Here is a 69,364-nt window from a genome sequence, read left to right as displayed (position 1 = left end):
GATCTACTTCCAGGGCTTCAACTACCACTTACTTGTTCCCAAAATCTTACCTCCATCCCCAATCTCCCAAATTCCAGGCACTTAAGGCCATCTATGTGCAGTTACTAGCCCCCTCGGTGTCCTGTAGGCATCTTAAGAAAAACACTCAGAACTGAGCTCACGATCTGCCTGGCTTCCAAACTTGCCCCTCCTCCTGCAATCTCTCAGTCTTGGGTAGGAAAATCATACTCAGTCATTTAAGGTCCTCAACTAAGAGACACCTGTATCAACTCATTCTTGTTTGTTTCCTTCTCTGGTAATTCACCACTTATCCCAGGTACTGCCTTAAGAGGGCACAAAAGCTCTTGTTTTGTTTTTTTTCCTCCAAATATCCTGGGTTCCTAACATGTGTTCAACACATAGGATGGTTTTGAAGGGGGCTGTAATTTGGAGTTAGACAAACACACATAAATTGTTGCAATCATGGATTCATTATCTAGCTTTGGAGGCGAATAAAAACACTACCTTTGAAACATCATCAAACAATAACAGAAAGTACAATGACTCAAATAGATTCTATAACATTTTCCTCCCACTTCCCTCATTCATCCCAACTAAGCAAACCCATTTCTATTAGATACAAATCCTCCTGTTACATGTTTCTGGCATACCACTGAGGCTATAACCAGAGTCCGGCAACACTAGGAGAAATTTGACTATTCAGTATCTTTAAGAGTGGAGGCCCCTGAAGCTGGAAAGAGTGTGGAAAGAATTCAGAATAGAATAAATCCTTCAGTAGCTTCATTATATCCAAACAAGTTATACAGCAACCTGGGTGGGAGTTTCTGACTTCCGTGTGTAGGCTGAAGAGTTAGATAAAGTGTAACTTGAACCTTGGGGGCCTTTGACTGTGAAACTAGCCCATGCAGAGAGTAATGACACAGCATCCATGAAGCAGGGCTCAGAGCAGCACTTTGGGGCCTGAGAAGAGCTGCCCAAAAGTCTTGGGACAAAAATCTCTCCTGGGCCACTGAGAACATGTTTCCAAAAAGTCACTTGGTAAGGAGTTCCCCAGCCATCTGGGACGACACAGTTACTTCTTAGTGGGTAAGTTTGTTTTAACATCCAGAACTTTTTAAATTAAGGATAAAAATATTTAAAAGAATCAAACACATAGCATTAATATGTTTGTATGAAGTATTTGTGCATATTTGGTATTTTAGGTATTTGCAGTATTTAAGAAAATTTAGTCTGTTACAATAATAAATTGGCCTTACAATTCTAACTTAAAATATGTCATTGGTTTAGATGGGTGACTTGAAGTAGAACTTTCCTTTAAAATTAGTTTTGGAGGGGTGCCTTGGTCGCTCAGTCAGGTAAGGGTCCGACTTCAGCTCAGGTCATGATCTTGTGGTTTGTGAATTCAAGGCTGTGCTGTGCTGACCACTTAGAGCCTGGAGCCTGCTTTGGATTCTGTGTCTCCCTCTTTGTCTGCCCCTCCACTGCTCATGCTCATGCTCATGCTCATGCTCATGCTCACGCTCTGTCTCTCTCTCTCTCTCTCTCAAATAAATAAACATTAAAAATGTTTTTAAATAATAAATAAAATTAGTTTTGGAAAAACGTAAAAATAAAAATAATAAAATAAAATTAGTTTTGGAACATTGAAGGAAACAAAATTGAATCAACATATTTATAAGTTGTTTAGATTTTAGTGTTTTAGGTATGCAGGAATGCCTTGTTGGTTTGCCAGACGACTGAATTACTTTATAAGGATATGGAACATGTTGAATGTATAAAATATATTTTTTAATGTTTAAAGTAGTCTTATTAATTAAAAGTATAAATCGTACCAAATAGTCATCAAATACAATCTTATAAAGTGATTACTAAAATGTATGTTTGTGGGGCACCTGGGTGGCTCAGTTGGTTAAGCATCCAACTCTTGATTTTAGCTCAGGTCATGATTTCATGGTTCGTGAGATTGAGCCTGGCTCCACACTGTCAGCACAGAGCCTGTATGGGACTCTCTCCACCCCCACCTCTCTGCCCCTTGTGGGGTTCTCTCTCTCTCCCCCTCACTCACTCCTGCCCTCTATCTCTCATAAATAAATAAATAAATAAAATTGAAGAACCTTTTAAAAATTATATTTGTTTATAAGTTAAACAGAAAAGCTTAAGGAAGAACTGGGCTTCTAATTTGCACCTTTAATATAAGGAACACAAATTTTATTTTATTATTATTTTTTAATGTGTATTTATTTAGAGAGAGAGAGAGAAAGAGACAGCTCGCTCACACAGGACAGGAGAGAGAGAGAAAATCTCAAGCAGGCTCTGCAGTGTCAGCAGAGAGCCCCATACAGACAGGGCTCAAACTCACAAACTATGAGATATAACCTGAGCCAAAACTGAGTCGGATGCTCAACCAACTGAACCATCCAGGCGCCTCCTTTTATTGTTTTTTTAAATGTTTACTTATTTTGAGAGAGAGAGAGAACATGAGCATGAGAGGGGCAGAGGAAGAGGGGAGACAGAGAACCCCAAGCAGGCCCCTCTCTGTCGGCACAGAGCCCACCGTGGGGCTTAATCTCACAAAACATGAGATAGTGACCTGACCCGAAATCAAGAGTCAGATACTTAAACACTGAGCCACCCAGACGTCTGGGAACATTTTAAAAAGCCCTAGTGGCCCTCTGATTTTTTTTTCTGGAAACCCAAAGGACATTTTAAAAATTCACATTGACATTACAGGACCGTCCATTTTCTGCAGTTTTCATCTACACAGTGAACCGCTAGCTTTGGTAATTGTGTTTCCTGGTGTTCCCATGTTTGTTGGGTTTACTGAGCCTTTCAAAGGGAGGGTGGACAGCGACGATGCAGTGGCCGAGGCTCAGGCCCAAGGCCTACAGCTGGTGGTGTCGGCACCAGAACAAAATTTGGAAATGTATCTCTCCTCAGTGCCCTCCTCCTCTGCCCGGCGCTGCCTCCCTGTGGCTCACTCTGCAGACTTGCATTCTGGAGAAACTGAGAAAGGGGAGCAGGACTCCCCTGAGGCCAGTGTGACACAGGCAGAGAAATACAGCAACGTATACTCCACAGAAAAGTAAAACCCAAGAGACTATGGTTGAGTCTTCATCCTCAACTAGAGTTTTTCCTTCTTGGCCAAATTTGGAATTTTAAGACTACATTTTACTAGATAGGTGACAAAAAAAAAAAAAACAGATTGTTAAGCTACTGGTTCCTTCAATATATCAGGCTGCTTGCCTGGAAGAGAGAGAGAGAGAGTTTGTATGTGTAAAAAATACCCATTATGTTCATGATGATGAAGTGAAGGTATATGAGTGGACTCAAGAGTGCTATGGTCCACCAATTACAGATACTGTGCGGACAAAAACTCCCCATTCCTTAAAAAAATCCCAATTTAAAATTCAGATATATTTTTGGCAGAAATTAAAAAAAAAAAAACAAGACAATGTAACAATTACTTGGAATCCATCAGTTAGGTAGTGGGTTTGGAGGCATGAAACAGTATAGAGAGAAAGTTTTGTAATAAGGGGTCTTACGAATGGGTGGCATATGGGCAAAGGCCTGGAAGTAGACAATGAGCACAGGAAAGGAGATGTCAAGGAACTGGAGAGAAATCTGCATGCACCTGCTTAGCAGTTCTGACGCTGGGGGTGGGGTGGATGTATGACTTCATGCTGTTGTAATTCCCAGATTGCGGGCGCCTGGAGGACTCTGCTGGGAGTTGCTCGGAAGGGTTCGGGCTGCCCCTGGATCTACCTGGCACATATTCGGTCTTAATAAGTGCTTGTTTAACAAAACTTGTTTTCAGAGCAAAGGAATGGGGCTAAGAAAATATACAGATTGCAAATCTGGAAAGCTTATAAAACAAATTTTTTTTAAAGTCTCTCATTATGCCTAACATTTTCCAAGGGGAGGAATCTACTACCTGTGGAAACTGCCTGTGCCATTTTTTCTGGCAGCTCTAAATATTTTAAATTGTCCTATATAGAAACTAATCTGTATCTCTGTTGCTGCAGCAGTTTGCCGATGCCCAGTCACTATGAGCCATACAGAATGAATCCAATTGTTCTTCATGCTCAACCTCTTAAATATTTTAAGGGAGTTTCATGACCCTTGCCCTCCAAATATTGGCTCACCAGACAATAACAAGAGCTATAAAATGGCTCCCACTCTTTGATCCAATAATTCCACTTAGTAAGATATGCTCAATGGAAATAACTTGAAGTGGGGAGGAGGAGATTGGTGCATATCTGTTTATACTTTTTGTAACAGAGAAAAGTTAGAAATAATACAAATTCCTAAAATTGAGAGTGACTTAAATAAATGACAGGCAACTACTTAGTGCTTTAACTGAAGCAGCAAGAGTCATCACTCTAAAGACAAACACACAAAAACCGTACTGATGCAGGGAAATGTGTATGCGCAATGCTATTTGAAGAAATCAGAATATACAATTATTTTTTTTTTTTGAGATTTTTAAAGTTTATTTTTATTTATTTTGAGACAGATAGAGAGCAAGCAGGGGAGAGACAAGAGAGATGGAGACAAAATCCCAAGCAGGCTCTGCGCGGTGTCAGCTCAGAGCCTGATGTGAGACTTGAACACATGAGCTGTGAGATCATGACCTGAGCTGAAATCGAAAGTCAGATGCTCAACCGACTGAGCCACCTATGTACCCCTAAAACTGTACTTTCTTTTTTTAACTTTTTTTAATGTTTATTTATTCTTGAGAGAGAGAACACGAGCAGGTGAGGGGCAGAGAAAGAGGGAGACACAGAACCCTAAGTAGGCTCTAGGCTCCAAGCTATCACCACAGAGCCTGATGCAGGGATCAAACTCACAAACCATGAGATCATGACCTGAGCCGAAGTCAGATACTCAACTGACTGAGCCATCCAAGCTCCCTTAAAACTGTACTTTCAAATGAACTACAACTATATAAAAGAGTCTCTGGCTTTGTCCATCAAAAAAAGGCCATAAGTGAATTTGGGGTCCTTCCAGGACATCCTTTCTAAGCCATGTTTCCTCCAGATTCATCTAGCTCAGTGAACCTAAATGTGATCTGGAAGACATTCCACATTTATTTTTTGTTTATTTTATTTTTTTAACATTTATTTATTTTTGAGAGACAGAGATAGAGCATGATTAGAGGTAGGGCAGAGAGAGAAGAAGACACAGAATCCAAAGCAGGCTCCAGGCTCTGAGCTCTCATCACAGAGCCAGAGTCAGGGCTGGAACCCATGAACCCTGAGATCATGACATGAGCTGAAGTTGGATGTTCAACCAACTGAGACACCCAGGCACCCCATTTTTTTAAACCAAAGTATAGTTATATTAGTATTAGTGTCAGGTATACAGTGTAATGATCCCATACTTATATTTATTGCAAAATGATCACCATAAGCCTAGCTAATGAGTCACCACACATAGTTACAAAATTTTTTCTTGTGGTGAGAACTTTTTAAAAAAATTTTAAGTATAATTATTTATTTTCAGTGAGATAGTGGCAGTGCGAGTGGGGGAGGTGGAGAGAGAGAGAGAGAGGTAGAGAGAATCCCAAGCAAGCTCCACACTATCAGCACAGAGCCTGACATGAGGCTTCATCTCTTGAATTGTGAGATCATAACCTGAGCCAAAATGAAGAACTGGGTGCTTAACCGACTGAGCCACACAAGTGCCCCTCTTGTGGTGAGAACTTTTAAGATTTGCTCTTAGCAACTTTCAAATATGCAATACAGTATTATTATTATTTTTTTAATGTTTTATTTATTTCTAGGAGAGAGAGAGAGAGAACGTGAGCAGGGGAGGGTCAGAGAGAGAGGGAGTCACAGACCAAAACAGGCTCCAGGCTCTGAGCTGGCAGTCAGCACAGAGCCCGACGTGGGGCTCGAACCCACGAACCGCGAGATCATGACCTAAGCGAAAGTGGGACGCATAACCGACTAAGCCACCCAGGCGCCCCTGCAATACAGTATTATTAACCATGGTCACCATGCTGTACATTGCAGCCCCACTACTTATTTATTTTATAATTGGAAGTTTGCACTTTTTGACCCCCTTCCTCCATTTTGCCCACCCCCCACCTCTGGTAACCACCAGTGTGTTCTCTTTATCTGTGTGCTTGTGTGCTTGTGTGTGTGTGTGTGGTGTTTTGTTTTGTTTTTTTTAGATTCTGTAAATAAGTGAGATCATATGGTATTTGACCTTCTCAAACTTACTTCACATAGTATAATACCCCTAAGATCAACTCATGTTGTAGCAAATGGCAAGATTTCATTTTTTATGGCTAAATAATATTCACACACACACACACACACACACACACACATTTTCCTTATTCATTCATCCACTGATGAACTCTTAGGTTGTTTCCATACCTTGGCTATTGTAAATAACACTGCAATGAACATAGGGACACAGGTATCTTTTCAAATTCATGGGCTTATTTTCTTCAGATAAATACCCAGAAATGGAATTGCTGGACTCTGTGCTAATTCTATTTTTAATTTTGGGGGGAACCTCCATGATGTTTGCTGCATCCCACATGTGGTTTTAATTCTGTCCTGTGCATCCACTTGCAAATATTTATTTTTTATTTTTTATTTTTTATTTTTTTTTTACAAATAGTTTATTGTCAAATTAGTTTCCACATAACACTCAGTGCTCATCCCCACAAGTGTCCTCCTCCATGCCCATCCCCCCCTCCCCCCCACATCCATCAGTCCTCAGTTTTTGTCAGCATTCAAGAGTCTCTCATGGTTTGCCTCTCTCCCTTTCCCCCACCATTTCCCCCCTTCTTCTCCCCCTTGGTCCTCCGTCAAGTTCCTCCTAATCCTCCTATACGTGCAAACATATGATATTTGTCCTTCTCTGCCTGACTTATTTCGCTCAGCATAACACCCTCAAGTTCCATCCATGCATCCACTTGCAAATATTAACCACAGAACGAAGAACTTGTGAGGGGCAAGTCCAGGGAGAAAGGAAAACTCAGCAGCAGACTCCAGGCCTCAGGCACCACTTGGGTATGCTTTTCACCTTTCACTGGTTCCCACCTCTGTTCCTGTCCTGTGGGTCTTTCTGCTCCTCTTACCATTTTCACCTGGATTCATAATATCTCTTGGGACCTAGTCAGACACTATCTAGTATACGGCAGGGACAAAATAGACAAAGGTCCTTATCTTTGAGGAACTTATTTTCAAATGATATGTGGTGATGCTGATGGACCTATTGTGAGAGACAGGACATAAATAAATACATAACTAAAAAGAGATACATACCACGTGAAGAAAACAAAACAAAATAAAATCATTGGGAGGGAAGATGGGTGAGAGACCACCTTAGGCCAGGTGGTCATGGAGGAGATCTGAAAATGCAACATTTCAGTAAAATCCAGAAGGATGAGAGCCAGCCCCCTAGAACTGTGAAAAGAAGCCTCCAGGTAGAAGGAAAAGAGAATAAGAAGGACCCAAATTAGGAATAAGTAAGGCATGTTTAAAAAACTGGAAGAAGGCCACTATGGCTGGAGGGTCACTTAGTGGGTTCCCACATGAGGGTAGTTCTGAGAGACAGGGCCAGAGACATAGGCAGGAAAGGATCCATATACAAATGGAAAACCATTAGAAGGGGCTAAGGGGATCTGATTGGGGTTTTTAGAAGAGGCCCTGGGGAGAGGGTGTGTGCTGAGAATGGTTCTTAGAAAGTAAGAGTAGAGAATGTCAACCATATGGAAACCAATACACCTGCACAGGCAAGACGGTGGTGTTGTGGACTTTGATGACACCTAGCTCAGAGAAAACAAGTAGTACTTTTTAAAGGCATATTACCAATGAAATAAAGCCAAAACTAAGGGGGAATTCAACAAAAAACAGAATTAACATATGTACTATATACTATACAGATTTCTTATCCTAAAATAACTAAAGCTTGGCCCCAGTTTCCTTGGAAGGCACAGGTAACAAGAACATGTTCTCTCAAGTCTGTCCCTTTCTGTCTCTAAAATTCCCCCTTTGTGGTCCTTCATTAACTCCTCCTTGTCTGGAAGCATGGGACCAAAGCAGAGCCCTGGTCACTGCTACACTCCAAGTGGACAAAGAGTGAGGAGTCTATATCCCCAACCCCACCTAGAATGCCAATTACATCTCTTGATGCACAGAAGGCAGGTATTAAACATTACAGATACAAATGTTTCCTCCATTTTCTCTCATGTTTCTATAACACTACTTCCCTATAAAAACCATATTGGAAATTTCTTGGGGACTATTTTAACTATTATTCTATAACAAATAGGAAAAAAGGATTTTTATTCTCTGACCCACAGAAACGTATCTGTCACTTTTAAACACTCTTACAGCACTGGCTATTACAGAAATCAACACCTTTTATTTATTTTTTATTATTATTATTATTTTTTAAATTTTTTTTTTTTTTTTTTTGAGAGAGAGAGAGAGAGAGAGTGAGCAGGGGAGGGTCAGAGAGAGAGGGAGACACAGACTCTGAAATAGGCTCCAGGCTCTGAGCTGGCAGCCAGCACAAAGCCCGACGCGGGGCTCGAACCCACGAACTGCGAGATCATGACCTAAGCGAAAGTCGGATGCTTAACCGACTAAGCCACCCAGGCGCCCCTATTATTATTATTTTTAATGTCTTATTTATTTCTAGGAGAGAGAGAGAGAGACAGCGTGAGCAGGGGAGGGTCAGAGAGAGAAGGAGTCACAGACTGAAACAGGCTCCAGGCTCCACAGACTGAAACAGGCTCCAGGCTCCGAGCTGGCAGTCAGCACAGAGCCCGACGCGGGGCTCGAACCCACTAACTGCGAGATCATGACCTAAGTGAAAGTTGGATGCTTAACCGACTAAGCCACCCAGGCGCCCCAAAAATCAACACCTTTTAAGCTGATGGTTAGGTGGTAGAAAAAGTGATGTAGTGTTCAACGCGCTTCTTTTATGGACTCTGACAGCATAGATAAAACCCTATAACTTAGTGGTTGAGAGTGAAGACTCTGGAGCCAGACTGCCTGGGCTCAAATCCTGGCTTTTCTACTTACTACTTCCAGCAAGTTATTTAACTTCAATAAGCCAGAAGTTCATCTGTAAAATGGAAGATTGGTAAGCTCCAAAGATTTTGAAATTGGTGAAATATGATGAGAACTGTTTGTGAATGCAAGAGAAGGCTTCGAAGCCTGGGCTTTTCCAAACTCCCCCTCTCCCCCCACCCATCATCTGTCCCCTTCATATCTCCGGAAAACATACACATCAACAATCAATGTACACTCTATTGCACAGACACGCATGCATACCATACACATTCACACACTTAGATGACAGCTTGCATTCGTGGAGAAAGGGTATTTAACCATTATAAGCAAATTCACTTTACTTAATAAAATAAACCTTTCTCATTTAGTACAGATTAAAATGCCTCCTGGGGGTGCCTGGGTGGCTCAGTTAGTTGGGCATCTGACTTCAGCTCAGGTCATGATCTCACAGCTCCTGCGTTCAAGCCCTGCATCAGGCTCTGTGATCACAGCTCAGAGACTGGAGCCTGCTTCGGATTCTGTGTCTCTGTTTCTCTCTCTGTCCCTCCCCCATTTACGATCTCTCTCAAAAATAAACAAACATTAAAAAAAAAAAAAAAACCCTCCTGGAAAGGAGTAACTGGATCTCAGACCTTGCATCCAAACTCCATCATCCCACAGGCTCAAAAAATTTTAATGGCTCCCATTTTTCCATAGAAAAAAAAATGATCCACCTCTGTTTTTTCCAGGAATGCATGGACTTCCAGAGCCAGCTTAATTTATATTCCACTTTGTAATTGTGGGAACCTTGGATTCTACCAAATGTTTCCCAAACAATTGCTTGAGTATAAGGAATGTAAGACCCTGTAAGGGAAAGTTCAGACTCTCCCAACACTGGAAATGGGTCAGTTGGATTTGAAACAAGTGAATAAGGTTCATAATATGTTCTCTATGAAAGTTTCCCAAGTGCTGGCCTCTGTAACTAGCTACTGGGCAGCATTTATAGAGTGGACACCAGGGGGTAGCAAAATCTCACTCAGTTCCCCAGCACTAATTACAAGAAAGCTAGTGTCTCCTTGACTTCAGGGCTGATAACCCATTGATGGAAATGAACTCTAGCTCCCTACCTCTAACTCTACTGGGAAGATGATCACTGAAGTTTGCTGCCCTCAATTTTTTTTCTTTGACACTATGGAGCAGAGGGATCATCTTGTCCCCAAGAAGAATGAACAATTTCTCTCTCTTCTTTTCCAGACCCAGTGGAAAGGAGAGAGGATGGAGTTTAGCTTTCTGAGGAGGTGAAAGAAGAGCTCATCACCTAGGCGACGCCCTCCTCTCCAGCGGTTCCAACCACTGCCCAGAGGCTCCAGCCTCCTGGCCTCACAGGTACTGCATCCACTGGCAGGACGTTTTCCAAACGTCAGACCCCAACCGTAGTGGCACATACCTTCATACCCCTCTCTGGGGATTATTTGGCTTTCCGACCTTCTCTCAAATGTCCACTCCCACCCCCTGTGCCTGCTCACAGGAAGAACAAAGCACCTCCCTTCTATGCCTAAGCCTCCTCAGCTCTCCTGGGAAGCCCTCGCAGGCGCTTCATTTCACACTCAGACACAGTGGAGGATGGATGAGACTAGTACTTTCTTAACTAGCCTACCCCTCTTTGTCTGCTGCGTCAGATAGCCATCCTCACTGTCTTGAGCCCTGGCGACACTGGGAGACTCATATCGCCACCCCATAAGAAGGAAGGGTCTTTTGAATCATGGGATCTGAAAGGGGCGGGGTGTCTGATGACTTCCCTCCGCCAGCCAAAAATGGAGAGACACGATGCGGAGGGGAAGGTGCAGCGAGGAAAGAACTCAGAAAACGTCTTCCAAAGTGCACATCCCTGCAGGAGAATCCTGATCCCAAGACCCTGGGGACCCCCCTTCCGTCACGATGTTCACCCCCCAGCCCCCACCATAAGCCTTCCCAGCTCCCTAATTCCGCCTACCCCCCTCCCCGCCCTCCCCAGGCCGCACAGAGGAGCCCATTGTCGGAGCCAGAAGGCTCGAGGCCGAAGGAGAAGGGAGGGACAGAGGGCGGGCAAGCCCCTGGAGGGTGGAAGGAATCCCCTGATTTCCCTGCCCTCAACTCCACCCGAGTCGGCAGGGGCCTGGGGGTCTTTTCTGAGCGCCAGGTGCTGCCGAAGTCTGGCAACCACGAGAGCAGGTTCCCAGGCGAGTTACAGACGGGAGGCTTCTGCCCGCCAAAGGACCCCAGTCCTAGGCTGGGTACCCCAGAAAATTCGCGCACGCTCCACCCTCTGGAGTGTCCCCTGCGGAAGCTAAACTGATCCCACAGGGAGCAAGGCGCTGGCGGGAAAAGAGGGGCATCCTCGGCACGGCGGGCATCCGAGGGCCAGGGTCCAGGCTACCCACTGGAAGGCGGGGCGGAGGAGGAAGCGGGTTGCGGGAGAGGGAGACAGGTCTGCTGAGGACGTCGGGGAAGCTGCGGAGAGGCTCCACGCGGGAGAGGGAGTCCCGGCAGGGGGTCCGGCGCGCAGGCGGAGGCGGGCACTGAAAGGCGGGGCGGGGAGGGGCGGCCGTCTCGGCCCTCCCTGGCTGGGCCCCGCGGCCTGGGAGCCGAAGCGGGCCGATCCGCCACCGCGGCCGGAGCTGTCCCCCAGCCAGACCCGGCGAGACGCGAGCGGCGGGAGGGAGGCGGCGGCGCGCCCGACCCCGCCCGCCTGAGCGTCGGACGCGGCCCTGCGCGGAGCCATGGTGAGTCCGGCGTCGCAGCCCCGGTGTCCCCCTCGCCTTAACGCAGCCGACTTGGGGCCGCCAGCCCCCAGCCCGGTGCCTCCGGCGCCTGCCTCGGTCTGTCGAGCGCTCCTGGGACTCTCCTCCCTCCCATCCCCCCCCCTTCTTTTCTTTGATCTGTCTGCCCCACTGTCTGGCTCTGTCCTCACCGGGTATTGCTCTTTCTTTCCTTCTTCTCCGCCCCCTCCCCCATCCTCCCTTTGGTCGCTCCCCCAGTCCACACACCTTACCCCCGCCCTCGTCTGTCCCGACCCGTGCCTTCCTTTGCAGGATCTTCCCTCCCCCTCCGGGTCCCAGCTCCTTACCCGCGGGAGACCCCTGCGGGTTGGTGCTGCAGTGGCCCTGGAAGGGGCCCGGCCTCGGGTCATGAGAACTGACCTGCCTGGAACCACCATTTTCCATCCCAGTCCCCAGCCCGGTGAGCTGGGCCCACCCATCCGGCCCTGGGGGACCGGCCACAGCTGTGGCTGGGCTGGGGCCAGGGACGTGGCCAAAGAGGGAAATTCCCGTGGAGAAAGAGGGACTGCTTCAGGATAGTGGACAGAGTGGGGAGGGGGACTCACAGTGCCAGGGGGCGTGACGCTACCAGAGCAGACAAGAGATTGGGGGGGGGTGTCTGGGGAGAGTGCCCCAGAGCTTTCTCTGCCGGGAACAGAAGCACTGTCTCAGAGTCCTCGGCTGCAGAGGGGAGGGAACACTAGCTCCCCGCAGGAGGTAAGGGACTCTGGAAGCAGAAATTTGAGACACAGGAAGCAGGGTGGCACTGTTAAGGGGGAGCCCCTACCAACAGGAGTGGACACTATTCTGGAAACTTTCACTGCAGAAGTTCTCTCTGAAGAATCATCCCAAGGAGTGAGCACTGCCAGAGAGAGCGGCCACTCCACTGCAGGGGGATGGGGGGTACAAGGCTAAAGGGGCGCTCACTGCAGAGTGGAGGAGGGGGGAGGCCCTGCCAGGGGGCGCTCACTGCAAGGAGGAGGGGGAGGAGCACTACCGGGGCTGCTTTCCTACAGGAGGAAGGGCACCCCCTAGCAGGGAAGCTGGAGCAAGAAAAAAGAGGAACTGGGCCAGGGAGAGCTGACTCAGTCTCTCTGGTCTCCTTTTTGGTCCTGGCCGACTGGAGGGCCGGTCTCTATGCTCCTGCCCGCCGCCTCCCACCCCAGACCCCTCCTCCCCTCCTGCCGCTGCAGTTTCCTGTGGCTGAGACTCTCGTTCAGCCATGAGCTCACCGCCCCTAATGGGTTGCAGCTGCCTCGCTGCTCCAGCTCTAGCTACCCCCTCCTGGCCTCCGGACAGCCCGCTTTGCCTCACCCCCTCCCCTCTCCACTCTCCCCCCGCCCCTCTCTGCGCTAGCCGGTCCCCGGAACACTGGGGGGTCTGTCTGCTCGCCCACACACCTTGGGGCTGGGTCTCGGCGCTGACGCACTGAATGTCCTCTCTGGACTGGCTGCCCTAGCTTCTCAGAGGGTCAGTACAAATGGGCAACTGATAAAATATGCAGTTTTGTCTGCAGGGCAAAGCAGGACTGGGGGTGGGGGGTGGACATAGAGAACTAGATGAACACGGCAGTGAGCATCCCCTTGTCCACTTACAGCAAACAAATTTGATAAAAAGAACTTCAAAGCCATCTTGAAAGAGAAGTTAGTCTGCAAAAGAATAGCCTGAGGGGTGGTTGTTTAGGGTAAGCAATGGAGAAAGATACCCGTTGACTCACCTAGGGAGGCAAATCTAGAGGAAGCAGGGCTGAGTCTTTTGAGACAGTGGCTGCAGGTTGAGTTGGCAGAGAGGTCCTGCTGGAATCAGAAAATACATACCATCGAGGCCTCCTCCCTTCCCCACACATCCCTTTTGTGACTTTTTCCTCTTTCAGCTGCTCCCACCCAGTTCTTTGTAACCCAATCCCACATGCTCTGGGAGTGGGTGATTGCTTTAGAGCCACTCTGGGAGGGAGAAGGTTGCTAGAAAGACTCCACATACAGCCAGCCCTTCAGTCCTTCTTTCCACCCAATGACCATTTCCAGGAGATGATTGTTCATGGGTGGTAGCACCTCCACTGGAGATGGAGGTTCCCAGATGGTAGACCCTGTTAGGAGGAGCTTACAGGATGGCTGTGCGAAAGCCCTCCACTCTCCAGCTCTCTTGGCCATCATTGAATCTTCTGTTGGCCCAGAGGCCTGCCTCTCCCTGAGGAGTACCTATGCAATCATTCCAACTCAAGAACCAGGAATGGCCCTGAGATCAGAAACATTTCACCGCAAATTCTCCCTGGCCTTCCAAAGCCAGCGTCTCAGAGCTCCTGCATGGAGCACACTGTTAGCCCCATGCATTCCCAATGATTGTGTCCCACTGGGGCCATCCCAGGCTCATTCAGCCACTATTTCCTGAATGTCCTCTCTAAGCATGCACTGTGTGCATGAGGTGGCCCCTGGGGGACACAGCCAGCCCCATACCAGGAGCCATGCTCTCTAGAGATCTGCAGCTGGTCTTATCTCTCCCAGGAGCCTGAGCCAGTGGAAGACTGTGTGCAGAGCACGCTGGCCGCCCTGTACCCACCCTTCGAGGCAACAGCCCCCACACTGTTGGGCCAGGTGTTCCAGGTGGTGGAGAGGACTTATCGGGAGGATGCGCTGAGGTACACGCTGGACTTCCTGGTGCCCGCCAAGCACCTCCTTGCCAAGGTCCAGCAGGAAGCCTGTGTGAGTGGCCCCTAAGACCCACCGTCTTGCCTCAGAGACGAACCAGACTAATTTCCCTCTACCCAGGGATGCCAGCTCCCAAAACTGATGGCCCCCAGAAGCACAGGGCACTCAGATACTAACGCACACAGCCTCTCGTCTTCCCCAAATATTGACCCCTAAAAAAAAAATTAACTACCAAAGACCCAACAAACTCCCCCAGACGCAGTTGTATAGAGATCCTTCACTTCTGCTGATGTAAAGACTCCTAAGAGTCTCTGACCCCTCCAGACAATGGCATCTGCTGACCATGTCTATGTAATGACTCAGTTGTTACCCTCCCACGCATGGAACTCGTTTCCTAGAGAAGCTTCCTACTACCAGACAACTGACCAGTCCCAGTCCCTTCCTCTGCTACATGAACACCCCATGCCCCCCCTCCAGCTCCCCTGGGATCATGACCCACCAGGCCAAAGGCCAGCCCTGCCTAGGGTGGTCCCATTCTAACTGCCTTCTCCTGCTGGCTTCATCAGCAGGGGCCTGAGCGCAGTCCCACCTCTCTCCCCAGGCCCAGTACAGCGGTTTCCTCTTCTTCCATGAGGGCTGGCCCCTCTGCCTGCACGAGCAGGTGGTGGTGCAGCTCGCAGCCCTGCCCTGGCAGCTGCTGCGCCCAGGAGACTTCTACCTGCAAGTGGTGCCCTCAGCAGCCCAAGCACCCCGCCTGGCACTCAAGTGCCTGGCCCCAGGGGGCGGGAGGGTGCAGGAGTTGCCTGTGCCCAATGAGGCCTGTGCCTACCTATTCACACCTGAGTGGCTGCAAGGCATCAATAAGGACCGGCCAACAGGTCGCCTCAGTACTTGCCTACTGTCTGCACCCTCTGGCATTCAGCGGCTGCCCTGGGCAGAGCTCATCTGCCCACGATTTGTGCACAAAGGGGGCCTCATGGTTGGACATCGGCCAAGCACACTGCCCCCTGAACTGCCCTCTGGACCCCCAGGGCTCCCCAGCCCTCCACTCCCTGAGGAGGCCCTGGGCACCCGGAGTCCTGGGGATGGGCACAATGCCCCTGCTGAAGGACCTGAGGGCGAGTACGTGGAGCTGCTGGAAGTGACGCTGCCTGCGAGGGGGAGCCCCATCGATACTGAGGGCTCCTCAGCCCTCTCCAGGACCCGGACGGTACCCACCCGAAAGGGTGCTGGAGGAAAGGGCCGGCACAGGAGACACCGGGGCTGGATGCACCAGAAGGGTCTGGGGGCCCGGGACCAGGATGGGGCACGCCCACCTGGTGAGGGAAGCAGCACTGGAGCCTCTCCTCCTGGAGCTGAGGCTCTCCCAGAAGCAACAGCCCTAGAGGTACCTGAGTCTCCAGCAGAGACATTGGGGGAAGCCTCTGAATCTTGCCCCCTGAGGCCAGGGGAGGTTGGGGGAGGGGCAGGCCAAGGGGCTGAAGGACCACCGGGCACCCCTCGGAGAACAGGCAAAGGAAACAGGAGAAAGAAACGTGCTGCAGGCAGAGGGGCTCTTAGCCGAGGAGGGGACAGTGCTCCACTGAGCCCTGGGGACAAGGAAGAGGCCGGCCACCAGGAAGTCCACGTCAGTCTGCCCCCGCCAAATGAGCAGGAGCTTTCAGGATGCAGCCCGGTTGAGGAGGAGCATAAAGGCTCAGAGAAGCCAGAATCTGAGCTGAAAGAGGAGCCCAGACCAGCAGACAGTAAAGAGCCTCAGCCCCTAGAAGCCTGTGGACCTATAGAAGAGACAGCCAGAGAGAAAGAGCAGGAGGGGCCCACCCTGGCATGCGTGGCAGGTGAGATGGCACAGGAGCCCACAGGGCAAGGGCCAGCATAGGCTGGGCCAAGGGAGAGCGCTGGAGGAGCTGGGAGCCTAACAGCCAGAACCCTCCCCACCTCAGGCCCACAGATCTGCTTGTGTCTGTGCAGGACCCACAGGTCCAGAAGGGCTCCAAGGTCCCTCCAACCCACCAACACCACCCCTGGAGGCTGTGCAGAAAGTAGAAGGGGACAGTGTCCCAGAAGAGGCCTCTCCAGTCTCCATCTCTGATGGCCCGGATGTAGCTTGGGACTTGATGGCATCTGGATTCCTTGTCCTGACTGGTCAGTGGGCATCAGTGTTAGGAGGGAAAGGGGTCAAGGAAACAGAAGCAATCAGGGTGGGCTGTGGAAGAAGGCAGGGTGGATGGGAGGTAGCCAAAGCCTGCCCCCAGCCAGGACAGTCTGGCCATTTTGTGTCCTCAGGAGGGGTGGACCAGAGTGGGCGAGCTCTGCTGACCATTACCCCACCGTGCCCTCCTGAAGAACCCCCACCCTCCCGAGACATGCTGAGCACTGCTCTTCATTACCTCCACTCATTGCTCAGGTAACCGAGGCCCACCACCAGCACCCTGGACATTAACCTCCTGGTCATGAGGACCCTGACCCCTTTTCTTTTCAGGACACTGATTTCTTGACCTCTAAGATACCTACTTCCTCACCCCTCAAATTTTTAAGTCATTGACTGCTGACCTTGCTGACCTCTGACCTCCAGTATATTTTCATCAATCCTCCAAGTCAACACTGCTGACTTTCAATATCCTAAGGCACTACCTAAATTATCAGGGAGGGTATTGATTTACTCACTCAACAACTATTGACTAAGCACCAAGAACCTAGTAGGCATCATGCTATGTACTGGAATTGAATTCACACACTTCCAGAGCTTAGAAGTCCTTATGTTCCAGACCATGATCCTGTAACTTAGTAGTCATGTGACTATAGACTCCTGATGCTAGATCACTGCCTCTTGGAACAAACTCACGCTTTGGCCCTTTGCCCTTTGCTTCCCAAAAGTACCAAGAATTAACTTCTTTTTAGAACTAGTAACAGTAAAACCAGACCATGGGCTGCTATCCCCTCAATACACACACAGGTGCCTACACGCTGCATCCTTGGCTCTTCTTGACCCCACAGGCCTGATCTCCAGATATTGGGGCTGTCCATCCTGCTGGACCTTCGAAAGGCACCCCCGCTGCCTCCAGCACTCATTCCCGTTCTAAATCAACTTCAGGTAACCAACCATCCCTTGACACAGGTATTTCTCCTGGCCATAACCCTTCCCTGGTGGTCATTCCAGGCCACCCAATTGCCCACAGTTTAGGGCTATTCTTCTTTGCCCTCAGGACTCAGGAGACCCTCCCCTCATTCAGCGTCTGCTGCTTCTCACTCATGATGACCCTTTGACTGAACTCTGTGGACTTCAGGTTTGAGCTCCTCACTCCCAGCTAATCCCCCTTATTAGTGGGGAGAGAAGAGGGTCCCTGAACCCCTGGGTGGCCAGGCCAGAATCCCCTGCCTTCATATGTCTACAGGGTGCTGAGTTGCTATCAGAAAGTGATCTGAAAAGAGTGGCCAAGCCAGAAGAGCTGCCGTGGGACTTGGGAGGTCACAGGGAACCCTCTCCCAGCTACTGGGTAGAGACACACCAGGTAAGCTTCACCACCCCTACCCAAGACACTGGGAGCCAGGAAAGACCCAGCTCAGAAAATTCTGGGAGAGAGAGGGCAGATCTGAGACCTGACCATGGGGTTAGGAAAACGTGATTTCCTTTCCATTCAATTCAATATGGTTTTTTAAAAAATATTCATTTTTGAGAGAGAGAGAGTGTGTGTGAGTGGGGAGAGGCAGAAAGAGAGACAGAGAATCCCAAGCAGGCTGCATGTTGTCAGCAAACTGTGAGAGCGTGACCTGAGCCTAAATCAAGAGTCAGACGCTTGACCACCTGAGCTACCCAAATGCCCCTCAATTCAATAAGTACTTATGGCTCACAACCCACAATCAAAATATTATGCATGTGCCATGGGCTGCCGGGCAGATGAGAGGAGTGTGTTAAATAAGTTCTTTTCCTTAATTTTTTAAATGTTTGTTTATTTTTTAAAGTGGGGGAAGGGCAGAGAGAGAGGGAAGCACTCTGTGTTTCAGAGCCTGTCAGCACAGAGCCTGATGCAGGGCTTAAACCCACAAACTGGGAGATCATGACCTCAGCTGAAGTCAGATGTTTAACCGACTAAGCCAGTCAGGTGCTCCTGTTACACAAGTTCTTAATGTGATATCAAACAGCATATGATTTTTGGTGGGTCACAAGTGAGAAGCTATTGGAGAAGAGCATAAGATAATTTTACTGAGGTTCTGGAAAGAGCTGACAGGAAGTCTGGTTCTAGTTCCGTGTTACCTTGGACAAATTACTGTACCCCACCTCCAGAGATGGTACCCTTTCTGCACTTGTTTCCCACACCAACATTCAGTCCTCAGGGTCCTTACCCACAAAATACAGCAATTGTGTTATAATCTCTGATTCTGTGGCTCTAAGTGCTATGAATGTTCAAGAAAAGACGAATGTGATCTGAGCTAAGTATGAAAGAGGGTCTGTAACATGGTCTCTAAGCTATGCATCAAAAAGGGATATGGGTCTGAACAGGCCGAGAGGAGGGTTTTATAGGGTGAAAACCTAGTGCACGTAGAGGGAAAGGAGACTCACGTTTACTAAGCTGTATGATGTACCAGTCTCATGCTAAGTGTTTACCTGGCATCATCTCTTTAAACCTCACAAAATCCTGTGTATCTTGTCCTTACAGCTGAGGAAACTGAAGTTCAGGGAGGTTTCTGGACCTGCTGAATGTCATACAATTAGTAAACAACAAAGTCAGAAACTAACCCAGCATTGTCTCAGTAAGAGTCTCTGGGGCTGGCCCACCTCCATCCCTGTGTGTGTGTTTCAGGAAGTGGCAAGGCTGTGCCGCCTGTGTCAAGGTGTGCTGTGCTCTGTGCGGCAAGCCATTGAGGAGCTGGAGGGAGCCGCAGAGCCCGAGGGAGAGGTAGGAAATGAGATGGGACAAAAGGGTGGGGATGCAGACTCTCTGGTGGAACCCCAACATTCAACTGCTCCCTGCCCCCAGGAGGCTATAGGAATGCTTGAGCCCCTACAGAAGGTGCTGGCAGATCCCCGGCTGACGGAGCTGCAGAGGGACGGGGGAGCCATCCTGATGAGGCTGCGTTCCACCCATAGCAGCAAGTATGAGGGGGGATGGGGCGGGTGGGCAGGGGGATATGGGGGGTGGAGACATAGCAGAGAGCTGTCAGTAAACCTTAGCTGCCAGATAATTCTTACTGAGCAGGTATCTGGATGGGAGATCATGCATTTCCACTCATTGTAATTTTCACATAACATCCCCAGGTGCTAGTTTTGATTACAGACAGGGATTTGGAGGATCAGAACTGTTAAATGCCTCGGCCAAGATTAGTCAGTAATTCAGGCAGGATTCAAATCCAGGCCTGTACTCTGACCCACGATGCTGTGCTACATCTCATATTAAGATGCAAGGATGGAATGGGGTGGGGGCAGGGAGGGGTTGGCAAGGGCAATAGTTCGTTCTGCCCCTCTCTTTCCCCAGGCTGGAGGGCCCCGGCCCAGCTACGCTGTACCAGGAGGTGGATGAAGCCATTCACCAGCTTGTACGCCTCTCCAACCTGCATGTGCAAGAGCAGGAGCGGCGGCAGCGTCTACAACGACTCCAGCAGGTGAGCCTGGAATCCTCAGACCTCTCTTACTTGGCTCGGGAGCCTGGCCTCCAGCACTCCCTTTTCTGCAGACATTTACAGTTGATGATATTCTCCTAGCCTCCCTCTCTTCTCACCCCACCCTGGAGGATGGTCTGGTCAGTGTGAGATTCAACAATGGGGAGACAGCATCTCAGGACCAGCAAAGAAGAGAAGCCAGATCTCCCCTGCCCCTCTCTTGATCTTTGATCAAGAATCCTTAGAAATTGTGGGGGCGCCTGGGTGGCTTAGTCGGTTAAGCGTCCGACTTTCGCTTGGGTCTTGATCTCGCGGTTCGTGGGTTCGAGCCCGCGTCGGGCTCTGTGCTGACTGCCAGCTCAGAGCCTGGAGCCTGTTTCCGTCTGTGACTCCCTCTCTCTCTGACCCTCCCCTGCTCATGCCGTCTCTCTCTCTCTCCTAGAAATAAATAAAACATAAAAAAAAAAATTAAAAAAAAAAAAAAAAAGAATCCTTAGAAATTGTGAGATTGTAAAAGATGCTTGGGTGCCCTAGGGGATTCTGGGAAGAGCTGATTGATTCTAGTGTGCGTATTAGCTTAAAATAATAAATATCTCTTGATACCACCTCTTTAACTACACTTCTACCCACGCTTCCCTCTTTATATGATGTCTTCCCCAAACCTGAGGCTGGAAGGTCCCACCTTCCTCCACCTTGGAAGGAAAAGGTGATGGAAGATACTAAGGCCTCTTATGTGGGGAAGAGTCAGGGATAAGGCTGGCTTCTCTGAACCTTCATTATTCTCTCCTGGGGTTAAGGGCCCCACAGGGATTATTCTAACATGTAAGGTATGGGAGTTTTTGCAATATGACTGTTCCTCCAGAGCCCCAGGCATGGTGAGTGAACACCTCATGGACCTGAATGTGGGCATCAGGGGAAGAGTCATCACAGGGTCAATGTCAAAGTGGGGGACAGGGCTTTCTGCTTTCTGGGATTTCCACATACTGGCTTCCTCCATCCCAGTATCCAGAAGGTTGTATCTCTTACTGTTTGCTTGCTTGCTTGTTTGTTATCTGTTTTCCCCATTTCAAAACCATTAGCACATAGAATTTGGCGTCTAAAGTTCCCAGCTTGAGTTCTAGCTCTGTTAGGAATGAGATTTGCACAGATCTTGAAGTGTCTTTGCATTCCCAAGTCCTCATCTTTAGAATGGGGATGATAATGACTCTTGATCTCTCAAGGGTGTTAGGATAATCAAATGAATTCAGCAAAGCACTGTAGAAGTGTTTATAATTGGGCTCTAATTATTAGGGATATTCTCAGACTATCTTACCCCAGCTTCCAGCCTTTTTTCCTTTCTTCAGAGGAAAATATTACCATCCCTTTTTGGTTAAATATTCCAGAACCAATATGAGAGTCCTTAGATCACCATATTGGGCAACTAGAGCTATACACACACACACACACACACACACACACACACACACACACCACACACACACACACACACACACACACACACACACACACGCTGGCTTGTCTCTCCAAGCCAGGCCCCTGGGACCCCTGCCCACTTGTGGCTGGACTCCGTGGATGTGAAATTTCTCCTGGCCCCCTCGGTTATCCAGAGGACCCTCATCCCACCTCAGGCCCACACCAGCTTTATCTAAGTCATCTGCAGACAGAGCCCTGCCTCTCTCAATGCTCCCTGCCAGCCCAACTTCCCTTTCTTCCGGTGCTTTACAAAAGCTCTCTTACTTGCTTTCTCACTTGACCCTTGTGGGAACTCCTACCAAGCACTAGTACCATTCCCACACTACAGCTGACGTGAAATGGTTCACCCAAGGGTCCACGGCTTGGGGTGGTGGGGTTGGAGCTCGATCTCAGCTCTCCTTCCCACCACATGGCCCCTTTCTCCCTCACGGCCCTGCTGTCCCCCTGCTCCCATCTGCCTCAGGTGCTGCAGTGGCTCTCAGGTCCTGGGGAGGAGCAGCTGGCAAGTTTTGCTGTGCCCGGGGACTCCCTGTCGGCCCTGCAGGAGACTGAGCTACAGTTCCGGGCTTTCAGCACTGAGGTTCAGGTGAGAAGGGGGAGAGGGGCAGGTGAAGAGAAGCATGCAGGGCAGGAGGGGCAGATTGACTGGGCCTGAGGACTGGGTCTGAGTGCAGCCTTCCTTCTGCAGGAGCGCCTGGCCCAGGCCCGGGAGACCCTGGCCCTAGAGGAGGACATCACCTCCCAGAAGGTTCTGGATGTCTTTGAACAGCGGCTGGAGCAGGTTGAAAGTGGCCTCCATCGGGCCCTGCGGCTACAGCGCTTTTTCCAGCAGGTGTGTGCAGAACCTCTCGTATGCCCACCATTGCCTGCCTTCTGCATGGAGAAGTTGGTGAGGTAGCAGCTAAATGCAGGGACTTGGGAGACCATTTACTTTGATTCTTGGCTCTGCCACCTACTTGCTGAATGACCTGAGACAAGTTTCTAAACCTGAGCATGCCTCAGGGCTGCTGTGAGGATGATATAGGTAACACCTAAGAGCACTTAGTACAGAGCCTGCCGCTGATAAATACAGGGTAAGTATTGGCTCTTCTTCCATCCAGGCCCCTCTGTCTCCTACCAGCTCGGAGCAACACGGTTAGGCAGTGCTGCTGGGATAGCGAAGGGAGTGCTCTCAGAGGACTAAGAGGGTGATGGGCACTGGGAAGCCATGGCAAAAGAGGACAGGATCTGTCACTGGGCAGCATGTGTGAGTGGTACAGGACCTCACTCTTTCTCTCCCCACTCCTGATCGCCCCCTTTGGCCTGGCAGGCACACGAATGGGTGAATGAAGGTTCTGCTCGGCTGGCAGGAGCAGGGCCGGGTCGGGAGGCAGTGCTGGCAGCCCTGGCTCTGCGGCGGGCCCCGGAGCCCAGCGCCGGCACCTTCCAGGAAATGCGGGCCCTGGCCCTGGACCTGGGCAGCCCCGCAGCCCTGCGAGAATGGGGCCGCTGCCGGGCCCGCTGCCAAGAGCTGGAGAGGAGGATTCAGCAACAGCTGGGAGAGGAGGCGAGTCCACAGGGCCACCGGCGACGACGGGCAGACAGTGCCAGCAGCGGAGGGGCCTCTCGGGGCCCCCATAGCCCCTCACCCAGCCTCAGCTCCCTGCTGCTCCCCAGCAGCCCTGGGCCCCGTGCAGCCCCATCCCATTGCTCCCTGGCCCCCTGTGGGGAGGACTGTGAAGAGGAGGGCCCTGACTTCGCTCCAGAGGCAGACGGCAGGCCTCCGAGGACTGTGCTGATCCGAGGCCTGGAGGTCACCAGTACCGAGGTGGTGGATAGGACGTGCTCACCCCGGGAACATGTGCTGCTGGGCCGAGCCGGAGGTCCAGACGGGCCCTGGGGAGTAGGCACCCCCCGAATGGAGCGCAAGCGAAGCATCAGGTGAGAGCCCGGGCTGATTAGTGCCCAAGAGGTGGGTCCAAGTGCCCAAAAGAAAAAGACTGAAGGCGTTGGGGGTAGTGACTCCCTCCCAGCCACCTCCTCTGACACTCCCTGTTGCCCCTGCAGTGCCCAGCAGCGTCTGGTGTCTGAGCTGATTGCCTGTGAGCAAGAGTACGTGGCCACCTTGAGTGAGCCAGTGCCGCCCCCTGGGCCTGAGCTGACTCCTGAGCTGAGGGGCACCTGGGCCGCTGCCCTGAGTATGCGGGAGAGGCTTCGCAGCTTCCACCGGACGCACTTTCTACGGGAGCTTCAGGGCTGCGCCACCCACCCCCTGCGCATTGGGGCCTGCTTCCTTCGCCATGTGAGTGACCCCAGAAACTTCTTCCAGGTCCTCTCCCTTCTCATGCTTCAGCTGCATCCACTTGTTCCTTCTTTTCAGTATTCATTCCCTGCCCTCCTCCCAAAGTGTGTGGTCCGAGACTCTGGGGCCCAGTCCTGTTCTCTGGGTCCCTGTGGATCTCCTCAGCCTATGTCCCTGTCCTAGAGCACAGCCCGGCCTTCGCTCTCTACACGGGAGCCTGTCGCTTCTGAGGCAGACCCAGTGGCCTGTCTCTCCTCTGCGTTGTAGTGAGGATGGGGAGGAAGAAAAGGAGAGGCTTGTCTCTCACCAGATGATGGCCTGTCTCTTCCTTCCTGGCACAGGGGGACCAGTTCAGCCTTTACGCCCAGTACGTGAAGCACCGACACAAACTGGAGAGCGGTCTGGCTGCACTTGGCTCCCCAACCAAGGTAACCTTTGCTCCAACCTTCATGAGAAGGAGAGGGGCCAGGAATACCCAAAACATACCAACCTCAAAGTCTCTCGGGGACGGAAAGCTTTCCTGGAGGTGCCCAGGAACATCGGTGACTCATAACCTCCCAGAATTGCTGAGGGTGGGATGAGCACTGGCCTGGGAGCCAAGTGAGCCTGCCTTTTTATCCTGAGGGACTTTGGGCAAGACTCTTTTTTTTTTTCCCTGGGTCTCTGTCTCTACATCTGGTAAACGAGTGCAGTATACATTCTGTCTAACTCAGAGTGCTCTGAGGAGCAAAACACGTCACATCAAAAGATATGAAAGTGACTTCAAAAGAGAAAAGCCAGAGACTGTAAGGGATTTTTTTGTTTCTCTTTCATTCTCCTTCAAGATACAGAGAATGATGGGCTCTCCTACAGCCTCTCTACCTGCTTTCTTCCTGGGGAAAGTTTTCACCGTATCTTTGGCTGTATCTAGGCTTCACCTACTACTGTCTACCTTCCCTACAGAGCTCAGCCCCCACCAGCTCCAGCACCTCCCTCATCCCTGTCTCCTCCCCAACTAGGGCTCCACAGAGAGTGGCCCTCACCTGCCCCGCGCCCTGCAGCAGCCCCTGGAGCAGCTTGCTCGGTATGGGCGGCTCCTGGAGGAACTCCTAAGGGAGGCTGGGCCTGAGCTGAGTTCTGAGCGCCAGGCTCTTGGGGCCGCTGTGCAGCTGCTCCGGGAACAGGAGAACCGTGGCAGAGACCTGCTGGCCGTGGAGGCAGTGCGTGGCTGTGAGGTGAGGCCATGGCTCATGACTCCAGTTCACACTGTCTAGCCCTGTGGCCTTAGACGCAGTGTGGCTGGTGACAAGAGAACTAGACTCAAGGTCAGAGGGCCCAGGCTCTTAATTCCTAATCAGCTAGATGGCCCTGGTCAAGGCCCAAGGCCCACTTCTCTGGGCCTCAGTGTCCTCATCTGTAAATAAAGAAGCTGTGTCCTGCCTGACATCCCATGTGCTTTCCCGTTCCATTCCCAGTTCTTCTCTTTCCTTCTCCACTCTGCACTTCCCCCTGCATCTCAACACCCAACACCTACCTTATTCTCCCCTACCTCGTTTCTTCTAGGCCAGCAGTTCTAGAACAGGGAGGGAACCTGCCTCCTCTGGGATAGACCTCTTTCCCGTACAGTTCTTTACTGATTCTCTTCCTGGGTCAGAATGATGCTTCATCCCTAACATGCAAAGATTTCCCCATGGGAGGCTGTAACCCTACTATGCAGCGTACCTTCTGTCTTAAGAGGCGGGGTTATGTTGCTAGGCCAGGTGCACTAGGCATGGTGACATGGATGGATTCTAGGACAAGGCCCTCACTGATTTCCTCACTCAGACTGAGAACCAGTACATTAGGACCCTTGCCCTATAAATCTCATTTATAAAAATCTCATTTTTATTCCCCACAAAATATACTCAAAGGGTCCCAGGGCCAATTACCTTTTCTTTTCCTTTCCCCAGACAGATCTGAAGGAGCAGGGACAGCTCCTGCACCGGGACCCCTTCACTGTCATCTGTGGCCGAAAGAAGTGCCTTCGCCATGTCTTTCTCTTTGAGCATCTCCTCTTGTTTAGCAAGCTCAAGGGCACTGAGGGGGGCTCAGAGACCTTTGTTTACAAGCAGGCCTTTAAGGTACAGTGCTGGAATGGCGAGAGGTAGGGAGGGATGGGACAAGAAGTCATGCTCTTCTTGAGAACTCAGGATGTTATGAACATTCAACACCAACCAAGGTTCAGAATCTGCGTCATCTAAAACAGGCTTTGACCTTAATCAACCATCAGCTTAAGATGTCAGGGGTGATAGAAATTCCTGTCATTGTCATTGGGGTTTTCCTTATCATTCATGTGGGACACTCACAAGGCATTCCAAGCCAGAATGGAAGAGAACCTTTCCCATTAAGAATATTATGTGCTTTTCTAGGGGCACCTGGGTAGCTCAGTAGACTAAGCGTCTGACTTTGGCTCAGGTCATGATATCACGGTTCGTGGGTTTGAGCCCTGCATCAGGCTCTGTGCTGACAGCTAGCTCAGAGCCTGGAGCCTGTTTCAGATTCTGTGTCTCCCTCTCTCTCTGACCCTCTCCTGCTCATGCTCTCTCTCTCTCTCTCAGAAATAAATAAAACATTTAAAAAAATTTTAAAAGAATATATGCTTTCTGAGTTAGGGGCGGTTCCTGGGGGTGAGGAGAAAGGAGTCTGTCTATCTATCTATCTATCTATCTATCTATCTATCTATCTATCTCTAGCTTGAGTTGATGGAACTGATGGAACTGAACCTGAGATGAGAGAGGTGAGATGATGGAGGCCTTGCCTCAGGAAACAGCTTTGTTATTCAGATAAACATCAGTAGAGACCTATAGTCCTAGCAGCACCTGGCTGGTTCAGTCGATAGAGCATGCACCTGCTCAGTCGATAGAGCATGCACCTCTTTTTTGTTTATTTGTTTACTTTTGAGACAGAGAGAGACAGAGTGTGAGCAGGGGAGGGGCAGAGAGAGAGAGGGAGACACAGAATCTGAAAGGGACTCCAGGCTCTGAGCTGTCAGCACAGAACCCTAAGCGGGGCTCGAACCCACAAACCGCGAGATCACAACCTGAGCCAAAGTCGGATGTTTAACCGACTGAGCCACCCAGGCGCCCCGAGCGTGCACCTCTTAATCTTGGGGTTGTGAGTTCAAGCTCCATGTTGGGTGTAGAGATTACTTAAAAATAAAATCATTAGGGGTGCCTGGCTGGCTTAGTCAGTTAAGCGTCTGACTCTTGTTTTTGGTTCAGGTCACAATCTCACGGTTCGTGGGATGGATTCCTGCATCAGGCTGTGTGCTGATGATATGAAGCCTGCTTAGGATTCCCCTCCCCCACACATGTGTTTTCTCTCTCTCTCAAAATAAATAAACACTTAAAATAAAATAAAATATTTTAAAATAAAATAGAGATCTAAAGTCCTAGGTCAGGCAGTGCAGCATGATTCTAAGGGTTTCTAAACTTTGCTCCCCTATATTCGTTGCCGCTCTTTAAGGGCAAGTACAGTATAGAGAAAAAAGCCTAGGTTCAGAATAAGGTAGACATGGGTTTGAACCCTCTTTCTCTGCTAAGCTGTGATAAGCCCTTGGGCAAGCTGCTTCCTGTCTCTGGGCATTCCCCGTCTGTAAATTATGGTTGTTACAAAGCCTACATGTAGAGCACTTGGCATATGGTAGGTGTTGAGCAAACATTTACTGAACATCCACCAGATGCCAAGCTAAGTGTAGTGCTTTTCCATGTGGTACCATCTAGCCAGGATTCACTCTGTCTTCACCCACTCTCCTCCGCTCTTTCTCAGACTGCTGACATGGGGCTAACAGAAAACATCGGGGACAGCGGCCTCTGCTTTGAGTTGTGGTTTCGGCGGCGGCGTGCACGAGAGGCATACACTCTGCAGGCAGCCTCACCAGAGATCAAACTCAAGTGGACCAGTTCTATAGCCCAGCTCCTGTGGAGACAAGCGGCTCACAACAAGGGTACTGGGCAGGGCCAAGGGAGGCTGCGCTTGGGGTCAAGATTATGGGAGGAGGTTAGCCAGAGCATGTGGAGACTACTTGGGAAAACAGGGTGTGGGATAGAGAAAGAACGACTTAGGAGATGATTCAAGATCTGACTTGAGAGATATTGCTAACATAGAAATTAGTCTAAGGTGTACCAAAAAAAAAAGAGGAAGCTACCAATTTCAGACAAGCAAGAACAAATGGCAGGACAAAAGGGAATGAGGGAGTGCTCACTGGACCTGGGGTCCAGAATGTCCTTGCTGTGTGACCTGAACTAGTACATGTGTTTTGTTTTGGGTTTTTTTTTTTTTGGCTGGGTTTTTGTTTATAATTCTCTGAACCTTATTCCATTCATCTGAAAAACGGAAAGTAACAGCTACATCTCAGTGTGATAGGCCCAATTAAATAAGGTGATATATATGGACACACTTGGTAAACTATAAATGTGTGTAAAAAATGAAGGGTTTGTTCTTAATACCCATGATAAAGGGCATAAGGTAAGTATTAGAAAGTGGGTGGCCAGAATGCCAAATAGGCAGGATGCAACAAATAAGAAGCAAGAGACAGATGTCTGAGGAGGAAGTCAAGGAGCACCATTACCGTCATATAGTGACAGTCGACAGCAAGAGTAACAGGAGATACCAGATGAATGAGAATTGGCAAGGAGCAAAAGAACAGTCTCCCATTCCAGTGCTAGGGCTTGGAGCGAAGAGGGGCTGAAGGAGGTTGGTAACAGGGTCTCTGTTCCCTAGAGCTCCGAGTGCAGCAGATGGTCTCCATGGGCATTGGAAATAAACCCTTCCTGGACATCAAAGCCCTTGGGGAGCGGACGCTGAGTGCCTTGCTCACTGGAAGAGGTGAGGGCCAGAGTGCTGGGGGGTGGCCCCCAGAAGTCAAGACCTTGAGAGTGAGGGCGCAGTTGGGAGGCGTGGTGGAAAAGTAAGGAAGGGTAATGAGTGGACATGTCCTCCCAGAACTTGTGGGACTGACTGGGAGGCCCTCTATGAGACTGAGGGTCACTTCAGAGAGCCAGGAGGGCTTTCCCACACCACCACCCCACCACCACCCCCCTCTCTGCAGCCGCCCGCACCCGGGCTTCCGTGGCCGTGTCATCCTTTGAGCATGCCGGCCCTTCCCTTCCCGGCCTCTCACCGGGAGCCTGCTCCCTGCCTGCCCGCGTCGAGGAGGAGGCCTGGGATCTGGACGTCAAGCAAATTTCCCTGGGTGAGGCACCTCTCAAGGGGTGGCTCTCAACAGCTGGGTCATTGTGGTGATGTTCAGGCTGCTTGCTGCTAAGCAATTCCTTTTTCTAGCCAAGTAGCCCAGTTGCCATGACAACTATGTACAGCTTCCCCATTGCTAAAAGAGCCTTCCATCTGGTTGCTAGGGTAATGCTTACAGCAGCCTGTTGCTAAGAAGCACTTCCTCTGTACCTCTCTCTCTAGCTCTCCTTGAGTTTCTATGGAAACTGCTCAGCTTCCTGTTGTACCCTCCTGGTTCACCACGGCAATCCTTATAGTTTCCTGTCGCTTCTTCCCTGGTTGCTCTAATGATGCTGCTGACAATTTCCTGCCTCTTGGTAGGGGGGTTCTCTTGCAAATGGATTGCTATGGTGACTCACAGCTTCCTGTTGCTATGGAGCTTTTTCTTCCCTGATGGAGCAGCTTGGTTGCTTAAGGTAATTTAGAAGGGTTCTATACCCCACTCTCACCCTAGCTTCCCCTCCAGCCCCAGAAACACTTGACTCTTCTGGAGATGTGTCCCCAGGACCAAGAAACAGCCCCAGCCTGCAACCCCCCCACCCTGGGAGCAGCACTCCCACTCTGGCCAGTGGAGGGATCTTAGGGCTGTCCCGGCAGGTAAGTCCCTGCATTAGGGCTGGGAATGGGGCGATCTGCTTCAGCCACTTTCTGGGTGGGATATTCTGATCATTCGACCCACGGGGGCAGGGGGAACCAATGAACCTGTGCACCCAGCAAGCCCTCAGGTTGTATATATTGTCCAGTCTGTCTTCCTCCCCTCCCATAGGCCTGGCTGAGAGGTATCAAGGTCAGAAGTGAGAAAGGAATCTTAAATAAAGAGCCTTGGGAGCACGTGGGTGGCTCAGTCAGTAAAGAGTCTGACTCTTGACTTCGGTTCAGGTCATGGTTTGTGGGATTGAACCCCACGTCGGGCTCTATGCTGACAGCTTGGAGCCTGTTTGGGATTCTCTCTCTGTCTCCCTCTGCCGCTTCCCGACTCCCGCTCTCTCTCAAGATAAATAAGTAAACTTAAAAAAAAAAAAAAAGGAGTATAGTGCAGGAGTGGATGGAAAGGGGGTAAAGTCAATATTTCCAAGCATTTGGACTTGGATTAAATCAGCAAAAGTCAGGAACTTTGAGGAGGACAGAGAGGTGAACTGGCAGGCTTGGGAGAAGGGGAGTATAGAAAAGAGGACATTTCCCTACGCTTTAAGTTCACTGCACTTCCTCTCCTTTCAGAGTCATGCCCGAGCCCTGAGCGACCCCACCACACCTCTGTGACCTGGGTGAGTCCATACCCCCTCTCCACGGCATCCAGCATGCCCACCCTCTTGCACGTGTTGCCCTCCTTCCCCCAGCTACTTGGAAGTCAGCTTCTTCCCTCTCCCAACTCATCTCCCTCTTCTCTCCTGGCTTCTAGAGAAGATGGTGAACTTGGCTCCAGCCCCACTCTCAGCACATTTGGGGCTGGGATGGCAGTGGGATAGTGGAGGACTGGAAGAGCACTGCCTGCCTCCTTTCCTCTGCTTCCTGGACAGAGAGGTCCGAGGACCAGCACGTTTCCCCGCTGCTATGTCTAGCTCTCTCCAGCCGAGTGCCTTCCTGCAGGAACCAGAGTGACCACACTTGCTTGCCTTCATACTCTGGAGGCGGAGTGATCCCTCATCCAGTCCTGCCCCATCCTGGGCTGCTGCGTACTCCCAGGACACGGCTCCATGCCAGCCTGAGTTTTTCCCTTTGTCCTGTCCCACCCTGACTCTCCCTGAGAACACTCATCTCTGCCAGGTCAGCTGTTGTTCCTGGGGCCTCCATTCTGGGGTGCCACAGGAAACAGAGCTATGCAATCCATTATAGGAGGGTGGGGTGGGGAGCTGCAAACGTTATACATGTAATTACTGTTATTATAATACTATTGTTATATTAAATGTATTTACTCACACTTCGTCTCAGCAGAGCGAGAACGGACCTCTGCAGAGCGAGAAGGGACCTCTGCGTTGAGGTGATACTGCTAACTTGAGCACTTCCCCTCCCCCAGTCACTAACTAGAGCACAGAAAATAAAACCAAGGCTTCGAGGTACCCAGTACCCCTTTTGGGCCCTGGGTGTAAGAAAATGTGCCTTCTTCACAGTGGCTCCCAGAGGCTTAATGCACCCTTTGAAGTTCCTCCTCTCTCCCTGCACCCACTTCTTGAGGCTAAGTTGGTCACAGTTAAGATGGGATCCAGCACGGTCCAGCGGTTCTCAAATGAGGTCCTCAGACCACAGTACATGAGAATCTCCTTGGCTACTTGTTAAATGCTAATTCCTGGCCCTGCCCCAGAGCTACTGAAACCAAATGTCTGGGGGTAAAGCCCAAGATTCCTCATTTCTCATTAAGCTCTTTGGGTGATCACTAAGTGCCTGAAGTGAATATTTCTGAACAAAATGGCCGAAGGAGGACAGGACATAGGCAGACAAACACAGCGCCCTGTGCCTCAAGACACCTGTTTATTGGGGACACAACTCTGCGACAGGGATGACAGGAATCGTACCAAAAATAGCGACGTCTACAGGGCCCCTTAAGGGGCTAGAAGGGTACAGTGCCCCCCACCCCCACCCATTGTACAAAAATAAACTCTCACGCCTATGGACCAGCAAAGACTGGCAGAGCGGCTCCTCAACAGGGACACAACCCTCTGCCAGCCCTGGGACCCCGTTCTTTGATCCTCACCCCTGCCACTTCTAAGGCACTGTGACTCCCCTGGGCTGGGTGGGTAGCGCCCGCCCACCCTCCTACGCCCCCTCCACCCCCTCCACCTCTGGTCCGCCTGGGGCTGGGATATGGGTCCCACGCTGCCCCCTGCTGGCTGCTCTACCCAACTACCTCTAGCGCTCCCCTGCTCCCGCGGGGTAAGCTCACTAAGCTAACCGCTCCTAAGAGGGCTCCCTACCGTTCCTGTCCCCCCAGCCCCGCCTCTCCGGATCTCGACAGCCCGGGGCCCTCCTCCCCTTCCTGCGGAGGACTGGGAGGGGTCTCTCCCGACTGTGCAGGGGCGTAGGGCGGGGACGCGTCGGCCTGGGGCGGCCTGCGGCCCCGAGCCCTGCGGCTGTGGTGCACTTGCAGGTGCAAGGCCATGAGCTCAGGCGCTCCAGTGGCGAAGGGGCAGAAGAGGCATCGGTGGAGGGCACCCCCCGGCCCAGCCTCGCCTCCTGGCCCCGCCCGCAGGGACAGGTCCAGGGGTTCAGCCTCACCGCCTCGCCCGTTGCGCAGGGTCCTCCCAGGGCTGGCAGGCTTCCGACGGGACCCCGGCGCAGCGCTCGAAGAAGGCCGGGGGTTCGCCGCGCCCTCCACCCAGGTCGCAGGCTGCGGAGCCCTCTTGGCTCCCGAAGGCTGTGCCGCACCCCGCTGGGAAGGGGGCGGCGGCTCCGGGGGCGGTCCGGGGCCTGCCCCGCTCCTCTGCTCTCGGTGGTGGCGCTGCAGGTGATACTTGAGCGAGCCGGACTGGGTGCCCGCGTAGTCGCAGTGCGGACACTTGTAGGGGCGCTCGCCTGGAGAAAGGGGTGCGGCAGGACCACAGAGGCACGATCACCGCCCACCCCCCACACGCGTTTCGCTCTAGGTACAGACTCCTATGGACCGGAATAAACACTGCCACCCCCACCGCCTCTGATTTAACAAAACACGCGTATCCGGTAGCCCTCTCCTCTCTCTTACTGCCCTCCAGTTCCCCCACCCCACCCCGGAGACCAGCCCCCTCACCTGTGTGCACTCGCAGGTGCACTTTAAGGTGATGCGCTGAGCGGAAAGATTTTCCACAGAAGGGGCAATCCTTTCCAGTGGCTCCCCGGCCCCCTTCAGGCCTGGACCCTCCAACTAACAGCCCATTCTCTTCTGCAATACACACATTAAGAAAGTCAGAAAGGCCCTTTGCCCTAACCCTGTAGGGCCAAGCGTCCCCACACCCACCCTTCAAGATTACTTCCCCTCGAGGCCCAGCAGCAAACAGTAAGTTTGAGGGAACCTGAGGGGTTGGATTTGTTGTGAGTTGTGCTGTGCGGGTGAAAAGTGGCCTCCAGGAGCGAAAAAAAGAATTAAGAGACAGGTCCTTTTTTAAAAAAAGGGGGGGGGGGTACAGGAGGATAGTGGTGGCATCGGAGTGGGCCCAGGGTGTGGAAACCTTGGAGAGAAAAGACCCCTTACATACCCTGCGTGGCGGTGGACCTCGCTTGGGTCCCCGCAGCAGGCGCAGAGTGCCCTGGCCCCTCGCCTGGGCGCGGGTGCAGTGAAGCCAGAGGGCCCAGCGCCCTGCTCCGGGCCCAGTTCTCCTCCTCCGCCTCCACCACCTCCTCTTCCTCCTCTGGCTCCTCGGCGCGATGCCGGCGAGCCCGGGCCGGGAGAGCGGAGGGCAGCGGGCGGAAGCCTCCGAAGCTGCGGCCAGCGCCAGGCTCAGCGCCCTCACCATTGGGCCGGGCCTCGCCAGCTCGCAGGCTCAGGTAGCCCAGGAGACTCGGAGGCTCCCGGCGCTCTGCCGGAGTGGGTGCTGGGGCCAAGAGGAGCGCGGGGCCCAGCGGCTCATAGGCCAGCAGGCCCAGGTCAGGAGGCTGAGGGGCCCGGGCAGCACCGGAACCAGGCCCCGGGGCACGCAGCGGGCCCAGCTTGCTGGCATGCACCTTCATGTGGTTCTTAAGGAACCAGGGCTCCTTGAAGCAGCGGCCACACACGGGACACGCGTGATCGAAGGAGGCCTTGTGCTTGCGCATGTGGCCCTTGAGAAACCAGGACTGCGTAAAACTCTGGCCACACACTTGACAGCGGAACTCCGGGGGCGCTGGGGGCTCCTCGGGAGCAGCAGAAGCGGGGGCGGGAGCTGCCTCACGTTCAGGCTCCGGCTCGGGCTCTGGGACAGATCTGGGTTCAGGTTGGGGTGGAGGCTGAGGCTGGGGCGCAGCCGAGGTGGCCGCCAGGGGGCGCTCAGGAGCTCCGTGGGCCGTCAGGCTGTGATGCAGCAGCTCCTCCTCCTGGCTGGAGCCAAAACTGCACAGGCCGCACTTCCAGGGCCTGTGCAGGATGTGCAGGTGGCGTTCGCGCTCCGCCGCGGTGCGAAACTTGCCTTTGCAGAAGGGGCAACGGAAGGTGGACGATGAAGGAGCCTGGGGCCGCGCCAGGCCCTCAGTGGCGGGGGTGGACTGCATGCCCCCTGAGCTTCGGGCTCTCCCCAGCCGGGCCTCGCGCAGTAGCGCGCGCTCCTCCAACTCCAGCAACAAGCGTGCGGCCGGGCTACGCGGGCGCTCGGGCTGGTGCGTGCGCAGGTGCGAGCGCAGTAGGGCCCGCTGCGCTGCGCGGTGGCCGCAGTGCGGGCATTGGAAGGCCTGGGCGCCTGGGTGCGCCCGCAGGTGCAAAGCCAGGATAGAGTTGAAGCGGAAGCGCTTCCCGCATACAGGGCAGGGGAAGCGCCTTTCGCCTGCGCGACTCTCGGACCAGCCCACTGCTCCCATCCCTGGAGACCCCGCGCTCACGCCTGGCCCGTTGGAGTAGCGCTGCAGATCCAGTTCGCCGTCGAATGCCGGCGGCGAGGGCGCTAAGTGGCCGCCCGGGGCACGGGGACGTGAGCCCTGTGGAAAAAGATGGGAACAGAGCAAGGGGTGGAGAAGGGAGAGCTGTGGGAAAAGCTAGGGCGCGGAAGACCAGAAGCCGAGGGAGCATGGGTTGGGGCCTGAATCAAGAACACTGAGTGCCCTTCCCACTCACCTTGGGGGAGGCGGGATGGGAATGGGAACTGAGCTGCTGGGGCCACAGGCATAACTTCTAATAATGGGAAGTCAGAGAGAGATAGAGAAGTAGGGAAGGGAAGGAGTATAGTTGTAAGTACTTGCAGGTTCAAGCCAGAGCTGCTTCACTCACCTCCATGGACCCCCTTCACATTCTTTGGTTCTTGGGAGTGCAGGGAAGAGGAAGAAAAGCTGCTAGTGAAGGCAACAGGTGCTGAAGAGCTAAAGCAAGAGAGACAGATTTGGAGGAAAAGATGAGCCCTGGTTTTCAGCAGTGGGAAGAGGCACCCCAACCCCATACTCTTAGCACCTTGTATTCCTGAAACCTATCCCTTCATTCTCCTTCCTTGCATCCTGAGACAGGAGGGGGCTGCTGTCTTCAAAACTTGTACTCCTTGATTTGCCCACCCAGTTGTCTTCCCCCAAATTATTCATTTTACATGCCGAGTCCAAAATCACCACCACTACCACCTCCGCCGCCACTAACCACCACCACCTCCGCTGCCATTAACCACTACCACTACCACCACCACCACCACCACCACCACCCCCTGGCGGTGGAAACCATCACAATACACCCCTCTCTCATTTAAGTTGGGCTATGCAGCTTGATGAGCAAATGGGGTGGGCCTTCCAAGCTCCCCAGTTATCCAAGTGGGACCAGTTGCTCTCAGACTCCTAACTGACCAGCCAGCCAAACATCCTCCCATACTCCACAGTCCTTCTTTCTGCCCTTATCCTGTCTTTCTGTCTTTTCCCCCTCGTTCTCCCTCCCTCCGCCTGGATTCCTGATCCATTCATTTCCATTCATTACAGAGACTCATTCATGCATGGGAGAGAAACACCTCCCAGCAGCAGAGAGTCTGGAGACAGACAGAGGGGGAGGGGCATGAAAGGGGAGAGAGCCAGAGGGAGAGGGAATGGAGAGAGAGTTGGGGGAGGAGTGGAAGTTAAGGGGCGCTGCTGGCCTGGGGAAGGGGTTAAAAACTGCAAATACCGGATAGGATTCATCCCCGTGTTTCAAACCTTGGAGCCTGCAGTTTGATGGGGCATCTCAGCCCCTTTGTCCAGGGCTGTTCCGAGGCAGGCTTTCCTCCTCTCTGCAGGGGAGAGGCTCCCTCACACAAGAGGAGGATTACACTGGCTCTGAGCTCAAGAGGCTGGAGTGAGGGACGGGGGGCGGGGCTGGGCCATCTGCACAGATAGGGGCTCGGCACATGCTCTGAGCAGGAAAGGGTTAAAATTCTCCAGGCAGAAATTCCCTGGGCCTGGGATGTGCAGAGCTCCAGTTCTGAGGAAGGAGAAGAGCACTCAGGAGAAGATTGGGGTGGGGGGGGGCTCTCCTGATTCTAAGCTGCAGAGGTTAGCATTAGGACTTAGAAGCAACCCCAGAATTAACATTCATAGAAATAGGCCTGAAAGGACAACCAGAAGTCAGCCATACTACCTTCCTACTTACGTATAAAATTCATCTGGTCGAGGCCAGATGAATGTGGGCCTAACCTATTTTTCTTGCCTGAGACAGAAAGAATATTTGAGATATAAAGAAGTTCCTTACAATAGCCATTGTGAAACTGAAATGGGTTACTGAGAAAGAAAAGGACTCAAGCATTACTTTGCTTAAGGATCTTTAACAGAAGAGAACTGGGCCAGGAGTCAGCCCTGCTTATCAGCATAGAGAAAAGGCTCTGGAGGTCCAAGCCTTCTTTAATTTTTGACATTTAATGAATGTGATAAGACTCCATGAAGGGGCAGGTACCTGTTACATGTGAAATCTGGGTTAAGGGAATTTATTAACAGGCGGTTGACTGACAAAGTGTCCTCATCCAAGGGTCACTAAACAACCTCCACCACCACCTTTAATATCTGCATTTCTGTAGTTCCAAATTAGAGCATCCACGGTCATCTTCTGGATCCTCCAAATAAACCCCTTTCCTGAGACTAAGAGCCCAGCTAGGCTCAGTGAGTAGTGTCAAGAAAGGTGAATTAAAGAGTAGGACCAAGGAGTGCAGGCTATTATGGGCCCAGTCTATTAATAGCCCTGCAACCTTCAGTAAATCACTTAACCTCCCAGTTTACCCATCTGTAAAACAAGGAGTTTGGACTAATTTATATTGATGGTCCCTTCCAGCTTGAAAATTTGTGGTTCTGAGTCACAGGACTCTTCTGGACCCCAGAGGGATGTTGAAATAAACGGTCATCCCTTCAGTACCATGGAGAGTGCAGTGGGCTACCAGAGGAGCCACTTTGGCCACCTCAGTACCATAGAAAGAGCTAGGAAGTGCTAGAGGGGCCACATTTGCCATTTTAATGCACCACATATAAAGCACTGAGAAAAGCTAGAGGATTTTTAAAAATTCCTATCTGGGAACCACGGGGCAGCAGGGAGGAAAAACAGTGATACCAGAGGGATTATTTTGGCCTTTTGGATGTCACTGAAAATAGATAAATGTAATAGAAAATAGATGTAACTAGAAGAATTTTAATTAGCTATAAGGAGTGTCCTGACAGTTACAGTTTGTACATCCTGGAATGAGTTACTGAGGCATCGTATTTGGGTCCATCACATTCTGTTGCTCTCCTGGGGATTCCCGGAACATCCTGGTGTACAGCCAATCTGGTATATTCAGAGGAAGCAGATGGTGGGGGAGGAGGGGGGGAGGCTGGGAATACTGCATGGTCATAGCTGACTAACCTATGGGCACATATTCTGATTCGGAGAAGAATTCTAGGGCCCCTAAAACTGCCTGTAGGACAGAAAGCAAAATACCTCATGGGAGGCTGACCTCATATAGAGGCAAGTAGAGCAGGAATAGGGCAAAGCTTCCTTCACCAAAACAAAAGACCTGCTTTGCACATAGCATTTTCCAGGACAGAAAAAAAGTGATACATAAGAAAGCCTAAATTGAAGCTGAATTCCCAAGGCAGCGTACCCCAGAGGGTAGCCTCCAATCAACAAAACCCACTTAGACACCTTCCTAGACCCACCCAAGATCTCCTGAATCATCTCCACACCAAAGCAGGTCCCAGGCACCTAATCGCATGTGTTTGTTTTGTTTGTTTTTCAGTAGGAGAGAGAACTGACAGGGTCCAAGATCTATGAACTGGCTTAGAACCCAGATCATGCATGTATTACCTGTGAGCAATAATCAGAGTTTTCTATAGTCAAGCCCTTAACACTGTCCACGAGACTTGGCCAGACAGTAGTACTGACCTACTTTCCACTACCACTGGGAATCAGGGGTTATCTGGGTCTTATATGGGTTCTATAGGGATACAGGGATAGGGATAGGGGTCAGCATTCCTTCCAAAATAACAGATCAATTATTTTTATATGCTAGGAAAGCAGGTGGGGAAGGGGGTGTGGACTATCAAACCTTATGAGTTAGGGAAGGATGGGAGAATTGGTGAGAAGACTCGTAGAAACAAGGTCAGGTACACAGAAGCATCTGCTGACTGAAAGACCTAGAAGATTGTCCCTCAAGTCTGTGGTTCAAAAGTGTTTAGGGTCAGAGTGTAACAGGCAAGGATTCAGAATGTCTGAGGTATAGTTGTAACTAAGCCTCTGTCATTGCTCATTTCTAATACTTGATGTTCTTCCCCCTGTTGAGAATCCTACACCTCCGAAGTCCGCTACCAATTACAATTAACACTATACTAGATGAGGTTAGAAAGAAAGAGAGCTTTTTAGGTGGTCTAGAGTCAAGACCACTTTTTATCACAACCGCATGCTAGTAGCTCACTTTTATGGTCTCCTCTCCATGGCCTTCTGAACCTCACTGCTCAGGGAGTTACTCTAAATTGACCCATCACAGCAGGCCCATCTTTTACATTGAGTCCTTGGTATAGCTTCCTTCCCTCAATCTCACTGTCCTGATTTGGGGGGCATGGCAAGTCAGTTATCGACTCCAAATGTGTAGGAGACCAGAGGAAGGTACACCTGCTGACCTACTGCTACCCCACCACAGTGAATCTTATTCCAGAGGCATGTCCCAACTTGACCCCTCTTCTGAAAGTTCTAGAGGACCTGATTTGGGGGAGGGGGCATGGAGCCAACCCTAAGTCCCCTTAACTGGAGCTGACCCTAGAAAGGTCAGAGTCTTAGCACCCATATGAGCCTCAGTCTTCAGATTAGGAGGTAGAGGGGTGGGCAAAAGAGCCTCTGGGAAAATCTCCCTCCCAGAAGTAGGTTGGCAAGTACGGCAGGACCTGTGATCCTCCACAAGAGATTCTTCCAGCAGCACCCCAGTCCCCTCCCGGGAAAGATAAGCTAGAAGGATGATGGGGGGCAGGGTTGGGAGATTGGGAGGCCAGGGCTCAGCTACCCGGGCCGGGAGAACAAAAGCTGAGTTGCAGCCGCCTCCGCCGCTGCCGCCGGCCGAGCTCTTTGTGACACTTTGTTTGGGACGCAGAGAGGGAAGCACCCCCCATCCTCTCCCCTCCCCCACCCCCGCTCCGGGAGAGTTTGGGTCCCTTCCCCCTCTTCCATCAGCCCTACCTGGGCCGGGGGGCGCTCATCCACTCTGGCTCCCGGCTCGGCCGCCCTGCACCCCCAGGCCCCTCGCGCCCTGCCTTCGGGCCCCTACAAAGACGCCCGCGCGGCCCCCCCCCAACGCTGGCCTTTCCCCTTTGGTCTCCGCTTTCCCGTCTCCCCCACCTGGCCCCCCCTTCCTCGAGGCCCCCCAGCTCTCCGGGCTTCCGAAGCCGCCGCCCCCACCCCGCCCCCCCAGGAGCTCTGGGCGAAGTTTGCTTGGGGCCGAGCCGGCGCCCCTCCCCCGCCCCCGCCCCCTGCACCTGCTCCGAGCCGGGCGCGCGGAGTGGGCCCCCCCTCCGGGTGGGGGGGAGGGGGCCGGGGGCGGGGGCCGGGTGGCGGAGGGGGGGGCCAGGAGTGGGGGGAGCGGCTACTCACGAGCCCCGGGCGGGCGGCGGCGGAGCGGGCGGCGGCGGCGGCGGCGGGCGGCGGGCCGGCGGCGCGGGCGTCAGCGTTACGTGGGGCCGGGGGAGATGCGCCGGGCCCCGGCCCCCCCGCCCCCGGCCCGGCCCCCGCCCCCTCCCCGGTCCCCCGCCCCCGGCCCTGGCCCGCATTGTGTGCGGCGGGAGGCGGCCCGGCCATTAGCATGCGGGGGGCGGCGCGGCGGGGCTGAGAGACGCGCGGGAGCGGGAGCGGGGCTCTGGCTCCGGGGACAGGGAGCTGGGGACCCCGGGAGCCGCGAGAGGCGGCCGCCAGGGGCGGGGTGCGGGCAGTTTGGAGACGGGGGGCGCTGTCGGAGGGAGGGAGGGAGTGAGCGGGGGTGGGACGCACAGACGATTCCAACGGGAGACTGGAAGAGATTTTGAAAGGTCATCTCGTCCTTCCCCCAGCCTCCAAGCCGGACTGCCCCTCCCACCCTAAACCCGGACATACCAGGGAAGGAGTTGGCTCTGCCGCTCTTTCTGCCCCAACATGCACAGACTCGGGAAGTTCTTCCTGGGGTTTTATCTCAAAGCCTCTCCCTTACAATTTCTGTCTCTCTTTTTGGGGAGGAGGAGGAGGGGCGATTATAGAGATAGTTAATGTCTGCCGTATAAGAAACATTATTAAAGTTACTCTTCGGTCCTTTCTGTTCTTGGTAAACAATTCCTGCTTCTTCCTCTCGAATTCTGTTTTCCATTCCTTAAGTCACATTAATGGCTCTTCAATACAACAAATATTTACTGATTGCTTACTAAGTGCCAGGCACTATGCTCAGCACTGTGGGGGATGAACAGATGAAGGGGTTGTGGTACCCTCCCATGAGCAGATTGTAATCTAGACGGGGGCTACACATTTTAAGTAGTATACTCAGATTTTATCAATATTTACAGAATGCCTGTTCACATATTTAATTGTGTAGAATCCTTACAGTAACACTCTGAAGTATAATCAGCCTGCATTTACAGGTAAGGAAAATGAAGCTGAAGAGTCTCTTTCCACTGGCCTACCAGCTCAGGGATCCTCAGAGCAAACCTAACATTTCAAATTCTGTCAGGCCATTGCTACCAAATAAAATTAATGCACATGATGACTGAGGAGGGAGTAGACACACAACTTCTCTGAATCCCTTTAAATGTGATTCCCATTCCACCGAAAGAAAAGTGGACACAATGTTTCAGTGAGTGTTGGACCAGCACTAAGCAGGACAGAAGTGGCTTACAAAGGGCCACTTGCCACCCAGGACCCTGCGTCTCAGTACTAACTCCCAGAAGTCTTCTGGCACAGTGTTCTACCATCAGTAATAATAACCACTAACAACTGTTGAGCACTTACGTGCCAGGTACTGAGCTGAGTTAGTTCTTTGCATTTTCATTTTAATACTCAAGGCAACCCCTTGAGTATTGTATTAAGATCAGTATTATTAACTTCCCTTTATAAATAAGGAAGCAGATTAAGTAATTTGCCCAAGGTCACCCTGGTAGATCTGGGATTTGAACATAGGTTTGGTTTTCTTCAGATCTAAGGCTCTGCACCAAGATGTGCCTTTCCTATTTTTGATCCATAGAGTATATATTTGGGGCTAGCTGGTTCTGCTTCTCACTGTAGAAATAAATGTCCCCAGCTTAGCTTCTGGATAAGCTTCTAGTATACAGGCATCAGGCACATCAGTGTGACCTGATCACACCACTGATGGTTATTAAGCGCCCACTGTGAATCAACAACCTCTCATAGCCATATCATTAGTCCCCTTTTTATCACTCAGGTTGAACAAAGTGAGGTTCAGATAGGTAGAATAATGTATCCAAGTTCACACAGCTGGGAGTGTCAGAGCTGAGATTCTAGTCCAGGTAACTGACTGCAAGGCAACTTCTATCTCTCAAAAATAATCATCAGTAGGAGTGCCTGGGTGGATCAATCCATTGAGCATCCAACTCTTGGTTTTGGCTCAGGTCATGATCCCAGGGTCATGGTATCGAGCCCCGCGTTGGGCTCCACTCTGACATCACGGAGCCTGATTGGGATTCTCTCTCTCCCTCTCTGCCCTCCCTTGCTTGCACTCATTCTTGCATGCTTTCTCTCTCAAAATAAATAAATAAATTTTAAAATTAACTTTAAAAAATATTCATTGGTGTCCTTCCCAAAACTGACCATTTGGGGACCATCTTCTATACATATTTAGCTGCAAGTGAACACTGAGTCAGAAACAACCCCCACTATAAGTAGGGATCCCCATCTACTTAGTGTCCTATCCAGAGTAAATCCTTCAAGAAAGAAATGAGAGAGGAGAAACTGTCCAGAAAGTGAGAGACAGAAAGCCAGGAGAATTAAACCTTGCCTGATCTTGAGACAAATCTGCAACTGGTAATGATAGGGGACCAAACCAGACAGTAATATGGGATTTCCCTAGGGAATAGCAAGTAATTTGAAGAGGAAGCAAAAAAAAAGGGGGGGGGGGCTGAGTGGGAGGGAGGAAGATTAGATGGAAATGTGGGAAAACGGGGGCCCAGGGTGGTAGTGTCCATGGGGATGAGGTGAACAATCAGAGGACAATTCAGGGTGGGAAGAGAGAGGGGCAATAGGAAAGAGGGACAGAGCAAGACAGGGCTGGGTCTTATGGAATGAACTGAGGCTGGGTTTTCCCCATGGCCACTCCCTGGATCCTTAGGCCTTCGTGGGAACCTTTGCCCCACCGCACCCAGCCCTGACCGCCTGTCTCTGCCAGCACAAGTTTATTGTCTACTCAAAGCTACGAGATCCTGCTAGGAGCTCCAGGCCCAGCTGGGTCCCATCTCCTTGGAGTAGCTCCTTCAGACTCGGTAGGTGTGAGGCCCTGAGGCTCAACTCCCTGGATATTGGAAGTGGGCAGAGGGACAGCTCAAAGAGATGTTGCTGCATGTGCTATCTCCTGATAGGTGCCATAATGCATTTCTTCCAGCCTAGGAAGCACTGAATCCAGTGGTCAAGGGAGCCATGGAGGAGAGAGCGGCTCAGCGGGAGCAAGAGAGACCCAGTGTTCGTCTGGAAAAGCTACAGCACTGGGCAAGGCACAGGCAGAGTGGGCACCTGTTGGTGCTGGCGGTGAGGCCAGGCAGCCCCGCCCCAAGCTTTACCATGTCCACTTGTAATCCCAATTCAATTCTGTCCGTGTTTAGGGAGCACCAACCATGTGCCTGAAACTGTGCTAGGCTCTGAGTGGGAGGAGGGTGGAGAAGGCATAGAATAATGAAGCAAGACCCTTAATCTCTAACTAGCTTCCATCATGTGGGGAAAACACATAGGTAAGTAACTAAAATTGGGCATCAGGCAGAAAAAATTAAACAATATCCCATTCCTTTACTTGCCCTTGATTGACCACTTTCTGCCAATATGCATTCCTCCCGATTGCTGATCCCCTTCAACTACCCTGTGTCCGGCCTCCAGGTGAGCCAGCTATGGCTGGCTGTGGCTGTGATGCCCTTTGCTGTCTCCGTTGCCTGCCTGAACTCTGCTTGTCACATGGCCACAGCGCTGCCACTTGTGCCTGGAGCTTTGGTAAGAACCACCACAAGGAAGGGTGGAAGGAAGGTCCTTGAAGCCCCTCCCTAATGGGGCCAGAACTCAACACTTGCCTTTCTCACCATTCAGGGTCTCCTCACTGGGATGGTTACCCTTGAGCTGCGCAGATCACCCCGCCTCTGGAAGGTGAGAGGGGTAGAGAATACAGCATTCTTCTCCCACAGCCCCCCCCACCCCCAAACACACACACACACACACACACACACACACCACCACCACTCAGCCCAGAAAGTGGCTAAATGCTGACTAATCTTGTCAGTTCTCTGCCGCTGATTGGCCTAAAAGACTGAGGAGGGAAAGCAAGAAAGTCAGAGAGCTGATGGCCCTGTTTGGAGGTGGAGGAGTAGGAGATGAGTTTCGTTTGGGGTCTAGCCTGTAGGTGGGGCTTGGGATTGCAATGAGTCCCCTAGGCTGGGCAGGGCTGAGCTGGCTCCATGGCAGGTGCAGGCCATGATGATACTCAACATCTTCAATCTGATCTTGGGCTTCATCGTGGTGGTGATCGAGGTGATGAAGACAGCCTTGGGGCCTGCCCCAGCTGCCCCCTCCCAGGTATGGGTGAATAAAGGAGAAGGTGGGAGGATGAGGAGGCAAGAGGAGAGGGAAAGGGGCAGGGGCAAACAGGTGCTGGGTTCCCTGTAGCATGCTCAGCCCTGTCTACCTGCAGCTGGCTGGCTTGCTGGTGGTGGAGCTCAGCGCTGAGGCCTTCACCTTAGGGGGAGTGCTCTTCTCAGCACACTCCCTGTTCCTGCTGAGCCAGAGGAAGCCAGGATGCTGCAGGACCCAGAATCTGCACTACCAGGAGCTACAGGAGGTATTCCGGGCTTGGAGGAAAGTATGGAGCAGTTAGCTAGCAGCTGATTTTTTCACTGGCTATCGCTGTCAGCGACACTTAAGGGAAAACCGTGGGGTGGGTGGAGTGGAGAGGGAGAAGGGGTTGTAGGCAGAAACTGATTGGTTTTCTGGTTTTAGACATTTCGCTGGTAGTGGTGGGTAAAAAGGAGCTGGGTTTCTAAATGGGTGAGACTAGATATGTGAGCCAGCATTAGGAAGCTTTCTAAAAGGAAGAACTATTGGAACAAGAAAAAAGTGGAAGAAAAGGAGGAAGTTGTTTCTGTCTGGGATTCCTCCTTCCTCACCCCTACAGTTTGCTCGCCTCACACCTATCTGACTTTTAGGGTCTCTCTGAGTTGGAGGAAGTTGCTGATTTGGAGAATGGTCCCACGGTGGCTAGCACAGCAAATGGAACAAATGAGTGAGCTGGCGAGGGGGAGGCAGAGAAGTCCTGCTCTGCTGCCGAGCAGGAGCGTTTTCCAGAACCTCCTGCCCCCACTCCACAGAACTCAGAAGCTAGATGGAGTCCTCTGAGACCTACATGAAATACAGTGGAGTGCCTTCATTCGATTAGGCCCCTTCGTCTTCCCTTCCTCGCTAGGGGAAGCTATACCTAAACCAGAATATTCCCTCACCTCACTACCCTGAAAAGCTGCCCGCCTGCAGGACATCCTTGAGCCAACTTCAGCTGTACCCTCTTCTCCCTTCCATCCTTCCCCTCCTTCCCCATCGCCTCCCCATACAGCTTCGCATTTGCCTCATCTCACTTCTCTTCTTTTCACATTTCGCAAACCCATACACTCCAAGCCCGGGTTCCCGTATGCGCCCACTCTTGGAAGTCAATCCACGGGTGCTTTAGTTTCCTCCTTCGATCCTGGTCCTTTCTACTCTAGCAAAGACTACAAGTCCCAGGATGCCCCTCTGCCCCGTGGCCTGATGGGAAATAAAGAGCCTTCCCTCCGGGATGGGGGCGCTGTGCATCTGGTGAGTGACGCGAGGCGCTGGAAGTCGGGGCCTAGCCGAGAGTTTCCTAGGACGCGACCACTGGCCCCGGGTGCAGGGAGGAGCCGGGCGGGTTATCCTGCGCGGGGGCGCCGCCGCCCCAGTCACGACAATCGAGAGCTGACTGTGGGTCCACAGCCCTCCCTCTGGCAGCTTCGGGGACGAGCTGGGACTGGGACCTGGCCCTCGGCAAAGCTGGGTTCCCCAAATGTTGGCGCCGCGCCCCCTCCCACAGAGCCCAAATCCAAAGTCCTGAGACTTGGAGCGCGCGCGAGAAAGGGGTTGGAGATGATGAGTCAGAAGCCCGAGGCCCGTCTCGTCTCCCTCCCTCCCTCCGGCCCTCGGTGCTGGACGAGGACAGGCGCGCTGGGCAGACGGGTGGACGGCGCAGGAAGAGGAAAGGACGCGGCGACCTGAGCTAAGATTTTCCCGCCTCTTGCGAGCACGCCGGTGTAACAAGGCCGCGTTGCCGCCACCCTTTCTCTCCAAGGCGGGAGCGGGACTGCGCAGGCTCAGCCTCTCGGCAGCCCCCGCCGACCTTTGATCCCGGCTGCGTCCGGTTGCTGAAGCTCTGGTTGGGCTCAACCCCCAGTGTTTATGACCTTTGCACGTGTGCAAAGATGACAAGCTCAAGTTGGCTTGAGAAAGGCCCAGGAAAACTGGGAGACCCAGTAGCACCAGCCGCTAGAGAAACTAGAAATTGACCACAGCTGGAGTACTAAGAAAACTCACCCCAAATTCACATAGTGCCAGGGATGGGTGTGCGCCTCACACTCATTTTTGTTCCCCCTTGAGAAGGCTTCTTTCCCTAGAGAATGCTGCTTCTCCGGACTTAGTCAAGCCCAGGCATCAATGAGGACAGAGCGCAGCCTGGCTGCCTTGCCCTGCCATTGCAGTGATGCCAGCGGCAGAGCTCCTTTCTGTGTGTGACACCTTGGGAGTGGTAATAGTCGCCCTATGACAAGGTTGTGTGAGTACTAGTGGGTGGAGACAGTTCTGGAATTAGGCTCTTCAATGGAGAAAACAAGATCTGGGCCTCCCCCTTCTCCTCCCAGTCTAACCGCCAGAATATTGCAGAGCTTATGTTTGTGTGTGCAAGACTCCGAAAACAATTTTCTTCAAAGTCAAGATGGTGGTGGATGAGGAAATTGGGGGTAAAAAAAAAAAAAACAAAAAGCCAACAATTCACTGTGTCTTCTAGATAGGATCGACAGCTTTTAGTGATAGGATCAGAAGTCTAGGAATTGCTTTCTAGTTCTTGGAGAAATTCGCACTGTACAAATGAGCCTTATCAGTCAGGTTAGACTACGCTAGGCTTCGGTAACAATGTCCCAATTTTTTTCCCCCTAAGTAAGCTCTGTGAGGAGCGTATGGCTGGAACCCACAACCTTGAGATTGAGAGTCAGATGTTCTACCTACTAAGCCAACCAGGTGCCCCCAAAATACCCAAGTCTTAATGGCTTTCAACCACAAGTGTTATTCTCACAGTACATGTCTAGAGTAGACTTGCAGTGAGCTCTGCTCATTATAAGTAACTTAAGGTACCCAAGCTGATGGAGCTCCACCATTTTGAGATCCCACCTAAATCACCAGACTTGAGAGTACCCCATCCCCACCCCTGGGTGAAGTAAGCATAAATTGTTCATGGGCTCCTAAATATTTTTGCCTCAAGAGGACATATACCACTTTCACTCACTTCATTGGCCAAAGCAAGTCAGATAGCCACACCCAACTTGAAGAGGACTAGAAGGGCAATCTTTTCAAATGTCTGGAAGAAGTGAAGCAGAAATATTTCATTAAACAGAAAAATGTTAAATCATTTGTGATTCTTGAACAGCTTAGCAGCTGGAATTCATTCCAGCAATTATGCTTATATCTATCTCATTTTTTTTACATGAACCACTAAATGCATTTTTTTTTTAAGATTTTACTTATTTTTTAAGTAATCTCTACCCCAAACAATGGGCTCAAACTGACAACCCCCAGATCAAGAGTCACATGCTCCACCCGCTGACGCAGCCTGGCACTGCTAAATGCAGTTCTTCATGGAAATTTTTCAAAAAATTAATAGGACTGGGAGTCCAGAACTTCAGATTCTGGTTTTGTTGTGCACGCTTGGTGAAGTCAACCTTTCTGAACTATATTTTGCTTATTTTGGAGATTATAATCATAGCATTTATCGTCTCTGCCTTATTGGAGTATCAAGGCTAAAATAAAATCAAACATGGAAAAATACTTTGAAACTATAAGGCACTTCAGAGGTTGAAAACAAATTGCCTACAGGGATGCAGAGTAGTGTAAAGGAGTGAAATAGATTAAGTATGAGGTAGCAGGGATTGGTGGGAACTGTGGCAAACCAGAGAGCACACATTCTACTTCAAGATATTATCCTCCGGGGCGCCTGGGTGGCTCAGTGGGTTAAGCATTAGACCTGGTTTGAGCTCAGATCATGGTCTCACGGTTCATGTGATAGAGCCCAGTGTCAGGCTCCACACCGTCAGCAGATTCTCTCTTGTCCTCCTCTGCTCTCTTGCTCTCTCAAAAATAAATAAATATTATATATATTAAAAAAAAAAGTTCCTTTCCGTTACCCTTACTCCACTCCATCCAATTATTTTTTTTAAATGTTTTTATTTATTTCTAGGAGAGAGAGAGACAGCGTGAGCAGGGGAGGGTCAGAGAGAGAGGGAGTCACAGACTGAAACAGGCTCCAGGCTCTGAGCTGGCAGTCAGCACAGAGCCTGACGCGGGGCTCGAACCCAGAACTGCGAGATCATGACCTAAGCGAAAGTCGGACACTTAACCGACTAAGCCACCCAGGTGCCCCCACTCCATCCAATTATTGCCATATGGGACTGCGGGCCTGGTACTGGCATAGTTCCAATTTTCCTATAAAAGTCAGAAATCCTAACTTGTTAAAAGTGAGCTCTTCTGATTTTAAAATGTTGAGGGGCACCTGGGTGGCTCAGTTGGTTAAGCATCTGACTTCAGCTCAGGTCATGATCTCAAGGTCCATGGGTTCAAGTCCCATATAGGGGACTCTGTGCTGACAACTGAGAGCCTGGAGCGTGCTTCAGATTCTGTGTCTCCCTCTCTCCCTGCCCCTCCCCTGCTCACTCTCTGTCTCTCAAATATAAATAAAAGGTTAAAAAATTTTTCTTAATTTTGGGCGCCTGGGTGGCTCAGTCAGTTAAGCAACTGACTTCAGCTCAGGTTGTGATCTCACCGTTTGTGAGTTCGAGACCCGTATCAGGCTCTGAGCCTGGAGCCTGCTTCAGATTCCGTGTGTGTCTCTCTCTCTGACCCTCCCCCTCTCATGCTCTGTCTCTTTCTCTCAAAAATAAATAAACATTAAAAATTTTAAAAAAATTTTTTCTTAATTTTAATGTTGAGAACAATTTTTTTAAATTGAGGATCAGATTCAGCCTAGGGTCCTCAATTTTAGTCTCCTTGTTATTCAAACATATGACAGGAATTCAGGTTTTGGGTTTGCAATACACTTTTTGTAGGCCTTCAAGGCCTCTTTTGAAATTCAGGAGTCTTGGAGAGGTTTAACATTGCGTTCTTAACCTTTTTCTATCAATATCTCCCTACGGCATTGGTTCACAGGGAGGGGGCATTTTGTCCAGTAGGAGTAATGTGGCAATGCCTAAAGATATTTTTAGTTGTAAAAACAGGGTGTTGGGGGCCGGTCGGGGGTTAGAATGGAAGGAGCATTAGATGATTAGATGAGAAGTCAGAAGATCAGAGATTTAGTCTCAGTGATACTAATGCCCCTCCCATGTGCATTATTTTCTCCCAGCTGCGAATGAAGACAGTCTGAGACATCCTGTGATCTTCATTATTCTCCCTGACACACTGCCTGTCGCCAGAGCCCCTGGCTGTCATGGGAAAGCTTTCTGCTTTGCTGCAGTGCTTCCCGCAACCACCCTTATCTGCCCCTTCATCACTTTGGCAGCCTCTGTAGAAGTCACTCATATTTTACTTGAATTACTGCCTATTGGAACTTCACAGAAAGAAGTGACTGTGACAAGGTTCCTGCTGACGTCAGTTTTTCAAGGCCTTGACCCCTATCCCTTGCTTTAAACAGTGGAGAAATGCCCCATTCACATGTAGCTTCATATGCAGCTGAATTCTGTGGTGGTTGGGAGATCCTCCGTGCTGATGAATTTTGCCCTCATTTCTTTGCAATTCAGTCATTTATTCTGGCCTTGAATACGAGATTATAGACAACAGACGGTATCACCCAAATCAAATATCTGCTTTTGCAAACGGTTTGGGTTTCTGTCCTGGGCTGTGTCCTCTGCTGCCATCTCGTGGCCTCTTGGCTGCTCGGGTCGAGGTCTCACAAAGAGCCTTCCCGCAAGTTAATGGCGTGTGGCAGGGGCTCAGTGGAGAAAGAACCTCTTCTGGCGGCGGGACGCTCCCCAGATCCCTCCATCCGTCCCCTGCAGCAGGGCCTCCGAGGCCGGGGCGCCGCGGCCTGGCGCGGAACCTGGACGCGGCAAGCAGGCGGGAGGCGCAGGGCCCTTCCGCGTCCTCGTCACGCGGGCCTGCCCCTGTGTCTGGACTTGCGGGCCTTGCCTCCCTCTGCCGGCCTGGACTTGAGCCACGGGCATCCTTAAACTCAACCACCCAGGAGTAACGGGAGCCCACCTGGCCGGTCTGGCCGGATGAGTGCTCCGCAGCCTCTTGGCCTCTGCCATCCCGGGGCTGGGATGTTCCAAAATCTCGGCGAGGAGAGATTACCCCGTTAGGTTTCTGGATTTCTTTTTCTTGGCTAGGCCCATTCGGTGTTGCTTTGTGTCTGCGCGCTTCATCTTGGCTTGCCCAGGCCATGCTCCCTCAAGTTCGGTATTTGATAGGTTTGAGCTGGACAGTTGGCAGTGTGGTCAGTGGAAGGCAACGTTTCCTATAAATATGATAGGATCTGTGCCCTGTACTGATCAAAGGCCCCTCTCTACGGTACAGGGAATCTGGGCTACTTGCTACTTGTGACTGAGCAAGTGACTCTGCAAGAGGGGAAGGCAGAAAACATTTTCAGTTGGTGCAGGGTTTTTTTTCCCCCTCATTATAATACTGTGTTAAAAACAGTCCAGTTGTTAAATGTGTAGGACTGTCCCTCGGTTATCAGCCCCTCCCGTGTGTTCACCTTTTATGGGGAGCCCTGATTGTACCACAACCCCATTAGCCCTAACCCCAGAAGGGGAGGAAGAAGAGAACACCCTTGGTGTTTATTTTAACCAGCTTTCCCCCAGTATAAAAATTCCGGAGGAAGGGCCTGCTTGTATAATTTCCTAGGACCTCAGGCTGGATGGCTTCCTACAAAGCCTGTGTGTATTGCTTCTCTTGAAAATTCAGATGCTCTTTACTCAATGGGAGTTGTCTTCTGTTTCTTTTGTTTTTCCTTCTTCGTGTATATTTTTTCTGCCTTATTGGATTTATATTTTATATTGCATGTTATTCTTGATTCTACTTATCATCTGAATCTTTGGTTTATTTTTATCAGAAACTTTTCCTATGTTCTGTCCAAAATTAAGAAGTTGTCTTTGTTGATTCTTGACTATTTTACTTTGCCTTATAAAGTTTTCTTGTTTGGGGGTGCCTGGGTGGCTCAGTCAATTAAGTGTCTGACTTTGGCTCAGGTCATGATCTCATGGTTCATGAGTTCAAGCCCCTCATTGGCCTCTCTGCTGTCAGCACAGAGCCTGCTTTGGATCCTCTATGTCCCTCTCTCTCTGCCCCTCCCCCACTTGTGCTCTCAATCTCTCTCAAAAAATAAATAAAATCAACAAACAAAAAGTTGTCATATTTAAAATGTTTTTCCCCAACTCCCCAAGATATAATTTAATTTATCTTGCTTATTTATAATTACTTGTTCCCTTCATGAATAAAGAAAATGCTATATACCCACACTTATGCTTTAAAGCTAGAAGACTTAAAATTATGACCTAGGAGAAACAAGATTGAGGTCTTTCTAAATCTCAAAGATAATTGTGAAGAAGAGAAACTGTTCTTTGGGAACCTAAGAAGCAAAGCTGGGTCCAATGGTTACTTATTATAGAGAGGCCAATTTTAGACCAAAAAAAGAGAAAAAAACTGAACACCTTTTCAAAAATGAGCTGCTTTGAAATTGGCTCTCAATCTCTGGATATGGTAGAGGTATTCTGCGCTATGTACTTCTGCACTAATAGAGTGCATTCAAGTATCAGCTGAGAGGCACTTGGGTGGCTCAGTTGATTGAACATCTGACTCTTGATTTCAGTTCAGTTCATGATCCCAGGCTTGTGGGACTGAGCCTTGAATTGGGCTCCACACTAAGTGTGAAGCTTGCTTGGGATTCTCTCTCCTTTTCTCTCTGCCCCTCTTCCCTGCTCATGCTCTGTGTCTCAAAATAAATAAATAAACATTAAAAAAATATATCAGTTGAATGATTAGAACAGATGAACTTTGGGGCGCCTGGATGGCTCAGTCAGTTAAATGTCCAGCTTTAGCTCAGGTCATGATCTCACGGTTCTCGAGTTTGAGCCCTGACAGCTCAGAGCCTGGAACCTGCTTCAATTCTGTGTCTCCCTCTCTCCCTGCCCCTCCCTCACTCGCACTTTGTCTCTATCTCTCAAAAATAAATAAACATTAAAAAAAAAAAAGAACAGATGACCTTTAATTTCTTTCACAACAGTAGGATTTGGTTTTTCACCAGTGGTGTTGTTTTTTAATTGACCCATCCATCCTCTCTAATTTAAATGACTGGCCTTGGGCAAAATTGTTAAGTAAGGTGTAAAGTATTCCTCTAGTCTTTAGAACAGAGTTTATCAACCTGGCTACTGACATTTGGACCAGATAACTCTGTTGTGAAAGGCTGTCCCGGGGAATGTAGAATGCTTAGCAGCAGCCCTGACCTCTAACCACTAGATACCAATAACACCCCTCCCCCGCAGTTGTGACAATTAAAACTGTCTCAGACATTGCCAATGTCCCCTGGGGAGCAAAACAATCTCCTCCTTGAAAAACAATGCCTTAGAGAGATATAAGAAAGATTTCAAGAACTTAATGTCTAACTTCTCCAAGATTCTTATACTGAAAAAGAAGAAAGCCGCAAAGACCTATAAGAACCATATTGCACATCCCAAGCCTGCATTCCTACACCGACTGTCTGCCTCTTATTCCTCCTCTGAATTTTCTTTTTTTTTTAATGTTTTATTTATTTATTTATTTATTTATTTATTTTTAAATTTTTTTTTTAATGTTTTATTTATTCCTAGGAGAGAGAGAGAGAGAGAGAGACAGCGTGAGCAGGGGAGGGACAGAAAGAGACGGAGACACAGAATATAAAGAGAGGCTCCAGGCTCTGAGCTGTCAGCACAGAGCCTGACGTGGGGCTTGAACCCACAAACTGTGAGATCATGACCTGAGCCGAAGCTGGACGCTTAACTGACGGAGCCACCCAGGCACCCCCCTCCTCTGAATTTTCTATCTTAACTGATATTTTCATTTGGTTACACAAGCTGAATGCTAACCTCCTCTCCCTCATTTCCTATAGCCAAATGCTCCCCGTGTTCTACAGATTCTCCTCCTGCTCTTGATTCAGTTCTCTCCATCACCACTGCCCCACATCAGGCCCTCACTGTCCTTCACCTAGACCACTGAAAAAGCTTTGTAAAGTTTCTATGCCTCCAGGCTTGTCCTTCTCCTATACATCTTCCCTGTAGCCACATAAATGTGACTACATGGCTTCCCTGCTTCAAAGCTCTTCAGTCATCTCCATCACTTATAAGATCAAATCCAAGTTTCTTTATTTTGTTATTTTTTTCAAATGTTTTATTTATTTCTAGGAGAGAGAGAGAGAGAGACAGCGTGAGCAGGGGAGGGTCAGAGAGAGAGGGAGTCACAGACTGAAACAGGCTCCAGGCTCTGAGCTGGCAGTCAGCACAGAGCCCGACGCGGGGCTCGAACCCACGAACCGCGAGATCATGACCTAAGCGAAAGTCGGACGCTTAACCGACTAAGCCACCCAGGCGCCCCTATTTTGTTATTTTTTTAATGTTTATTTAAATGTTTACTTACTTATTTGGAGAGAGCAAGAGAGCAAGTGGGAGAGCGGGAAACAGAGAATCCCAAGCAGGCTCCTCACTGTCAGGGCAGAGCCCCACTTGGGGCTTGATCTCACAAACTGTGAGCTGATGACCTGAGCTAAAATCAAGAGCCAGATGCTCAACCCATTGAGCCACCCAGATGTACCATGTCCAAGTTTTTAAAAATGATACAATGACCCCTATGACCTGGCCCCTGCCTGCTTTTCCAGTGCCATCTCCCACATCCTCTCCCTTCACTCTTCAGTGACAGCAATCTGAGGAAGGTGGCATTGGCATGCAGCCTTAACATTTAAAAAAAATTATTAATGTGTATGATAGACATTTCCACCCTATCTTTGCACTTCACCCTCTCTTTTATTTATTTATTTAATTTTAATTTAATTTTTTTTTATTTTTAGAGAGAGAGCATGCACTCAGGTGGGGAGGGGACAGAGAGAGAGAGGAGAGAGATAATCCCAAGCAGGCTCTATGCTGTTAACCCAGGACCTGACTCGGGGCTCGATCTCACAAACCATGAGATCACAACCTGAGCTGAGATCAAGAATCAGACACTTAACTGACTGCCACCCAGGTGCCCCTTGGCCTCTCACTCTTTATTTTCTTTTTGATTAGAAGGATGATGATGATGATGACAATGACAGTATTGACCTAGTGATGGGCTACAGGGCGGGGGTCAGTGCTGTTTGTTGCAGAGAAGTCAAACTGAGAAGTCAAAACAATTAAAACACTAGTAGGGGGGCACCTGGCTAGTTCGGCCAGTAGAACTGGTGACTCTTGATCTCAGGGTTGTGAGTTCAGTCCCCACATTGGGCATAGAGATTACCTAATAAAAAATAAATAAGAGAGAGTAGGACCTGTGGTTTGTGAGCAGGCACCTTCGTTTCATGCGGGACCAAAAAGTGATTTATTTATTTTTTTTTTTAAAATTATTTTTTTTTATTTTTAAAAAATATTTTTATTTATTTCTAGGAGAGAGAGAGAGAGACAGCGTGAGCAGGGGAGGGGCAGAGAGAGAGGGAGACACAGACTCTGAAATAACCTCCAGGCTCTGAGCTGGCAGTCAGCACAGAGCCCGACGCGGGGCTCGAACCCACGAACCGCGAGATCATGACCTAAGCGAAAGTCGGACGCTCAACCGACCAAGCCACCCAGGCGCCCCAAAAAGTGATTTAAAAATTGATGATGTTGAGGAGTGCCTGGGTGGCTCAGTTGGTTAAGCGTCTGATCCTGGCTCAGGTCATGATCTCTCCATTTGTGAGTTCAAGCCCAGAGTCTGAGCCTGACAGCTCAGAGGCTGGAGCCTGCTTTAGATTCTCTTCCCCTCTTCCCCTCTTCCACTCTCTCTCCTCTTTCTCAAAAATAAATAAATGTTTTTAAAAATGGGTCATGTTGAGAAGAGCAACAAACTATGTCAACTCAGATGATAATACAAATTCCAAAGTGACCGCTTAGACTAGAACAGGCAATGAGGGTTGGCCGAAGTTCAAGGACCTTGAGGATGAGAGAATGAGGAAAAAGTTGGAGCAGTTTCCCAGACCTCCCCTTGTTTCTCATGAGGCTGCGCCCAAAATTCAGTGACCTCAATCATAAGGCCCAAGAATAATAGAAATTTCTTCCATTTTGAACCTTCAGAGAGAATGTCAGGCCTCATCACCCCAATAACACCTGAGTTCCAGATTCATATAATTCATTCTGTGCCCTAGAAATATAACCTAGTCATGAAATCTATAGGAAGCATTAGCTACTTCCAAGTGCCATTTCTTTTTTTCCCCAATGTTTATTCATTTTTGAGAGAGAGAGAAAGAGCACAAGCATGAAGGGGGAGGGGCAGAGAGAAAGGGGGACAGAGGATCCAAAGCGGGCTCTGCACTGACAGCAGTGAGCCAGAAGCAGGACTGGAATTCACACACCGAGAGATCATGACCTGAGCCAAAGTCAGATGCTTAATCGACTGAGCCACCCAGTCGCCTTTCAAGTGTTATTTCTTGCTGTGCAATTAGGCCTTTCTGGAGATTTCAGTACAGCAAACTGTATATGATGTACATGTACATATGATGTATATATGATATATATGATGTATATACAGTATGTGACCTACATACATTAACATTAACCCTTGGAAGCAAACACTATTATCCCCATTTTACAAATAAACTATTATTAAAGTAAATTCATGACTCACTTCATATTTTATTGAGAAAATAGAAAAATCCAGTTGAAAACTACTTCCTCTTCCTCACCAAAGCTACCAAACTGCCTGGGCCTATACCTGTCTGTCTTCTCTCCTTATAATGGATGAACTATTCTCACTACCATCTAAGCCCAATCCCCTCACCTGTGTACTGGACTCCAATCCCTTTTCCTTCCTCACATGCTTTGTTCCTCCAATTATACCGTCTCTCTTCTGCATCATCAATTTCTTCCTCTGTATAATTATTCCTATCAGCCTACAAATATGTTATAGTATCCCCTTTTTTTATAACTTTGTTTCTGTAGGGTCACTGCCTCTTTTCTTTGCTCTCCTATGTCAGTGTGAATTAGGCTTACTAACGTATAACAGAAAACCTAAATTAGAGTCATATATAAGATAAGATTTGGAGCGCCTAGTTCAGTCGGTTAAGTGTCCAACTCATGATTTTGGTCATGATATCACAGTTTGTGGGATCGAGTCCCATGTTGGGCTCTGTGCAGACAACATGGAGCCTGTTTGGGATTCTCCGTCTCCCTCTCTCTCTGCCTCTCCCCTGTTCTCACATACACACACACACACTCTCTCTCTCAAAATGAATAAATATTTTTTTTAAAAGATAAGTGTTGTTTTCCTTGGAGGCTCAGAGGTGCATATTATGGTTCCATATTCTCACTAGGGACCCAGGGACTCTTTGACTTCCTGCTCTGCTATCTTTAGCACAAAACTCCCATTCTCAGATTCATATCATGACCCAATAGAGCTACAGTAGCATCAGGCAGTTTATCTACATTCCAAGCAAGAAAAAAGAGAAAGTTGGAGGGAGGGGAAAAGAAAGTAAAGCCCAGGCTTTTCTCCAGACTACTATATGAAAATGCCTTTGTCAAGTTCACTAATTATTTCTATCTTTTCATATCTTCTATTACATTTTCTGTTCCCAGCTTACTGAACTCTCAGCAACATGTTGACATACTGATCTCTCCTTACTTTTGAAACAATGCTTTCATCTGGCATCAGAGACTCCACTTTCTCCTGGTTTCCTTATATTTCACTGGCTACGTCTTCCTCATTTCCTCTGCTGGATCTTCCTTCTTTTCCCAATATCTAAATATCAGTTGCCTCAGGCTTCATTTCATGGTCATCTGCTTTATATATACGATTTCCCTAATGATCCTATCCAGTCCTATGACTTTAAATACTCTATTTGCTGAGTAAGAGCCTAAGTGTCCATTGATGGATGAATGGATAAAGAGGATGTGGTATGTAGATATACACACATATACATGTATAAAGAAGATGTGGTATGTGTATATATATGTATATGTGTATATGTGTGTGTGTGTGTGTGTGTGTGTATTTATTTTTTTGCAACTACGTGGATGGAAGTAGAGGGTATTATGCTAAGCTTAATTAGTCAGTCAGAGAAAGACAAATATCATATCACTTCACTCATATGAGGACTTTAAGACACAGAACAGATGAACTTAAGGGAAGGGAAGCAAAAATAATATAAAAACAGGGAGGAGGACAAAAACATAAGAGACTCTTAAATATGGAGAACAGAGGGTTACTGGAGGGGTTGTGGGAGGGAGGATGGGCTAAATGGATAAGGGACATTAAGGAATCTACTCCTGAAATCATTGTTGCACTATATGCTAACTAACTTGAATGTAAATTTTAAAAAATTTAAAAAAAAGAAAATTATTTTACCAAAAAGAAGAAGAAGAAGAAGAAGAAGAAGAAGAAGAAGAAGAAGAAGAAGAAGAAGAACAAGAAGAAGAAGAAGAACAAGAAGAAGAAGAGGAAGAAGAAGAAGGAAGGATGCTGCAGTTTGTCAGATATTTTCTCTGCATCTATTGGGAGGATCATGTGGTTCTTGTCCTTTCTTTCATTGATATGATGAATCACATTGATTGTTTTGAGATATTGAAACAGCCCTGCATCCCAGGTATAAATCTCACTTGGTCATGGTGAATAATTTTTTAATGTATTGTTGGATCTGGTTGGCTAATACTTTGTTGAGGATTTTTCATCCATATTCATCAGGGAAAATGGTCTACAGTTCTCCTTTTTAGTGGGGTCTTTGGTTTTGGAATCAAGGTAATGCTGGCTTCATAGAAAGAGTTTGGAAGTTTTCCTTCCATTTCTATTTTTTGGAACAGCTTCAAGAGAATAGGTGTTAACTCTTCCTTAAATGTTTAGTAGAATTCCCCTGGAAAACCATCTGGGCCTGGACTCTGTTTTTTTGGGAGATTAAAAAAAATGTTTTTATATAGTTTATTTATTTTTTTGAGACAGAAAGAGACAGAGCATGAGTGGGGGAGGGGCAGATAGAGAGGGAGACACAGAATCTGAAACAGGCTCCAGGCTCTGAGCTGTCAGCACATGCCTGATGTGGGTCTTGAACCCACAAACTGTGAAATCTGACCTGAGCTGAAGTTGGGCGCTTAACTGACTGAGCCACCCAGGTGCCCCTGGGAGAATTTTGATAATTAATTTCATTTCTTTACTGGCTATGTGTCTGTTCAAATTTTCTATTTTTTCCTGTTTCAGCTTTGGTAGTTTATATGTTTGTAGGAATTTGTCCATTGCTTCCAGATTGCCCATTTTATTGGCATATAATTGCTCATAATGTTCTCTTATTATTGTTTTTATTTCTGCTGTGTTGATTGTGATCTCTCCTCTTTCATTCTTGAATTTATTTATTTGGGTCTTTTCTGTTTTCGTTTTGATCAAACTGTCTAGGGGTTTATCAGTTTTGTTAATTCTTTCAAAGAACCAGCATCTGGTTTCATAGATCTGTTCTACTGTTCTTTTGGTTTTGATAGAATTGACTTCTACTCTAATCGTTATTATTTCCTGTCTTCTGCTGGTTTGGGGTTTTATTTGTTGTTCTTTTTCCAGCCTTTAAGGTGTAAGGTTAGGTTGTGCATCTGAGACCTTTCTTCCTTCTTTAGGAAAGCCTGGGTTGCTATATACTTTCCTCTTATGATCACCTTTGCTGTATCCCAGAGGTATTGGGCTGTGGTATTATTTTCATTGGCTTCCATATACTTTTTAATTTCCTCTTTAACTTCTTGGTTAGCCCATTTATTCTTTAGTCTCCAAGTATTTGTTACCTTCCCAAATTTTTTCTTGTGGTTGATTTCAAGTTTCATAGTGTTGTGATCTGAAAATATGCATTGTGATCTCCATCTTTTTACATCTGTTGAGGGCCGATTTGTGTCCCAGTATGTGATCTATTCTGGAGAACATTCCATGTGCACTGGAGAAGAATGTATATTCAGCTGCTTTAGGATGAAATGTTCTGAATATATCTGTTAAGTCTATTTGGTCCAGTGTGTCATTCAAAGACATTGTTTCCTTGTTTATTTTCTGATTAGATGATCTCTCCATTGCTGTAAGTGGGGTGTTGAAAACCCCTACTATTATAGCATTATTATCAATGAGTTTCTTTATGTTTGTGATTGATTTATATATTTGGGTGCTCTCACATTTGGAGCATAAATGTTTACAATTGTTAGGTCTTGGTGGATAGACCCTTTAATTATGATATAATGCCCTTCTTCATCTTTTGTTACAGTATTTATTTTAGAGTCTAGATTGTCTGATATAAGTATTGGTAGTCCGGCTTTCTTTCGGCGACCATTATTGGCATGATAGATGGTTCTCCATCTCCTTACTTTCAAGCTGAAGGTGTCTTTAGGTTTGAAGTGGGTCTCTTGTAAACAGCATATAGATGGATATTGTTTTCTTATCCATTCTGTTACCCTGTGTCCTTTGATTGGAGCATTTAGTCCATTGATGTTTAGAGTGAGTACCAAAAGATATGAATTTATTGCCATTATGTTTCTTGTAGAGTTGGAGTATCTGGTGGTGTTCTCTGGTCCTTTCTAGTCTTTGTTGCTTTTGGTATTTATTTATTAGTTAGTTAGTTAGTTTTGTCTCCCCTCAGAGAGTTCCTCTTAAAATTGCTTGCAGAGCTGGTTTAGTGGTCATGAACTCCTTTTTGTTTTTCTGGGAAACTTTTAATCTCTCCTTCTATTTTGAATGACAGCCTTGCTGGATAAAGAATTCTTGGCTGCATATTTTTCCAATTCAGCATATTGAATATATTCTGTCACTCCTTTCTGGCCTGCCAAGTTTCTGTGGGTAGGTCTGCTGCAAACCTGATCTGTCTTCCCTTATAGGTTAAGGACTTTTTATCTGTTGCTGCTTTCATGATTCTTTCCTTGCCTTAATATTTCGTGAATTTGACTGTGATATGTCTTGTTGATGGTTGGATTTTGTTGAATCTAGTGTAGGTCCTCTGTGCTTCCTAGAGTTTGATGTCTGTGTCTTTTTCCAGGTTAGGAAAGAGTCTCACTATGATTTTCTCACATAACCCTTCTATCCCTTTTTTCTCTCTCTTCATCTTCTGGGACCCCCTATGATTCTGATGTTCCTTTTTAATGAGTCACTGATTTCTCTGATTCTTAAATTGTGCTCTTTTGCCTTAGTCTCCCTCTTTTTTTCTGCTTCGTTATTCTCCATAAGTTTCTCCTCTATATCGCTGATTCTCTGCTCTACATCCTCCATTCTTACCACCGTGGCATCCATTTGAGATTGCAGCTCAGTTATAGCATTTTTTATTTCATCCTGACTAGCTTTTACTTCTTTTATCTCTGCAGAAAGGAATTCTAATCTATTTATGATCCCAGCTAGTATTCTTATTATTGTGATTCTAATTTCTGGTTCAGACATCTTGCTTGTATTAGGTTGGTTAAGTCCCTGACTGTCGTTTCTTCCTGCTCTTTCTTTTGGGGTGAATTCCTTCATTTCATCATTTTGAAGGAAGAAAAGGAATTAATGAGGTAAAAAAACATTTTAATTAAAAATTAAAAGTAACACACCCACGCAAATCAAATAAATGATGCTAGATCCTAGGTGTGTTTTGGTCTGGGTGTTGGAAGGAGCTTGATAGATTAGAGAAAAAAGGGAAAAAGAAAAAAAAGGAAAACGCTTGAAAATTTGAAAAAATGAATACAATGAAATAGAATAAAATGAAATGATGGAAATAAAATAGAATTTGAAAATTTTACCAAAAAAGTAAAAAGTATAGTAGAAAAAATGAAGAAAATAATTTTAAGAAAAATTGAAAATAAAAAATAATTTTTTCCTTTTTGTATTCAAGAAAAATAAATGAAAAAGAAAAAAACTGAATAGGTGGACCAGTGAACAGACTGAAATATGATTGAAATTACATCGTTTTCCCCTACAAGTCAAACCATGAAGCACTTTAGAGTCGGTAAACTGAGCAGGTGGAGAGACTTGTGGTTGTCCCTGAAGATGAGCAGGTGGAGAGACTTGTGAGGTTCCTGAAGAGCCAGGTTGGCCCAGTTGGGTAGGGCTTAGTGTAAAAGCTTCTTTCTCCACTAGATGGCGCTGCTTAGTTTATTGAGGTGAATTGCTGTGGTGCTTGTAGGTGTGTGTGCACATGCGCGGGAGGGGTGAAAATGGCGCCATGCAGCTACCTAGAACTTTGTTCTCTCCAACCAGCAATCACGCACCCATCCTTTGTCTCTGGCTTCTGTCGCTCCCCTCTTCTACGCTGTTGGTGACCAACCCTTCAGGTTGCCAGGAAGCACCTCCCTCTCAGTTTCATGTCTGATGCGGCTGTTTTTCCTCACTCCTTACTTCTGAGGGACTCAGCTTTGACCCGTTCTGCCTCTCTGCGGGAGGGTCTCACCGAGCAATGGCCAGGTGCCGGCTGCATCCAGGAACGTTCGCAGGACCGTGCTGCTACTGATGCCCAGAGACTGCTGCTGGGCGCCAGCCCGCCCCAGAAAAAGTTCACGTGATTGTGTAGCAGCAGAGTTTCAGGGATCATGGAAAACCACAACAGGCAGCTGGCACCAGGCTTCACCCTTAAGGAACTTGTTCCAGCCCCAGTGAATGTGGTGGTTCTCTGGGGTCTGCTGGGATCGGGTGGCCGCTCAGCCTCTACCAGATGTCCTCCCAGCAGGGGAACTGCCTCTCCCCGTGTGGCGGGAAGACCCCCTGGACTTGACTCTGCTCCTGAGGATTCGCCCTTCTCACCGCCAGGTATTTATACTCTGTTGTCCGCCTTGTTTATAGGGGAAATGGAATTTAATGGAATTTAAACCCTCTCCTTTCCCCTTTTTAGTTAAGTCCCTGCGGCTGTTTCCACTTTTCCACTTTCTCTCCAGCAGCTTTGGTGGGGGGAGGGGTGCTTTTCCCGTGCTCTCCCTGGCGCCCTCTCTCCACAAGTAAAAACAGCTCCTTGCCAGGGCGCCTGGGTGGCTTAGTGGGTTAAGCGTCCGACTTTCGCTTAGGTCATGATCTCGCGGTTCGTGGGTTCGAGCCCCGCGTCGGGCTCTGTGCTGACTGCCAGCTCAGAGCCTGGAGCCAATTTCGGAGTCTGTATCTCCCTCTCTCTCTGACCCTCCCCTGCTCACGCTGTCTCTCTCTCTCACCTAGAAATAACAAACAAAACAAAACCAAAAACAACAACAACAACAGCTCCCTGCCCTCCACGGCTTCCCTCTCCCCCAGTTCACCTCTCCGCGCTGCGTACCTGCTGGCTAAGTTCTGTGGTTCCGGTTGTGCAGTGTGTTAAGCCTCAAATCAGTTTTCTAGGTGTGCAGGATGGTTTAAGTGTTGATCCTGGCTGCGTTTCATGGACGGGATCATGGACGGGAGACACACACAAAAAAGCTTCCATGCTGTTCTGCCATCTTGGCCCCTCCCTCAATATTATCATTTTTGAGTGCGTTTTGGGAGTGTGATTTCCCAGAGATGCATAGAAAATTTCTTGATGGGTTTGCAAGAAATAGGTAAGAGGAGTCGTCCTGTCCTTCCCTCCACTGCCCCCAGAATAGGCTCTGAGGCTGACAGTGTGGAGCCTGCTTAGGATTCTTTCTGTCCCTCTCCCTCTATCCCTCTCTTGCTCATGCTCTCTTTTTCTCTAAATAAATAAATAAACTTAAAAAATACTATATACAAGTTAAGTTATATGCAAAGATATGAGTTCTCTAGATAGGAAGACATTATGAACAAAGCTGTAAAGTTTTAATAAAAGACCCTAACAAAACCTCATAAATACAGTGATAAAGCATGTCCACAGACAGAGAGATTCAGTATCCTAAAGATGTGAATTCTCCCAAACACATCTGTACACATAGTACAATTCCAATCAAAATTCCAACAAAATTTTTCATAGAACAGGCTAATAATTTTTTTAAGTTAAAAGAAAAAGGCCAAGAATTACCAAGATACACCTAAAAAGAAAGATCTAGGCTAAAGGCCCCGTGAGGGGAAGAGGGGGATATGCCCCACAAGATCCAGATTTGTGGTAAAGAAACAGTAATTAAGATAGTACACTCTAAGTGCAAGAAATAACAAAGGGACCACTGAAACAGAATAGAGAGCCCAGAAAAGGACTCACATATATGAAGATACTTGGTTTACAATAGAGCTGATGCTGCAGGTCAGTGGTATTTTGAGTGTCTGTGCAAGAGATGGTTCTGGAACACCTGGCTATTCATTTTGAAAAACACTTTTTAAATTTTTAATTTTAAACATTTTTTAATGTTTATCGATTAAAATTTTTTTTAATGTTTTATTTATTTCTGAGAGAGAGAGAGAGACAGTGTGAGCAGGGGAGGGTCAGAGACAGAGGGAGACACAGAATCTGAAGCAGCTGAGCTGGCTGTCAGCACAGAGCCCGACATGGGGCTCGAACCCATGAACCGTGAGGTCATGACCTGAGCTGAAGTCGGACGCTTAACTGACTGAGCCACCCAGGTGCCCCATTGTTTATTGATTTTTGAGAGAGAGAGAGAGACAGCAGGAGCAGGGGAGGGGCAGAGAGAGAGGGAGGCACAGAATCCAAAGCATGTTCCAGGCTCTGAGCTGTCAGCACAGAGCCTGACATGGAACTTGAACTCACTAACTGTAAGATCATGAACTGAGCAGAAGTCGAACACTAAACTGACTGAGCCACCCAGGCCCCCCAGAAAAACACTTTTTTTTTTTTATCCCAACCTAACACCAAAACAAATGAAAAGGCTAAACTTTTTTTGGTTTGTTTCATTTAGAAGAACAACATAGACTGTCTTTATGATCTTACAGTTGGGAAGGATTCTTAAGACACACACTAAAAAAATTCAAACCAGGATGGAAAGTATTGGTAAATATATTGATACTAAAATTAAGACTCAGACCACCTGAGTGGCTCAATTGGTTAAGCGTCTGACTCTTGATTTCAGCTCAGGTCATGATTTCATGGTTAGTGAGATTCAGCCCCATGTGGGGCTCTACACTGACAGCTGCAGCTTACTTGGAATTCTCTCTCTCCCTCTCTCTCTGTCCCTCCCTCACTCGTGGTCTCTCTCTTTCTCTCTCTCAATAAATAAATAAACTTTATTTTTTTAAACACATGATTTTTAAATTTTATTTTATTTTTTAAATTTTTTATTTATTTCTGAGAGAGAAAGACAGTGTGAGCAGAGAAGGGTCAGAGAGAGAGAAATATAGAATCTGAAGACAGCCTCCAGGCTCTGAGCTAGCTGTCAGCACAGAGCCTGATGAGGGGCTCAGTCCCACATACCGTGAGATCATGACCTGAGCCGAAGTCGAACACTTAACCGACTGAGCCACCCAGGCGCCCCTAATAAATAAACTTTAAAAAGAAAAGAAAAGAAGCTTGAAAAAAAAATAAAATTAAGGCTTTCTGTTAATGAAAACATAAAGTAAATATAAATTACATTCTTAAAAGATATAAACCAGGTGAAGGTATTTGCCACATATTTAACCTTGTAAGGTTAGTTTTCAGCATGCCAAAATACTACAAATCAAAAAGAAAAAGATATGAGTTATGAACAAGCACCCCTAGAAGATAAAGCAATAATGGCTCCTATGGATTGGCAATATTGTCTCTTTAGGTGGACTGGGAGCGATTGCATTTTATTTTATTTTTTTGTTTTATTTATTTCTGAGAGAGAGAGGGTGAGAGAGAGAGACAGAGAGAGAGAGAGAGAGAGCATGAGCAGGGGAGGGTCAGAGAGAGAGGGAAACACAGAATCTGAAACAGGCTCCAGGCTCTTAGCTAGCTGTCAGCGCAGAGCCTGACATGGGACTTGAACCCATGAACCGCAAGATCATGACCTGAGCCAAAATCGGATGCCCAACCGACTGAGCCACCCAGGTGCCCAACTTGCACTTTATTTTTAATTGCTGTAGGATACAGTGATTATCCTACAGGATAAGATAGATAGAAATCTGCATCCTAGGGATGCCTGGGTGGCTCAGTCTTAAGGTTAAGTGTCCAACTTTGGCTCAGATCATGATCTCCCGGTTTGCGAGTTGTAGCCCTGAGTCAGGCTCTGTGCTGAGAGCTAAGAGCCTGGGACCTGCTTTGGATTCTTTGTCTTCCTCTCTCTCTGTTCTTCCTCCATTTGTGCTCTCTCTGTCTCTCTCAAAAATAGATATTTAAAAAACTTAAAAAAAGAAAGAAATCTGTGTCCTGGGATACAGATAGATAGAAATATGTTAAAAATATTCTTTTGTAGGTTTTCAGTATTTAATAACTTGACAAAAGAAAAACAATAAGTAAAATGAAAGCAGAAAGAAGGATATAATAAAGAAAACCTGAAATTAATAAAATGGGAAACACATATGTTCTAGAAATAAGAAGAAAAAACACAAAACAGAATGTTTTAAAAGATTGATAAAATCCTCTGTCAAGTGTTACTAAGGAAAATGAAAGAAAACAAAAGTAGGAAGAATGAGAAAGGCAATAGAACCACAGATACAAAAAAAAAAAAAAAAAAAGAAACAAAAGTAGCCAATGCTTATGAAAGAGTGACTATGTGCCAGGCACTGTTTTAGATATTATGTCACTGAATTTTCAACAACAGGTTCCATACCTGAGATAGGTTTTATTGGTATCCCTGTTTCTCAGATAAAAAAAAAAACCTTCCTAAAGTTATGTGACTAGTGAGGGACAGAACTGGGATTGGAATGTCGCCATTCTGACACTTCGGTATACATGCTTAGTCATTCCTCAACAAACTCTTTCTACAAATGTTCATTTCATTGAATGTTAGAGTCCTGAAGACACTTCCCGACCACTTACTTGATTTTTTCTTGTTTTATGGAAGAGGATTTTTTCCCCTATATTGTCCTAAAAATGGAACAGACTATCTGGGCAGATCTAGAGGAGTCCATGTTGATGATGCTGACCAGAGAACAAGTACAAAAATTATACGAGAAACTTATATGCAACTCATGGCAATAAATGTGAACAGTTAGAGGAAGGAAATAATTGTTGAGCAAAATACAAATGATTAAATTGGCTTAAGAAGCAGGGGGGAACACTAAAGTGAAACTACTAGTCATATAGGAAATAAGGTAATTAAAATATATGCCTTTTCGATTAAAAAAATAATTTAAGTAATCTCTACACCTAATATGGGGATTGAACTCATAACCCTGAGATCAACAGTCACATGCTCTCAGGGGCACCTGGGTGGCTCAGTTGGTTGAGCATCAGACTTAGGCTCAGGTTATGATCTCATGGTTTGTGAGTTTAAGCCCCCTGTTTCGCTCTTTGCTGACAGCTGGGAGCCTGGAGCCTGCTTCTGATTCTGTCTCCCTCTCTCTCTGCCCCTCCCCTACTCCCTTTGTCAAAAATAAACAATTAAAAAAAAAAAAGTCACATGCTCTACCAACTGACCCAGCTAGGTGCCTCAATGATCTACATTTTTAAAAAATGTTTATTTCTTTATTTTGAGAAAGAGGGAAAGAGAGAATCTCAAGCAGGCTCCATCCTAACAGCATGGAGCTTGAACTGATGAACTGTGAGATCATGACCTGAGCCCAAACCAAGAGTCAGACACAACTGACTGAGCCCCCAGGCACCCCAGTGATCTACCTTTTAAAAAGGTACCAGTGTCAGAGTACCTGGGGGGCTCAGTCAGTTAAGTGTTTGACTCTTGGTTTGGGCTCAGGTCATGATCTCATGGTCTGTGAGATCGAGTCCCCCATTGGGCTCTGTGCTGACAGTGTGGAGCCTACTTGGGATTCTCTCTCTTCTCTCTCTGCCCCTCTCCCTGCTCATGCTTTCTCTCTCTCAGTAAATATGTAATCATTTTTAAATAAAGGCATCAACTGAATATATAGCATTTTAAAATTTTATTTAAATTATTCCACACTACAGGCAAAGAAGAGACTTCAATACATTTTACAAGACTTGTTTACTCTTAATGCTAAAACATAATAAAAATAATGCAAAAAGACAATAGGCCAACTTTATCTTTGACTATAGATGCCAAAAGTCTAAATAAAGTCTTTGCAAATCCAATCCAACTGTCTTTTAAAAGAAAATCAGTGGGGTTCCTGGGTGGCTCAGTCAGTTAAGCATCTGACTTCGGCTCAGGTCATGATCTCACGGTTCGTGGGTTCGAGCCTGGCGTCGGGCTCTCTGTGCTTACAGCTAGCTCAGAGCCTGGAGCCTGCTTCAGATTCTGTGTCTCCCTCTGTCTCTGACCCTCCCCTGCTCATGCTGTCTCTCTGTCTCTCAGAAATAAATAAAACATTAAAAAAATTTTAAAAAATTAAAAAATCATTTCACAATCAGGAATTCCAGGAAACAAAACCAATTTAACATTAGGAAATATACATCTCCAATTCAGCACAGGAACAAAATAAAGGAGGAGGAAGATTACGGGATTATATCAAGAGTTACTGAAAACATTTGCTAAAAGTCAGCAGCCATTTCCAATAATAACAGCTAATGTTTATAAAGTGTTTGCTGTGTGCCAGGCATTGTTCTAAGTGTTTTGCTTGCATTAACTTACTTAACTCTCCTAGCAACAACTGTATTGCTACAATTATTATTTTTCCCATTTTATAAAAGAGAAAAATGGAAACTCAGAGAGGTCCCATGATGTCATACATGTTGAAAATTGTGGGGCTAGGATGTGAGCCAAAGCAGAGTGGCTCTGAAGCCCACGTCCTTATCACTGAGAGGCTTCTAACAAAATCTCTGCTTAGCACTAAAAGGAAATCACTATATTTAAATATCCTCGACATTAATTATTATGAAAGACTAACAGTAACCTGTACAAATAAAAGGCCAACTTTCCACTAAATTTCAGGAACGAGTTCAGCGTCCAGATCTTTGTGAAGGTGTATCGATATAGAGCATCATCTCCCCTCCTCATTCTGAACAGTTTAGAAAAAGGATAAAATATAATAAGATAGAGAACGTGAAAGGCTAGGTTAGAATTCATGGACTACATCTGTGGGGAAAAATGGTCTTTATGAAACTAAACTCCAGAGTTAGGTATCCATCCAGTATTATCCCACTGGATGGATACACTGAGTTGAGGCAGGTCTCCCTCATGAGAGGACTAGCCAGGCATGCCCTGGTTTGTTTCCTTCAATTTTATCAGGGAGTACAGAGAGCCTAGGAACATCATGTTTCATTGTGCTCCCTCTAAGTGATTCTTCTTATTTAAAAAGACTTGATTTAATTCAATCACAACTGATAAATTATTAAGAACAGAACACTAGCAGAGAGAACAAGCCTTTGAGAAAGGCAAAACATGTCCTCTCTCTCACTTTGTGAGAACTCTGGGGCTGCTATAAAGGAAAAGGCAAAGAAACCTACAAATGCCTATTATATACTGAACAATTGACCTGCAATATCTAATTGAACACTTAAAACTCACACCAGTTAAAAGGTGAAACGTCTGTCACTAAGAAAAGTTAAGTAAGTTGCCTAAGTATATTTAGTTTGAAAATGACCAGGTGAGGGCACCTGGGTGACTAGTTGGTTACGTATCCAGCTCTGGATTTTGGCTCAGGTCACAATCTCATGGTTTTTGGGTTCGAGCCCCGAGCCCCATATTGGACTCTGCACTGACAGTGCACAGCTCACTCTGGATTATCTCTCTCCCATCATTCTGCCCTTCCCCCACTCAGCTCTTTCTGTTTCTTTCAAAATAAGTAAACATTTAAAAAAAAGCGCGACAAAGTGGCTATTTGGCTAGGGAAAAGGTCGACAAAGACAATAACACATCATGTGAACTTTTGAAGTTGGTACAGTATCATTCCAGTAATTAGACAATCAAGAAGTCAGTTTTTACAAAGAGGAGATTGTACAGGAGGGGAGGAGTCAAAGCCTTCAGTTTAGTTAAGGAGAGACTTTATTATGAAGAATATAAACGTCAGTTTCTAATAATAAAGTATTACACACATGGAAATACGAGTGAAGTATATGAACAAAGGCATAACTAAATCTTGCCCATAGTCCAATTATGCAACAAGCTGACACTCTCACCTCTGACACTCTCACAAAATTCTTTGTGTGGAAGGTAGATGCTGAAGCACTGGCAGACCAGAGTGTATGCTGGTATTCACAGTGGGGAGCATGCAAATATGCATAGGTGGGCACCACAACTGCCCACTTGGCTGGCTGGCTTTCTTTCTCTCTCTCTCTCTCTCTCTCTCTCTCTCTCTCTCTTTCTTTCGAGAGAGAGAGTACAGGTGAGTGAGTGGCAGAGAGAGCAAGGGAGAGAGAGAGAAAAGCAGGGCTCACCAGAAGTGGGGCTCGTGTTCACTTGATCTCACAAACCATGAGATCATGACCTGAGTGGACGTCAGATTTAATGGCTGAGTCACCCAGACATCCTCCCTTGGCTTTCTAAAGGTATGTGGGGAAGGAAGGAAGGAAGGGAGGGAGGGAAGGAGGGAGGGAGGGAGGAAAGAAGGAAGGGAGGAATGTTTTAAGAAGATAATTCCATTATTTTCCTGCCCCAAACCTTTCTTAAAGCTTCCTTCATATCCTTGTTTCTCAAAGAATATATAAGGGGGTTCAACACTGAGATTACCACTGTGTAGATCATAGCAACCATGCAGTCTTGGGTCAAGGAGTAGCT

At 48.5% G+C, this 69,364-nt stretch overlaps 4 protein-coding genes across 7 annotated transcripts in view; 2 read left to right on the top strand and 2 right to left on the bottom strand.

The window, feature by feature from the left end:
• Positions 1-11,695: 11,695 nt before the first annotated feature.
• Positions 11,696-30,983, top strand: ARHGEF40 (Rho guanine nucleotide exchange factor 40). 2 transcript variants are annotated; one of them, XM_039245261.1, is made up of 24 exons: positions 11,696-11,782; positions 14,320-14,517; positions 15,065-16,301; positions 16,435-16,608; positions 16,750-16,870; positions 17,461-17,557; positions 17,670-17,750; positions 17,859-17,975; positions 19,266-19,361; positions 19,443-19,558; positions 19,938-20,064; positions 21,998-22,120; positions 22,223-22,366; positions 22,844-23,454; positions 23,581-23,815; positions 24,157-24,243; positions 24,814-25,029; positions 25,744-25,914; positions 27,602-27,779; positions 28,556-28,660; positions 28,884-29,027; positions 29,532-29,662; positions 30,284-30,330; positions 30,465-30,983. In XM_039245261.1, the coding sequence occupies exons 1-23, from the start codon at positions 11,780-11,782 to the stop codon at positions 30,323-30,325; spliced, it is 4,554 nt and encodes a 1,517-aa protein (XP_039101192.1). In that variant the 5' UTR covers positions 11,696-11,779; the 3' UTR covers positions 30,326-30,330; positions 30,465-30,983. The 2 variants fall into 2 exon arrangements, with proteins under 2 accessions (XP_039101192.1, XP_039101193.1); XM_039245262.1 differs by lacking the exon at positions 28,884-29,027.
• A 325-nt stretch (positions 30,984-31,308) lies between these two features.
• ZNF219 (zinc finger protein 219) lies at positions 31,309-40,228 on the bottom strand. 3 transcript variants are annotated; one of them, XM_039245142.1, is made up of 5 exons: positions 40,197-40,228; positions 34,926-35,014; positions 33,229-34,636; positions 32,784-32,915; positions 31,309-32,572 (listed from the first exon to the last, which is right to left on the bottom strand). In XM_039245142.1, the coding sequence occupies exons 2-5, from the start codon at positions 34,929-34,931 to the stop codon at positions 31,971-31,973; spliced, it is 2,148 nt and encodes a 715-aa protein (XP_039101073.1). In that variant the 5' UTR covers positions 34,932-35,014; positions 40,197-40,228; the 3' UTR covers positions 31,309-31,970. The 3 variants fall into 3 exon arrangements, with proteins under 3 accessions (XP_039101073.1, XP_039101071.1, XP_039101072.1); XM_039245140.1 differs by lacking the exon at positions 40,197-40,228 and adding an exon at positions 39,702-39,788; XM_039245141.1 differs by lacking the exon at positions 40,197-40,228 and having other exon boundaries at positions 34,926-35,242.
• Positions 40,229-42,716: 2,488 nt separating this feature from the next.
• On the top strand, positions 42,717-44,560 carry TMEM253 (transmembrane protein 253). The gene is made up of 6 exons (XM_039245165.1): positions 42,717-42,824; positions 43,167-43,277; positions 43,371-43,427; positions 43,743-43,853; positions 43,969-44,115; positions 44,480-44,560. Exons 1-6 carry the CDS (start codon positions 42,717-42,719, stop codon positions 44,558-44,560), a joined length of 615 nt encoding a protein of 204 aa, XP_039101096.1.
• Positions 44,561-69,211: 24,651 nt separating this feature from the next.
• Positions 69,212-69,364, bottom strand: part of LOC120240433 (olfactory receptor 5AU1) — a 1,016-nt gene continuing 863 nt past the window's right edge. Inside the window, 1 exon segment of the mRNA XM_039245164.1 lies at positions 69,212-69,364. This exon segment is cut by the window's right edge and continues 513 nt beyond it. Coding sequence (XP_039101095.1) covers positions 69,212-69,364 — 153 coding nt within the window.

The sequence above is a fragment of the Hyaena hyaena genome, unplaced genomic scaffold, assembly GCF_003009895.1.
Source record: "Hyaena hyaena isolate Hyena2069 unplaced genomic scaffold, ASM300989v1 scaffold_256, whole genome shotgun sequence".
In the NCBI taxonomy this organism is placed as follows: Eukaryota; Metazoa; Chordata; class Mammalia; order Carnivora; family Hyaenidae; genus Hyaena; species Hyaena hyaena.
Note: the sequence above shows the minus strand (reverse complement) of the source record. Positions and strands in the feature narration are given on the sequence as shown.

Excerpts from the sequence above, each read along its gene's own strand:
- ARHGEF40 (XM_039245261.1), top strand. Across the intron at positions 27,780-28,555 it reads ACAAGCGGCTCACAACAAGG|AGCTCCGAGTGCAGCAGATG; the intron begins GTACTGGGCAGG and ends TCTGTTCCCTAG. Across the intron at positions 29,028-29,531 it reads CGTCAAGCAAATTTCCCTGG|CCCCAGAAACACTTGACTCT; the intron begins GTGAGGCACCTC and ends CTTCCCCTCCAG.
- TMEM253 (XM_039245165.1), top strand. The coding sequence starts at position 42,717 with ATGGAGGAGAGAGCGGCTCAGCGGGAGCAAGAGAGACCCAGTGTTCGT. Across the intron at positions 43,278-43,370 it reads CACTTGTGCCTGGAGCTTTG|GGTCTCCTCACTGGGATGGT; the intron begins GTAAGAACCACC and ends CTCACCATTCAG. Across the intron at positions 44,116-44,479 it reads ACTACCAGGAGCTACAGGAG|GGTCTCTCTGAGTTGGAGGA; the intron begins GTATTCCGGGCT and ends TCTGACTTTTAG.
- ZNF219 (XM_039245142.1), bottom strand. Across the intron at positions 32,916-33,228 it reads GAGGTCCACCGCCACGCAGG|AAGAGAATGGGCTGTTAGTT; the intron begins GTATGTAAGGGG and ends TGTGTATTGCAG. Across the intron at positions 32,573-32,783 it reads GCACCTGCGAGTGCACACAG|GCGAGCGCCCCTACAAGTGT; the intron begins GTGAGGGGGCTG and ends CCCTTTCTCCAG.